Below are 72,089 nucleotides of genomic sequence, written 5' to 3'. Positions count from 1 at the left end.
GAAAGCTTTTGAATTTGGCAATAATATTTCTAACCGATTTCTTCTCTGGATCGAATGTAGTGGGTGTTCTATGGATCCTTTCAATGTCTATATTGCCCTCTTGTTGTAGGACTTCAGGGCAATTTTGCTGAATAATTTCTTTTAGTACGGAGTCCAGGTTTTTATTAATTTCTGGTTTTTCTGGAAGACCAATTATTCTCAAATTGTCTTTTCTAGACCGGTTTTCTTGGTCTGTCACTCTCTCATTGAGATATTTCATATTTCCTTCTATTTTTTCAGTCTTTTGACTTTGTTTTATTTGTTCTTGTTGTCTTGAGAGATCATTAGCTTCTAATTGCTCGATTCTAGCCTTTAGGGACTGGTTTTCCTTTTCAATCTTGTCATTTCTGGTGTTCAATTTGCTTATCAGTTCATTTGATTTCTGAGCCTCACTTTCCAATTGCAAGATTCTACCTTTTAAACTGTTATTTTCTTGCCAGATCTCTTCCATTTTCCTCAGAATCTCAGTTTTGAACTCTTCCATAGCTTGTGAGGAGTTTTCCTTATTTGAGGAGGGTCCGGATGCTTGTTTGTTCTCCTCCTCTGTTTGCTCGGTTGTCTGGATTTTCTCTGTGTAAAAGCTGTCGAGTGTTAAAGACTTCTTCTTTTTGTTATTATTCTTTCTCTTCTGAACCTCCTGATATTGAGTAGCCATCATTAGCCCAGCAGCTTCTCAGCTTTATCCTCGGGCTCAGTGTCTGTTCCCAATCTATTGGCTCCTGAGGTCTGAATTCTGGTTTTTTCCAAGGTCAAGCCCCCTGGTGGGCCCTCTTGCTTGATCCTCTGCTGGAGGTTTCTTTACAAGTCTCAGGGTGCTGCTTCCACAGTCGTATACCCGTCTGCACTGGTTCCCCACTTAGGCTTTAGTTCCTGGCTGTGTCTGCCTCCACCCACGCCTCTACTCAGCCGGCTCTCTGCGCCCAGCGTCCTGCTCCGGCGCGCGCGCTCAGATTTCGCGTGCTTTTTTTGACTTAATGGGGTCCTAAGTCTACTCTCAGGAACAGGTCCCGGAGCTGCTGATGACTCGATGGGTGCCCCAAACTTGCCCTATTTCTTTTTAGCTGGGTTCGGAGCTATAGATGAGTGTGGAGGGGGTGGGGGTGGGGCGGTTGCTCAGCCCGCGATTGAGTGAGAGCCCTTTATAGCCTGGAAATGTCTCGATTCCACGTACCTTCCATGCTGTGCCCTGTTGTGGGGTTCCTCCGTTCGTCTGGACTTGTTTTTATGTCCCCTTGAGGAGTTTTGTATGTTTCGGTCAGGAGAGGTTAAGAGCTGCTTCTTACTCTGCCGCCATCTTAACCCGGAAGCCCTCATGGTTGATTCTTATAGGGATCTGAGTTTCATGTCTTTCAAAGTTGTTTTTTTAATATATAATGTCATGGTTATTGTATCACTTGTTTTCCTGATTTGTGTTTCATTGATTCCTCATCAGTTCAAAAAGGTTTCTTTGAAATCACCCATTTTGTCATTTTTTGTGGCTCAATAACATTCCATCATATGCATATTCCATAATTTGTAACATTATTCAATAGTGGGGCTCCCTCTTGTTACCAACTCTTTGCTATTTCCAAAAGAACTACTGTAAAACTTTAAAATATATTGGTCATTTTCCTTTTTCTTTGAACTCTTTGGGGATATAGATCTAGGGGTAGCATAGTTGAGTCAAGAGAGCATGAAGAGTTTAGTAACTTTTGGGACATAGTTCCAAAGTGATTTCTAAAATTGTTGGACCAATTAATAGGTCCATCAATAATTCATTAAATATGATACAACCCCTACAGGAATTGTCATTTTCTATTGTAGCTGTCTTTGCTCATCTGATGACTATAAAGTAGAATCTCAGAACTACTTTAATTTGGATTTTTTGAGAATTTTTAGTGATTTGTGACATTTTTATATGGCTATTGAGAGCCTGAATTTTTTTCTATTAAGGATTGTCTTCAGATTCTTTGACCATTTATTTATTAGGGAATTATACTTATATATTTTAATCAGTTCCTTATATATTCTGCATATGAAATCTCTATTGGAGAAACTTGCTTTGAATATCCCCCATCCCTGGCACCTGTTTCTAATTTTAATTTTATTGGTTTTGTTTGTGCAAATCCTTTTATGTTTTATATAAATAAACTTGTCGAAATTTATTTTCTGTTAACCTCTCTCCCCATTTTTGATCATGCATTTCCCCTCTATCTATAGATCTAAAAAGTAATTTCTTTTTTGCTCCTATAATTTGGTTATGGTGTCACTCTTTAGGCCTGAATTGCATAACCATTTGGATCTTAGTTTATGGAGTATATTATTAGTATTTGGTGTATGATGGGAGATACTGGTTCATAGCTAACTTCTACCAGTTGGGGACCTTTTGTCAAATAGAGAGTCCTTACCCTAATATCTGTGACACTTAGTTTGGCTTTATATTTGTTTGCTTTTATATAGTGCATGACTAATCTTTTCCATTTATCTATCTTTTTATTTTTAACTACTACCAAGTGATTTTGGTAATTACTGCTTTCTAGTACAGATTAATCACTAGCACTGCTAAACTCCCTTCTTTCCTATTTTTTTTCAAAGAAGCTCAAAGATTACCTACAGGTACCAAACTGCAAGGGAAAATAAATCTGATATTTGATAGAATATCAACTCATAAATACTTAAAGTGTATTTCTTCATAGATAATACTAGGAAAAATACTTAAAAAATCTAAGGAAGATTTAGGTCAGTGATGGGCAAACTACAGCCTGCAGGCCAGATGTGGTCCCCTTAAATGTTCTATCCAGCTGTGCAACATTATTCCTAATCTGACGAATACAGTGAGCAGGATACAATACAATGAAACTTCGAAAGAGTTGCCTTAGAAACAGACTGACAGATGAGATTTCCTTTCCTTTGGCCCTCTCTTTAAAAAGTTTGCCCATCACTGGTTTAGGTGAATACTTCATGGATAACAGAGAAGTTAGCAAAGTTGCCCATTTTCTATATTTTTCATTGGAGAATTGTATACTGAGTTAGGAAGAATGTGATTATTCATTGGCTAAATTCCATGGAGAGGAACCAAAGTTGAAAAGGAAGAGAAGTGAATGAAAAAAAAAAGTCTGGAAATTCAACTGTGAGGAAATTAGAGCAAATTTGGGGCAGAAAATTATCCCTAGGTTTAGCTGCTTAGCAAATTTCTCCTGCCTCTATAAGGCTAATAATAAAACAACATGATAAAATTCCCTTCTTAGACATCTAGAGAGATAGAAAAGTCCAAAATGATGAGAAGTGCAGACTAGTAGAGATGATACAGGGCACATCTAAGAATAATGTTGCTACCTATGTAACTTGGGCAAAGGATTAGATATAGAGGGTATCAAAAAGTATACTTTGATAAACCCAGCTATATCATAATGAGATAGTTGGTTTTGGCCAAAGGGACAAGATAAATGATGTAATCAATATGTCAAGGGAGCTTGTTTGTAGTGATGGATGTAACATCTGGTTAGTGGTGACCTGTGTAAAGCTGTCGATATTGATGGATGTTAGATGGTAATAAGGGATATAAACAGGGGACCCAAAAGGGCATCTTTCATAATACTAAGAAGCTGACTTTGGAAAGGGGGTGGTAATATGCTTATTGTTATTGTTGGTCTTATATTGGGGTTAACTATTTATTGAGGAGTAGGCATTATCTACCATAGTCTTTGTCATGAAGGTAATGAAAAGTAATAAGGGCTATTCTTGGGTGTTTTTTTTTCTTCTTTTTTTTTTTTTTGGTTTGTTTTAAGGATCAATAGAGTTGAGATAAATTTCATGCCTATACACAGAAAGGAAATTCTTTCAACCTAACTGGATTGACAATAACACAAAAAATCTTAATTAAAAAAAGCTGAAGCCAAACCATCATTAATTCATAAAAACAAGTACCTTTCTATACAGAAGACCATTAGGCTTACAATCAGCCTTTCCCTACTCTTTCTTTTCCTCCTCTTTTTTTCTTTTTTTTGCAGAACAGAAGCAAATTACAAAGCATTCTTCCAAAGATTTTTCTTCGTATTTTTTCCATTACTATCCTTCTTTTCTCTCTTCAAACCTCTCCAACCCCACTTCTCATTAATCAGGGTCACTTTCCTGATTCAGTCTGTTGCCACAGAAAACAGGAATGTGGCCCTGAAATAAACACTTAGTGCTGAATGAATAAATGAATAAACCTCTTAAGAGGAATCTTGGAAAATCAAACTGGAGAAGAACTTGGAAGTCATCTAATGCAAAATCTCGCATGTGCAGATATCTATTATAGGTGCAGCATCCAGCATCTATTTGAATATATTCAGTGATGAGGAATTCACTACCTTACTTGACAGTTGATTGTATTTTTAGATATTATCAGCTTTTGGCCAGTTGTTAGAAAGTTCATATATTAAAATGGGATTTTGCCCCTCCTTTCCAATTTCCACCCACTAATTTTGACCTCTGGAGTAACTAGAATGGAACATTTACTCTGTGTCAACCTTTCAAATATTTTGAGAGAGTTTCATGTCCCCATAATTTTTTTTCAGTTCAAAACAATACCCATTTGTTCCTTTCTTTCTTGTATTAAGTGATCAAAAGACTTTGGCATCCTATTTACTTTTCTCAGAATGTACTCTATTTTCAAATGTCCCTTTGAAAAAGTGGCACTCAGAATTGAGCATAAGCCTCCAGATTTGGTTTGAGCAACACAAGTTTCAGAAGGATCACTTACTACTTCCCATAAGATGGATATTACATATTAATGAAGTCTCACATTGTATTAGTCTTTTCATTAAAAATTGAATTGCCTATTATGTGCCATGTACTGTATTAGGTGCTAATAGAAATAAATATAAATAAGATATGGTCTTTACTCTCATAGATCTTTCAACACTAGCTTTTAAAAAAGTGGCTATACTATCCTCTTGGTTTATAGTGATTGTGAATAACTAAAACATCATGTCCTTTTCAAATCAAGGTTCTATCATCCTTTTTGTAAAATTGATTTTTTAAACCTAAATGTAGAATTTTACATTTGTCCTTGCTAAATTTCATCTTGTAGGTTACAACCCAATATGTAGATATCCTTTTTTAATCTTGATTTTTTCATCAGTGGTATCATCATTATTGCCACTAACATAATGCCTATTGTAATTTATATAACAATAACTTTTTTTTGGAAAAATTAGCCTACCAATTTGAGTTATCTAAAAAGTGAAATGGGTTGTAAGAGGAAGTAATGCCTTTTATCTACTCCAAGCCTTGAAAGTGGTCCTTGGACCTCCAGATGCAAGGCTTTGTCCACTCACTATTCCATACTGCCTCCTTCTGTCACATGCCTCACAGCAGCTGACCAAAACATCTCTCCTCAAGTTGCTAGTTTTTCTTCCCCCCTATCAGGTTTGATGTGTCAGCAATGAAATTTCCTTTTGTTTCATTAGGGAGAAAAATCAAGGGACATCCTATCTGAGTGAAGCCCATTAGTAGCCTTACTCTACACTGTGAAAGCCTCCAAATTCTACATGTTTTCCTATCCTATCCTCATTACTTCTAATTTGAGAGAAAGATTTGTATCTCCTTTGTTTTAGACTGATTCATCCTTTACCACCCATCAAAACTGACCAGTCTTATGGCTCATTTCCTCATTCCTTCCTTCCTTTATTCAATAAGTATTTATTGAAATAATGGTTTGAGAGACAAAAAAAAAACCCAAACTAAACCAAAACAAAACCAATATTCTCTGACTTCAAGGAGCTTACTTTTCAATACTTGGAGGTAGAAACAACTTATACAGAGATAAATAAATATAACACACACACCCACAACACAAAATAATATCATAGTGAGAGGTACAAGGGGAGATCAAATTGGCATTTGAGCTGAGCTTTAAAGTTTGATAATTATTCTAAAGTGCAGAGATGAAGCATGAGTGGATTCCAAGCTTGGGGGACAGGTAGTACAAAATTCTGTTAGGAAACCAAAAAGCATGTAATCTAATATACAAATGGGAGAGAACAGAGTTTAATACGTTATCTTTCTAAGTAACAGAAGGCAAATATTCAACCTCCAGTGGTGTGATATCAATTCCTCTTCAAAAGTTTGGAATTTCTTTATGGAGACTGAGATAAGAATGGGAGGTCTTGTGGACTGCTAGAGGATGTATTGTGCAAAGAAGCAGTGGTAGAGAGAATCTTTTAGCATTCCTTAAATTGCTATTAGGCTGTTGGGGACATATTTGGAATTTTTATGCTCGTGAGTCATTGGAAATGAGGTAACTAGGTGGTGCAGTAGATAGAGGGCCAGGCCTAAAATCAGAAAGACTCATCTTTTCCAGTTCAAATCCAGTCTCAGATACTTACTAGCTGTGTGACCTGGGAAGGTCACCAAACCCTGTTTGCCTCAGTTCCACATCTGTAAAATGAACTAGAGAAAAAACAGCAAATTGCTCTAGTATCTTTGCAGGGAAGAAAACAAACCAACAAAAGCAATAAGCTCATGAAGAGTTCAACATGACTAAAATGAATTGAACGACAACAAAAATCATTAGGAATATGAAAATCTAAGAGACTGGCTGGTAGAAGGATAAACTTCTAGCTGGGACCTTGAGCATCCTTAAGGGGAGATGTCCCTCAAATTTCCAGTATAGTGGCAGCCTTATTTCTGCTTCATCTATGCTTTGGGTCAATCCTTAGTAGAAGCAGCTAGGTGACAGATTGGATAGAACCCTAGGTCTGAAGTCAGGAAAACTCAGATATCTATTGTGTGACACTGGGCAAATCACCTAACTGCTATCTGCCTGAGTATCCTCTGTAAAGTGTATTAATTAAAGTGTATTAATTGTATACTATTGTGTACTAAATTAATTATATTCTAAGGTGTATAATTGTATAATAAAGTGTAAAGTATATTAATTAAATAATTAAAGCTGTAAAGTGGATTAATAGTATCACCTACCTCTGTTGTGAAGATCAATTGAAATATTTGTAAATTACTTAGCACAGTGCCTAGAATGTAGTAGTTAATAAAGATTTCTTTTTGCCTTCCTTACTAACATAATATTTATGGATCCGGAGAGAGAAGAAATGTACTTCTTGGTTCCTAATCACTTCTGCTTTTGGTAATGTTTGACTGGACCTGCTTTTCCCATCTCAAAGACTTGGGAGAGTAAAAGTGTATTGAGGTCTGTTCACCAAAGACTGACAACATCTATCTCAAATTGAGAGAGGAGTGATTCAGGAAGGGTATTTCTCATACTTTAAGGAGACACTTCCCAAAGAGTACAGTCATCAAAGGGTGTAGCCCAGGACCTAGATTTGGTTTTAATTAGTATTTTTTTTGTTAAAACCATCTTTGGAAGTTTGGAATTTCCTTATATTGTAGCCCAAGAGATAAATGTGAAAAGCAGAGAAGTAAAAACAGATTTAATCAATCAACAAATTTTATCAGCACCTATTGTGCGTCAGAGATTGTGCTAGACCCTGGGGATATAAAGACTTATAGGAAACAGGCCCTGCCCTCCAGGAACTCACATTCTCTTGGTGGATACACCATGTACATAATTATTATATGCAAAATAATAAACAAAAGGTAATTTGAGCAGGAGGGACCAGCAACTGAAAGATCAGGGCTTATGATTCTGGTATATAGTGACATGGAGGTATTGGGTGAAAGATGCTATTTATGTCAAGGAGAATATTTGTGAAGTTCTGCTCGAACCATATTTATAACCAAATAAACTTGTCAGGGTATTACTATTTCCCTAAAATAAGAACAAAAGAAGGAAAGACAAAGGAATTTGTATTTCTTCAGATAAGTAATATTTGCTCTGATTTATCCAATTGGATAAAGCCTCCCTTGAAAAATTTTAATTGCAGTCTATTTAAGGAGGTTAGTTAAAAAAAAATTTGAAGGACCTATTAACACCCAGTCTAAAAATGTGACAAAAAAGTAAAAGAACAGACAATTCCAACTTCTAATTGTGAAATCATTCCATGCTTGGGTTCAGTGAGATTCCCAGCAAGCTCATTAAAGTCCTGCAAGGGACCATCTCTCTACTTGGAGCCAATTGCATGAAGCCCCCTGAGACACAATCTGACTGCTAGCCCATGTCCTTTCTGTCATGTGGGTCCATCAGTCAGCCTCTGACCTTACAAAGAGGGGAGACTCTCAATGAGGGCTGAGAAAAATTTTTTTTCTCTTCCTTGATTATCTTTAGAAAATTGTTGCCGGATTATTCTCAGCACTAAAGGAAAATAATGGATGGGAAGGCATGGTTTGAATATCTATTGGACACCCAGAGTAATAAAGCACCAACTACGGATGTGTGTTTTCAGCTGGGTAGCAATGAATGAATACATTAACCTCTGCTGGGGACTCTCCCAGCATCCTGCAGTGAGCCCATGCCAGGTTCATACAATCACATGTGTGTGATACACTGGGCAAGTCAAGTTAAAGTGACAGATGCTTGCTGATTTTTGAATTTCTTCTTAGCTATGTTTTATGTATTATTCACTTTTTCAGGAGAGGTGCTTTTCAGATACATTCAGATAAGAGAAGGGAAAAGCCACCAATGGACTTCTGTAGTGGCCTCTTAATATTCTAAAAATATTTGTGAATGTATAGTGGTCCGAATGTTGTGTCTCGAGGAGCTTGTGGTTTTCTTCCCATTGATATCTGCCTAGGATGATATTTTGGAGACTTTTTTGGTTAGCCAATAGGCCTTTTTCTAAGCCTTTGATGTTAGTAGGGGAAATTTTGGTTTTGGTGAGTTTTAAATCTGGACGGAACTGAACAGTTCATGACCTATCTCAGTTTGGGCAAGTCTGACACTTGCTGCCATAGTAGAAGCAGGTTGGCAGGACTGGGTGCTAGCAAATTTTTCCTACATCTGGTTTCTGATCATGTGTTTCATGGCCGGAAAGGTGTCCAAGTAGGTGAGTTGTAGCCCAAGGAAAGCAGTGAACTTGGGGCTGGGGAGTCCATCAGAGAATAATCTGATGTGCTAACCCAGCTGATATTTACCTCATCCTCCTAAGGTGGGAGAGAGCAGAGGAACCATCTCATGGATAACTGCAGTAAGGTCTTTGATTATTGCCATGGTGATGAATTTGTCCCTTGGGAACCAGCTAGAGACCATCAGCTGATTCTATGCGGGCCATTAGATGATGCCCAGAGTCTTGGAGAGAACAGAATTTTTTTATATGAAAGGAATCCCTGTGGATGAATCTGAGACACATTTAATTGGGTCCCTTAGTTAATACTGACTAATTCTGACTGCGTATGAACAAAAGGTTTGGGAAGATCATGAAGAGAGGGTTACTGATTGATGGGTTAATCATATTTGGGGGCTTTGTTGCTTTCTTGCCTTTTTAGATATTTTGCAAGGACAAGCTGAACCCAAGTGCTTCAGAGCCAGAAGCAAAAGAATATTTGGCAAATAATGGACTTGGAGACAATACAGACTGGGAAATGTTATATAGAGTATAGCATGTTTTTAGGTCTCTGCTTATAAGACACCTGAAAAGTAATTGTTGCTTCTTGGAGACCAATTACTAGATATCAGCCCAGCTGGGAATTGCATTCCCTTCCTTCGCACTTAGCTTTGGCTGAGATTTTGCCAAGAGCAAGAAACTCAGTGGTTAGTACCACTCTGGCTCTTTAGGGGTCTTTTGTCCCTTCTGTCTGGCAAATCTTCTGCAGATAATCCTTTCCAGTTTGTCTCATAATACATAAGTAGCACACCCCCACCATATACATAAAACAATCTTTTCCTTTCTAACATCAGAGTTTCTAGCATCACAACCATAGATAAATTCCCCTCACTCTTGGAAACAATAACTTTAGGACAGGATAGATGATTAAAAAGTATAGAAAATTCAGTTTGATTCATTAAGGATTTAGGAACTAGAAGAGCTTTTACTTTCATCCAGTGAAACCTTTTCTTTTTTATTTGAAAATGTTTGTTTAATTAATCAATTTAGAATATTTTTCCATGGTTACATGATTCATGTTCTTTCCCTCCCCTCCTCACTTCCCTCTCCCATAGCCAATGAGAAATTCCACTGGGAAACCTCCTCATTTTACAACAGACAAAAATGAAGCACAGACATACCTGTGAGATATGGAACATAAGCTCCTTGAAAGCAAGAATGTTCATTTGTTGGGCTTTGTGTTCCTAGTGCATAGTGCCTAGCACATAGGAAGCTCCAATTCAGAGTGCAAACATTGTGCAACTACTCGCAAGTGGCTAACCTCCCTGAGACATTTTTCCCCATTTATAATATCTAGCAATACCTGAAGTATCTACTTCTCAGGGTTGTTGGAAGATTCAACCCAAATGATGGATGTTAAAAAAATTTGTAAACTCCAAATGCACTATCTAAATGTCAACTGTCATTATTATGGGAGAGTTTTGCAGCACAGTGGAGAGACTGCTGAGCCAGAAGTTAGGAAGATGAATCTTCCTGAGTCCAAATCTAGCCTAAGACAGTTAGCTGTGTGACCCTGGGCAAGTCACTTCACCTACTTCTGTTTGCCAGAGTTTCCATTATCTATGAAATGAGCTAGAGGAGGAAATGGCAAACTACATTAGTATCTTCGCCAAGAAAGCCCCAAATAGGATTATAAAGAATCAGACATGACTGACCAAGAAACAAAAGAAAATCGTTATTATTACTGTGCTTGTTGCTATACAGGTTTAGCTAGAATCTCATATGCCCTATTATACCAGTAATTTATTTCATCTTCTTTCATGTTTTTGGAGGATATTTAATATCCTTTTTCTTGAAAGGTCACTTTCTTCATTCTTCCTAATTTTCTATTTCTTACAATTTCTTCCTTGTTCCATGATTTAATTTCTTTTGCAGATTCATTTCCTCACAGCTTCTATACTTCTGCACAAGGCTTTTCTCCATCAGTAATATCCTTCCGTCTTTGCTGTAGATTGCGGTTGCCATAGCATTCTTTCCTTGTGTAGACCATAAGGAACTGAGGAGAAAAAAAACCAAAACAAATTCCTTACTCATTAATCATTTTCTTTGACTTTCACCTGATTGAGTGCACTGCAAAGGTTAATCTTTATGCAGATGTCCACTAGGCAGAAAGCAATTCTTGTGAAAGGGACATTTATATATGAACCATTTTAATCACAAACTTTCCATGGTGAATCAATCTAGTTTACCTTATTTAGGTAATTATTTATTTAGTTTAGATTATTATTTAGGTGACTATTTACTTTCTTCTTGAGCCTGTGTGATAGAGTATGAAAAAATAGTGGACCCTGAAGAGATGCCACCATGATAGGGTAGAAAAAATCCTGGATTTGAAGTAAGAGGATCTAGATATGAAACCAATCTCTAACACTAATTGTTGGACAATTGGAAAGTCACTTAATGTTTGGAAGCCTTGCTTTCTTGGTCTGTAAAATGATTAGGTTGTTCTAGATGGTCGTTGAGGCTTCTTTCAACTCTAAATATATAATCTTGGGAATTTATAATAGCATGTCAGAGGACCTGGTTACAAATCCTCCCTCTACTGCTTACAGCCTGTGTCACCTTGTATAAGTAATTTTACCTCCTTGCATATCTATTTCTTGAACAAAAAATTGAAAGTTGACAATCTCTGTGGTCTCTTTTAGTTCTACCTCTTTGATCCAGTAACCAGCATTTGGACAAAATTGGACCATTGAGATGAATTAATTCACAGAAAATAGCTAGCAAGTAAAGAAAAAAGATTCTAAGTGGAATTCTCATCAAACCTCCTCCTGATTCTTATTGTTTATTGTGTAGGTTAAGTTTCAAAATTAGCATAAAGTTCCATTTTTGCTAACATTTTATATTCAGCTTATTTAAATATTAAAAAAATTTTGTTTACTTTTTTATCAGAAGCAATATAATAAGTATTGAAGACTATTAAGATAAAATCTCTATAGTACATAGGACTTCTTTATTGAGAGGTTCCCAGAGTGTTATCCCAGATGCTAGAGATCTGATCATCAAGAAACATTTCTAAATCATGGTTCACAAGTCCATAGGAAGTATTACTTTCATGGGTTACTCAGAGGACATTGTTCAAAATAAAATTATAGTATAACCTTATTTTATGTGAATTCAACACATGTGAATTCAGGTATACATGATTGGCAATCAAAAAATAAAGATTGAAAAATACATAAAATAAAAATTTTACTTACATGCTAAATCTGCACCATTTCCCCAAGCTACATAAAGTCTCATAGCAGTTCACAAAATCACTTTTATTCTCCCCATGAGAAGTGTTAATGCAAGACTTATAACACTATTTTTCTCTGGACATTAGCTCCTGAATCAGTCTTTATCTGTATTTCTCCCCACCTCCCCCAAACCCCCTTTTTTTTACTAGAAAATTTTTATTGTACGTGGAGCAAGATAGCTGGACAAAGTTTGGATGATTCCAATTTTGTTGGCAACATCCAAAGTGTCATAGTCTGGAGCAAGTTGGACATAGGCTTTCTTTCCATCAGGTTGGATCAGTGTGTTGACCTTGGCTACATTGATATCATACACTTCTTTATTGCCTATTTGATCTGATGCTTATTGTCCTTGATGTCCACAATGAAGATAAGAGAGTTGTTGTTCTCAATCTTCTTCATAGCAGACTAAGTGGTTAAAGGAAACTTGATGATGGCATAATAATCAAGTTTGTTTCTCTGAGGAGCACTTTTCTGAGGGTATTTGGGCTGCCTTCTAAGTCTTAGTGTCTTGAGTCACTAGAAGGTGAGAGAAATTTGGACCTTCTTTTTTGTGGCTATGGACACCATTCAACACTGCCTTCTTGGTTTTCAAGGCCTTGGACTTGGCTTCTGTCTTGGGGGGGGGGGACAACCACTTCCTTCTTGGGTTTTGGTGCCGTCTTAGAGGAAAGGGAGGAAAGAGTCTGTAGTTCTCTCTTATTAAAAGTACTGTTCCTGTCAGAGCACTGCTTCTCTTTTCTTCATTAATGCTATTTAGTTATTAATAATGGCCTCAAAGTAGCTCTGAAAAGCCTAAGAAAAGCTGTAAAGTGCTTAGGCTTGCTTGTATAAGAAATACTTATTAAAAAATGGGGTTTGCTATTATGTATGATCTTCAGCTTATGTGATAGGTCTTGGAACATATTGGTTGTATAAAATAAGACCTTACTGTACTTAATAAAATTGCACAGCAGTAAAAATAACAATAGAACATCTCTTTGGCTTCCAGGGGCAGAGCCAAAATGGAGGAGTGAACCAGAGCTGCTCTGTGTCACAATAAGAATCCTCTCTGACCAAGATTAAAATATCACCACAAAACAAATACAGGCATGAAAGAACCATCAAGGAGATAGAGTGAAACAACTCTCAAGGAAAGAAACACCTAAAAGGTAGGCAGAGATAATCTGAGAGGAACTGGAGTGAGAGGAGAACAGAGCCAGCCAGAGGCTATACCAAGGAGGAAAGAGCAAGTCAAGTGGAAACCACCCCACACCTGCTGTCCCAAATTTAGGACCTAAACAAAGCTAACATTCAGACTCTGAGATCCTACCTGGGCAGATAGTGGTACAAGCCAACCCACATCTCTAGAAATTTCAAATCTGTGGAGAAATCTAGAGTCCTAGCCCAGGACAGTCTGGTATGAAGTGGGCTTATCCATGTGGGCCCAGAGCAAAGCCAGGATTTCCAGTCTGGGCTTGGGATAAGAACATACTACATTGTTTGGGTTGGTGGATAGTACTAAGTACTAAGTACTGATCTTCCTGCCTAAAGTTCAGGGCAGAGCTCCAAGACAGGGCAATCAGGGATGTGCCTGATTGGATCAAGTATACTGCAAGACCAAAAACTTGAGTCTAAGCTTGGGGCCAGAATTTGATCAGTCCATGAAATAAGTAACTCCCAAGCCTGAGGCAAGTCCTTAAGCCATCAGCATCTCAATGGTCAATTGAATTAGCAGGGGGAGGGGGCTCCCAGACCTCTCAATTCTCAGAAAATAAGCTGAGAACATCAACCAAGAACTGAAGTTTAAGAGGGTACTCCAAAGTCCCAGAAAATAGAATCTACCTATAACTAGATAGGAAAAATGAGCAAACAGCAAAAAAAACCAACTAACTCTAAAGAATTTTTAGGGAGACAAAAAGCAAGGTACAGACAAAGAAGAGGACAGTGAAAGCAAAAGAAACACATGCAAAGTACAAAGGAAAAATATGTATTTGGTACAAATTATCAAAGAGCTCAAAATACACTTCAAAAACCATTTAAGAGAAGCAGAGGAAAAGTGGAGAAGAGAAATGAAAGTGATGCAAGATTAAAGGAAAATGGTGCAAGGAGAAATGAAAGTGATACAAAAAGAAATGGGCCAATTGAAAAAAGAGAACCAAAAACTGACAGAGGAAATTAGGCCTTAAAAATCACAATTGACAATTTAGAATTTAATAATTTCATGAGAAATCAAGAAATGATAAAGCAGAATCAAAGGAAAGAAAAAAACAGAAGAAAACATGAAATATCTTACTGAAAAAACAACTGATCTAGAATACAGATCTAAGAGAGACAATTTGAGAATTATTGCACTACTCAAAAGCCATGATGAAGAAAAAATCCTGAACATCATATTATAAGAAATTATCAAAGAAAACTGCCCAGAGATCCTCAAACAAGAAAATAAAATTGAAATTGAAAGAATTCACAGATCACCTCCAGAAAAAATCCTCAAATGACAACTTTGAGGAATATAATAGCTAATTCAAGAGCCACCAAGCTAAGCAGAAAATTCTTCAAGCAGCCAGAAAGAAACCATTCAAATCCCATGGAACTATAATCAGGATCACAGAGGACCTAACAACTTCTACATTAAAGGATCAAAAGGCATGTAATATGGTATTCAGGAAAGGAAAAGATTTGGATTTACAACCCATAGTCACCTATCCAGCAAAACAGAGTATATTCTTTTAGGGAGGGAAATGGCATTCAATAAGATAGAAGTTTTCCAAGCATTCCTAAGGAATAAGCCAGACCTAAACAAAAAAAATCTGAAGTCCAAACATGATACACAAGAGAAGTCCAAAAAGGTAAATAAGAAAGAAAATTTAAAGGACTCATTAAGATCAAAATGCTTATATGTCTTCATGGAAAGAGGGTTTCTGTAATTCTCAAAAATTACATTTAATAGTAGAGAAAATAGAAGGAATTTACTAAGAAAGAGGGTGAAGAAGTAACCTGATTATGATGATATGGTGTATATGATGATATGATATATATGTAAATGGGATAATATGGAATGATATGCAAATATGATATGATATGTAGGCATATGAATGATATGTAAAAATCATTTAGGGGCTGAAAGAGAAGGTTGAACTGAGAGAAAAGGGAAGGGAGAGATAGAATGTATTAAATTATATGACATAAAGAGGAGTGAAAAATCATTATAGAGAGGGGAAGATGAGGGTGATAATGGGAAATGCTTCAACTTTACTCTCATCTTAAATGGTTCAGAGGAAAAAAACCAAATATACTCAGTGGGGTATAGAGGTCTATCTTACCCTACAGAGAAGTAGAAGGGGAATAAGACAATGGAAGAGCGAGGTAACTGAAGGGAGGGGAGAGTTGCAGAGGTGACAAAAAGCAAAATACTGGTGAGAAGGAATGGAGAGAAAGGGAATAGAGCAGGATCTAAAGGAAGAAGGACAGTCCACAGGTAGTAATCATAATGCTGAATGTGAATGGGACAAACACCCATTAAATGGAACCTGATAGCAGAGTGGATTAAAAACCAGAATCCTACTATATAGTGTTTAAAAGAAACATTTGAGGCAGGTTGAAATACACAAATTCAGGGTAAAAGGCTGGGGCAGATTTTATTATGTATCATTGAAAGTACAAAAAGCAAGAGTAGCAATCATGAGACCAGACAAAGCTAAAATAGAAATTGATCTGATTAAAAGGGATAGGGAAGGAGATTACACTATAGACAATGAACTAATATCATTACTAAGCACTTATCCATCAAATGGTATAGCATCTGGGTTTCTAAAGGAGAAATTAAGGAGCTTAAAGAGGAAATAGATAGTAAGACCATACTAGTGGGGGATTTCAACCTTTCCCTTTCAGAACTAGATAAATTGGACCAAAAAATAAATAAGAAAGAATTAAGAGAAGTGAATGAACTGTTAGAAAAATTAGAGTTAATGGATATCTGGAAAAAAATTGAACAGAGATAAAAAGGAATAGACATTCTTCTCAGCAATACATGGTACATATACAAAAATTGACCATGTACTAGGGAATGGAAATATTGAAAACTGCATAAATGGAGATTTTGAACCTTGGACTGAATCCCCCATAAGTCCCTTAGTCTCTCCTACGCCTCCATGTATACATGGTCACATTATTGTTTTATAGTGGCTGTAAGTCCTCCATCTTCGTCTTTTGCTCTTGGAAGTGGACTGCTTAGTACCTTTTAGCTAGTATTTTTTGTTGGTTCATTATTAATAAAATTTATAAATATAACATTTAGTATTTTGCATATTGATTTTAATCTCTACAGAACAAAGGCAGAAAAGCAGAAATAATAAATGCAACTTTTTGAGATCATAATGCAATAAAAATGATAATTAACAAAGGTCCATGGAAAGACAAATTTGAAATTAATTGGAAACTAAATAATCTAATTTTTCAAAACTGGTGGATCATATGGGAAATCATATAAATAATAAAGGAATTCATTAAAGAGAAAGACTATGATGAGACAACATATCAGAATCAATGTGATGCAGCCAAAGAAGTACTGAGGGGAAATTTTATCTCTGGGTGCCTATATCAACAAAATGAAGAGGGAAGAGATCAATGAATTGGGCTTGCAACTTAAAAAATTAGAAAAAGAATAAATTAAAAATCCCCAGATAAAAACTAAATTAGAAATCCTAAAAATTAAAAGAGAAATTAACAAAATTGAGAGTAAAAGAACTATTGAACTAATAAATAAGTCTAGGAGCTGGTAATTAAAAAAATTTTTTTAATTTTAAACCCTTAACTTCTGTGTATTGACTCCTAGGTGGAAGAGTGGTAAGGGTGGGCAATGGAGGTCAAGTAACTTGCCCAGGGTCACACAGCTGGGAAGTGTCTGAGGCTGGATTTGAACCTAGGACCTCCCGTCTCTAGGTCTGACTCTCAATCCATTGAGATACCCAGCTGCCCCCTTAGGAGCTGGTTCTTTGAAAAAAACAAATAAAATAGGTAAAGTACTAGTTAATCTAATAAAAAGAAAGAAGAGAATCAGATTAACAGTCAAAGAAGAAAAGGGTGATGTCACCTCTTATGAAGAGGAAATTAAGGTAATTATTAAGAAATATTTTGCCCAATTATATGGCAATAAATATGACAATCTAAGTGAAATAGATGAATATTTACAAAAATATAAATTGTTTAGATTAAGAAAAGAAGAAATAGAATACTTAAATAATTCTATCGCAGAAAAGGAAATTGAACAAGCCATCAAGAAACTTCCTAAAAAAATTACCAGGGCCAAATGCATTCACAAGTGAATTAGATGAGATATTTAAAGAACAACTAATCCCAATATTATAAAAAATTATTTGACACAATAAGCAAAGAAGGAATCTTACCAAATTCTCATTATAAAGCAAATATGGTACTGATTCCAAAGCTAGGCAGACCAAAAACAGAGAAAGAAAACTATAGATCAATCTACTTAATGGATATAGATGCAAAAATTTTAAATAAAATACTAGCAATAAAAGCAAGTGATCCCAGGGATTATTCACTGTTATGATCAGGTGAGATTTATACCAGGAATGCAAGGATGGTTTAATTTTAGGAAAACCATCCACATAATTGACCATATCAATAATCAGATACTCAGATGATTATCTCAATAGATGCAGAAAAAGCCTTTGACAAAATACAACACTCATTTTTATTGAAAACACAGTATAGGAATATAAGGGCCCTTCTTGAAAATTATAAACAGTATATATCTAAAACTATCAGCAAGTACCATCTGCAATAGGGACAAGTTAGAAGCCTTCTCAATAAGATCAAGAGTGAAACAAGGATGCCCATTATTACCTCTATTATTTAATATTGTACTAGAAACACTAACAGTAGCAATTAGAGAAGGAAAAGAAATCGAAAGGATTAAAGTAGACAATGAGGAAACTAAACTATGACTCTTTGCAGATGATAAGATGGTATACTTAAAGAATCCTAGAAAACCAACTTAAAGGCTAATGGAAATAATTAACAATTTTAGCAAAGTTGCAGGGTCCAAAATAAATGCACACAAATCACCATCATTTCTATATATTTTCAACAAAACTCAGCAGCAGGAATTAGAAATAGAAACCCCATTTAAAATTACCTTTGACCAGTGATGGGAAAATTACCCCATGGGCCAAATGTGGCCCCCTGAAATGTTCTATCCCACCCTGCAACATTATTCCTAATCTGACGAATATATTGAGTAGTATACAGTACAATGAAACTTTGAAAGAGTTGCCTTAGAAACAGACTGACATATGAGCATTTCCTTTCCTTTGGCCCCCTCTTTAAAAAGTTTGCCCATCACTGCTCTAGGCAATATAAAATATTTAGGAATCTATCTGCCAAGACAAACACAGGAATTATATGATCACTACTACAAAACACTTGTGACACAATTAAAACTGGATCTAAATAATTGGAAAAACATTAATTACTCCAGGGTAGCATGAGTTAACATAATAAAAATGACAACCCTACACAAATTAATTTACTTATTCAGTTCTATACCTATCAAAATGCCAGAAAAACTTTTTTTAAATATAATTAGAAAAAATTAAAACAAAGTTCATCTGGAAGAACAAAGGATCAAGAATATCAAGGAAAATATCGAAAAAAAAAAAGTGACGGATTGTGGCTTGGCAATACCAGATCTCAAACTCTACTATAAAGTAATGGCCATCAAAACAATCTGGTACTGGCTAAGAGACAGAAGGATAGATCAATGGAATAGACTAGGGGTAAATGACCTCAGCAAGCTAGAGTTTCTTAAACCCAAAGATTCCAGCTTTTGGAAGAAGAACTCACTCTTTGACAAAAACTGCTGGGAAAATTGGAAAACAGTATGAGAAAAATCTGGTCTAGATCAACATTTCACACCATATACCAAGATAAATTCAAAATGGGTAAATGACTTAAATATAAGGAATGAAATAATAAATAAATTAGGTAAACATAGAATACTATACCTGTTACATCTGTGGGAAATGAAGGAATTTAAGGCCAAGCAAGAGATAGAGAACATTACAAAATGTAAAATGAATGATTTTGACTACAAGAGATTTAAAAAGTTTTTGCACAAACAAAACCAATGCAACCAAAATTAGAAGGAAAGCAACAAACTGGGGGAAAAATTATATAATAAAACTCTCTGACAAAAGTTTAATTTCCCAAATACATAAGGACCTAGGTCAATTTTACAAAAAAATCAAGCCATTCCCCAATTGACAAATGGTAAAGGGACGTGAATAGGCAGTTTTCACATGAAGAAATAAAAACTATCAATAATCATATGAAAAAGTGTTCTAAATTCCTCCTGATTAAAGAAATGCAAATGAAAACAGCTCTGAGGTACCGCCACACACCTAGCAGACTAGTCAAGATGGCAGCAAAGGAAAATGATAAATGTTGGATGGGATGTGGCAAAATTGGGACACTAATACACTGCTGGTGGAGTTGTGACTTGGTCCAACCAGTCTGGAGGGCAATTTGGAATTATCCTCAAAGAGCTCTAAAAGACTGCCTGCCCTTTGTTCAAGCTATACCACTGCTGGGTTGGTACCCCAAAGAGATAATAAGGAAAAAAGATGTAAAAAATATTCATTTTCATGCTCTTTGTGGTGACAAAAATTAGAAAATGAGGGCGTGTCTATTGATTGGGGAATGACTGAACAAATTTTGGTATCTGATGGTGATGGAATATTATTGTGCTGAAAGGAATAATAAACTGTAGGAATTCCATATGGACTGGAACGACCTCCAGGAATTGATACAGAGTGAAAGGAGTAGAACCAGGAGAACAGTGTACACAGAGACTGATACACTGTAGTACAATAGAACATAATGAACTTCTCTACTAGCAGCAATGCAAGGATCTGGGACAATTCTGAAGGACTTATGAGAGAGAATGCTTTCCTTCTAATTTTGGTTGCATTGGTTTTGTTTGTGCAAAAACTTTTTAAATCTGTTGTAGTCAAAATCATTCATTTTACATTTTGTAATGTTCTCTATCTCTTGCTTGGTCTTAAATTCCTTCATTTCACATGCAGAGAAAGAACTGTGGGAGCAGAAACACAGAAGAAAAACATAGGATCAATCACGTGGTTTGAGGGCAAGATGATTGGGGTTTTGGCGTTAGATCACTTTATTGCAAATATTAATAATATGGTAATAGGTTTTGAGCAACGATACATGTATAACCCAGTGAAATTGTTTTTCAGCTCTGACAGTGGAGAAGGAAGAGGGGTGAAAAAATCATGTAACCATGTAAAATATTCTAAATAAATAAATAATATAAAAGAAGAACATCTCCTTTATGAACCTGGAGTTCACTTACTTTCCAACTAATAAACATTTTTAGAAAGAAGAGTGTTTATGCTTAGGAATTGTGGTGATGCTTTTATATGTAAAGAATACGTGTGACCAAGGATATGCCAATGAAAGGAAAACTCATCACTCCAATGTTGCAGATTCATCAACTAGAAAAATAAATTAGTGAGAAGGCTTCTTATCAGCCATCTAGTCCAACCTACACCTCTAAGAACCCCCACTATACAACCTATCTTGTATTTGTGAAATTGCTTTTTGAACTCAATTATGACTTTACATTTATCTGCATTAAATTTTATTTTTCTCTATTCAAACCAAGGTCCTCGCTTGCCAAGACCTTTTTTGGATCCTGATTGTTATCCAATGTTCTGGTTACACATCTTAGCTTTATATCATCATTTGGTAAACATATATTTAATGCCTTTATCATTAATAAATATGTCAATAAAATAATCAATGCCAAAATAATTAATAAAGATATTTAGGATCCTGAGCACAGATCTTTGGGTCACTTTGTTGGAAATTTCCTTCTAAGTTGACCTCAGTTATTCTCTGAGTTATGCCATTCGACAAGTTCCAACATTTAATCTTCATCTTTTCATTATTTCCATAAGAAAATGTTACTTTTTCCTTCTCATGATGCTTCTCTGATTGGTCTGCTTACCCCTGAATGTGCTTTTTAATTCTTCCCATTGGAAATCACCAATCTCTGCTATTCCCCACTAAAGGTTGCTCCTCTGCTCCAACTTATCTTTAGCTATCTAGCCTTTTTTTTTTAGAGCCATTTAATATTTTTTCCACTATCCACTGGGGATATGGTCATTAACCTCTTCAAAACAGAAGTGAATCATAGCTCTTTGAGCAAATGATTATGGATAGTTTTTCTTATCCCCGAAGATAGAAAATACTGAGACTCTTTGAACTATATTTTCCTTTGCTGTTTCTTCTGACTCCCTAATTTCAACTGTAATCTGACTTCTGGTCAGAAATCCATTATAGTTCCTAATTGTTAACATGCTCTTCTAGCAGTTATGGTTACCCCCAAGGGCTATAAATTCCTCAGATAGAAAAGGAGCTAAGTGAAGCTAAAAAGGGGGAAACAACTTTTTCTTAGTGCTCATCATACTGCCTGGCACATAGAAGGTGCTTAAAGAAATGCTAGTAGACTGATTGATTGCTATCAAACTCTCCCTGTAATTTTCCTCTGTTTTATGAAAGTCACGGGGGCTGTGTTAGCTGGAAAAAGACTGAAAGGGCTGATGATATTTGTCCTCCTTCTCAGCAACAAATTATAGACTTGTGTAAAACTAATATTAATACAAATCCTACTATTTTTTTTTTTGGTTCAGTTCCACTCGGGGGTTTTCTTGGCAAAGATACTAGCATGGTTTGCTATTTCCTTCTCTGGTTCATTTTAAAGATGAGGAAACTAAGGCAGAGTTAAGTGACTTGCCCAAGGTCATATGGCAAGTAAGTGTTTGAGGCTGAATTTGAATTTCTGAACATGAGTCTTCCTGATTCTAAGCCCACTGATACATCCATTGTGCCATTTTGCTGCCCCGGACTACCACTAGTAGCTAACATTTATAGTGCTTTAAGGTTTGCAAAACAATTTAATATACTGCCTTTTTTTACCTTCACAACAACCCTGAGAGGTGAGTACTCTTATTATCCCCATTTTATAACTGAATAAAATGGTTGAGAGCTTAAGCGACTTCTCAGGTTTATATAGCTACTAAGTGTTTGAAACAACTTAGATTTTCTGGTCTCTAGTCAAATCACTCTATTCACTTTGCATCTAACTATCTTGTTATCTTTCTCTGGCCTTTCTTTAATAATAACAATATCAAATAAACTTATTAATTTCTCCTTTTATGCACCCTTATGGCTTTTGTACACAATTCATATCTGTATAAATATTCTTTGTATCTACACAATTCAAAATGTGTTAATTATTCTAATTATTCAGTTGGGGAAAGGCTGAACAAATTGCCACATGTGAAAACAATGGAATACTTTTCCTCATCCAAATGACAATATGATGAATGCAAAGAAAGCCAGACAGATGTTTAAAATGGTGCAATTATTTTTGTTTATGGATGAGTTTGGTATAAGAAGACTGAATCATATTAATAATGATAACTTGTATGAGAGAATAGAAGTCAATAATTCACATCAGGCATGACCATAATGGGAACCAGACCAATCACACAGGAAAAATGAGGTAGAAGAGATAGACATCCTAAATGTTACATGCAATATTAGAAGACTCAGAAGAAATTTGGCATAGTGGATGGACCCTCTATGGGTGATCTGTGGAAAGACATGGACACTGGTCTACCTGCTGTCCTATCTACATTCAGTCTCCCACTTCTATGCTTTTATACCAATTGTCCCCCATGTCTCACAGCATCCCTGGTTTTTATCAAGACTAAACTCAATGATAATACATGTTTAACCCAGTGGAATTGCTTGTCACCTCTGGAAGGGGGGGAATTAGAGGGGAAAAAGAAAACATGAATCATGGAATCATGGAGAAGTTGTGTGTAAATTTGTTACTGGGATAAAATAAAGAAAAATTAAAAAAAAAGACTAAACTCAAATCCCACAATCTACAGTAGTATACCCTACTATTCCCTATAGTAGTATTCTCTCCTTCCCCACACCCCCTAACCATTTGCTAGTATCTTTTATCTGAAATTGCCTTCCATTGACTATAACTAGTGAGTATCTAGTTATTTACATGTTGTCTTTACTAATAGAATGTGAGTTCCTTTTTTCCCCCCCTCTCTTTGTATTTCTGGCATGCAGCTAGGTGATCCAATGAATAGAGTGCTGGATCTAGACCTGTGTTCAAAACCAACCTCACTCACTAGCTGTGTGACCTCAGGTAAGTCACACTCATTTTTCTTATGTGTAAAATGAGAAGGAAGTGGCAAACCATTCCACTATCTTTGCCAACAAAACTCTAGATGGAATCATAAAGAGACAGACTGACTGAAATGACTTGAGAACAGCAATGAAAAATGTTTTTAATTAACTTAATCAATTCTTTATTTTATCCCAGTAACAAATTGACTGATAGGATGAGAAGGTGTGGCAAGGTTGTGACTTGTGCCATTACAAGAAATTCACAAAATGATGAGATCACAGATCCTTCTAAGAATTACGCCTCAGGAAAATGTTTTAGTTCAGATTCATAGGAACTACAGGGTATTATTTAGAATCATTGTTCCTTGGAGTGACGTGGCTACAGTAAGACATATCTGTTTTCTGGCTCCCAGAATGAGGAAAATATTCCTGCTATGACTTTGGTTTAGGTGAAAATGTCATGGCTGCAAATTTATTCAGTTTTAAGATCTTAGAAATAATTGTATTCAGGGCAGCTAAGTAGCACAGCGGCTAGAACATCAGGCTTAGAGTCAGGAGACCCTGGTTCAAATCTGGTCTCAGACACTTCTGTAACTGTTTGACTGGCTGAATCACTTAAACCCAATTACCTTCTCATTGTTGTTCTTCTTAGAACTGATACTAAGACAGAAGGTAAGGATTTAAAAAAAATAAATAATTTCATTCAATTCTCTCATTGTTCAAAGGAAGTAACTGAAGTCTAGAGACGTTATAGAACTTTACCAAGGTCAATTTCTCATATCGATGCCTCAATTTTTAATGAAGATAGATTAGCCACTGTTCTGAATTACTAAAACACATTATAGTTTTGTTTTAAATAACCTATTTTATTGTGTTTAAAATGTTAAGGTCAGAAGTAAAAGATCACTAGAATTAGAGACAGGACAGAGCTCACCTGGCTTTGGAATTATATAGAACTTTAGACAAACCACTTTATCTTTCTGGATAACAATTCCCTCATCTATGTAGAGGTTGGATCTGATGACCTCCATATCCTCTTCCAGTTTTAAATCTATGACCTCATGATACTAAGTTGGATGGTCCAAAGACTATATAGACTGTTAGATGTTAAGGTATAGAAAGTTTCAGGGGAGCTATAACTATCATTTTTAGTTATTAAGCTTATGCTGTAGGTTCAAATGAGAAAACCCCCGCAAAGTTTACAACTCTTAAAGATAGAGAAGTAAGGAAAAAGAATGGTCTGGTAGGAGGTGATTTTTGATTTGAAAATGATGATCACAGAAAAGTTAGCATTAGCAAATAAAGGTAATGACAGAAAAGGGGACATCTTTCTTGAGTTCTCCAAGAGCTGATCAACCAAACAAGACCATTTTTTCAGTGAGTAGAAAACAATAATAGTTATAATTAATGATGTGCTGGTAAACCTCTAACAACGAGCTCGTCTCCACCCTCCAATCTATGCACAATGCATTTTCAAGTTCAATTTGCATTATTAAAATTTTCCACAGCACTTTCTCTAGTCTAGACAATCAACACAATAATAAATGAAGTTCTGATTTTATATCATTTGCCAATTTGAGAAAGATAAAAGCACATACTGAAAATTTAATAATCAATAATCAGCTCTCATAAGATGGTCCAAGCTGGCTCTAGCAATATAACCTGTACAGGACTCACTTTGTAGTAATGAGGCTTTTTCAATGGACCTTTAACTCTGAATGGAACTGACCTTAAGCAGGCCAACAATGATTTAATATTCCTAATGTTAAAGACAATGAGGGTACAAAACCCCCAATTTCCCATACCCTCATTGAGCTTATATTCAGGATCAGGAGAATGCAAAAGGTAGAAAAGATATATGTATTGACAAAGATAGGTAGGTGACACCAAGCTGAAAAGGTAGCATTGGATCTAAAATGAACTCAATGAACCAAATGGATAAGATGGAATTAGGGATACATGTAAAATATATGCTCATTTGTACACACATTTGTTGAAATACTGAGCTTTATAACTGCATGATGGGGAAGGTAGGTCTAGCTAGAGGTTCTCCTGGAGGAAAATATATGCTGTTTCTGTGAACTGTAAAGCTCATTATGAGTCACTCATGTAATATAGCTACTAAAAATGCTATTCCAGTCTTAGGCTATGGTAAAACAAACATCGTGTTCAGGAATAAGGTGATAGTCAGACTGTACTCTGCTCTGATGAGATTACATCTCAAATACTGTGTTCTGTTCTGAGGATCTTATTTTTGGAAGGACATTGATAAGCTAGAGAGAATTCATGGAAGGACAGCCTATGGGTGCTGAAGGGCTTCTGAATCTTGACTTACAAGCATTGGCTGAAGAACCTGGAAATGTTAGCTTAGAGAAGAGAAGATGGTAGCTCTCTCTCTCTCTCTCTCTCTCTCTCTCTCTCTCTCTCTCTCTCTCTCTCTCTCTCTGTGTGTGTGTGTGTGTGTGTGTGTGTGTGTGTGTGTGTGTGTGTGTGAGAGAGAGAGAGAGAGAGAGAGAGAGAGAGAGAGAGAGAGAGAGAGTGAGTGTGCAACCGGATAACTGTCTTCTATTACATGAAGGATTTTTACCCAAAGAAGAGATTAAACTTGAACTGTTTGGTCCCAGAGGGCAGAAATAGGCAAAGTGCTTGAAAGTTGCAAGCATGCAAATTTAAACTTGATGTTAAGACAGAATGTTCTTACTTCGAAAGTGAGATTGGGTCACCTTGGCAGGCAGTGGGTTTTCCTTCCCACATTGTCTTTTTAGCAAAGCCTCTATAACCATTTACTGGATATGTTATGAAGGAGATTATTGTTTAACTGCTGGATGGACTAGATTCAATGCAATCAAAGAAGCATTAACTAAATGCCTATGTTCAAAGCACTGGAAGGGGAACCAGTAATACAGAGACAAAATGAAAAATAGCTCTTGCCCTCATGTCTTTTGCTTTTGAATGGGAAATGTAAAGGGTTTAGTGATGAGAGAGAATTTTAGGGAACATTAAGATCTTAGCTCAAAAGGCTTCTCAGATAAGGTAGCACTTAGTAGAAGGAAGAGAGCATTGGACTTGGACTTAGGAAAGCCAGAGTTCAAATTCAGCTTCAGATATCTACATAACCCTAAGCAGATCACTTAATCTGCATCTGCCTCAGTTTCCTCATTTGCAAAATGAATGTAATGATGACACCTACTTTCCCAGTGTTTTTCTGAGCATAAAAACAAGACACATTAATATTTTGTAAATCTCTTAGCACTACACAAATATTATTATTATTATATCATTACTACATTTAGAAAGATTTTGCAACAATGACTGAATGACTATTCACATGTATTCAATAGAATAGATTTTTGCTGAAGGATGAATTTGGATGTTACAATTCTAGCTATTTATTATTATTATTTTGCCATCATCATTATTATTACCCTTGAGCTAATAATTCTCTAAGTTCAAGGCAAACAGAATATAAATTAAAAAAAATAAAAAAGTGAGGAGGGAAAGCCTTTCAGATATGGGAAGGCTGTTTATTCCATGGCAAGGAGATTGGAGATGTTATGTCCACTTTAGAGAACAGCAAGTAGACTAGATCTTTGGATGATAAGGTGATGAAGGAGAATAAGTTAATCCTGGAAAAATAGACTGGAGTCACATTGTGAAGGGTTTTAAATACTAAAGTGGAAAGTTTTTAACTTAGAGGAAATAAGTAATGACTAAAAATTCTTAAGCAAAGGAGTTACATTATTAGACTTCTATTGCAGGAAGGTTATTTTGGGACTTGTGTGAAGACGGATAGAGGAGTTAAGAAACCCAAAGCAGGGTCACCAATGAGAGATTTTTGCAATTGTTAATATTACATTTTTGGGTTTACATGTAAAAATAATTTTAACATTAAAAAATTAGATTTAAAATGTTCACCCTCCTTCCTATTTATTTCTCCTTAAGACAACAGCAAACAATTTGATATAAGTTATACATGTGCAGTCGTGCAAAACATACTAACCAATTATTTAGGTGAAAGGAGATCTAGCCTTGGCCAAAGTTGCAGCTGTGCAATTGAAATAAGGGGTTGGTTGTGAAATATGCTGGAGAGTAAGAATCAAAAACTTTGGCAACTGAGTGATTGGAGGATGAGGCAGAATGAAAAGTTACAGATGTCTCTGAGATTGTGAACCTGGATAGGTAGAAGGAAATTTCTATTTATTTATTTTTTAAAAGAACTGTTTTGCTCTCAAAATATCTAGAGGAAGTTTGGATGATGAGTAGGTTTAAGGGTGGGGAGTATTATGAGTTCAGTGAAGGCATGCTGAAGTTTATATCTTGTGGCATATCTAGACTTCATTCATTTTTTTTGCAACTAGGTGGAACTGTCCAGCAGGTGGTTCGTGAAGTAGGACTGGAACTAAAGAGAGAGACAGAGGCTCCATGCACTTATTTGCATCTCTCTCTTCAGAGAAATGATAATTGAGCCCCCAAGAGCCTAAGAAATCACTGAGAGAGAACATATAGTGAGAAAAGAGAAAAGGACTGGGAACAGAGCTTTGGGGAATAAAGTTGTGTAAATGTGCTGCATCATAGTAGAAAAGGAAATTAGAGGACAGAATCAGGAACATAAGGATCCCTCTTTGAGTAAGATCAGGATTGGCATCTTAGGGGAAAAATTAGAAATGTTTTAGATTTTTTCCCCAAAAGGAATCTTACATCTTGTGTTGTCTCAGGGATGAATAAATTTATGTGCAACTAATTTACAAAAACTTTATGCACCTGCTTTGGTATTGATTTAAAGAGGAAGCGATGGAAATGCATCAGCAACTGTCACGTTGAGAAGATATGCAAGGTAATACTGATCATTATATTATCTATGCCTCAGACCATGGAACTCAGATAAAAATACACTTGAAACTTATTTTTCCTTCATTTTATACCATAATTTCATTTCTATTTTCCCCTTAAAAAAGTTTTTCCCCCTCTTTTAAACTAACATAGGAAATGAACCAGAGAAAATGTGAATGTATCTTACCTTATGTTGAATTCAATTTTGGTTTCTGATTTCACATACAGAAACAACAAACTCTCACATGCTGTGAATTCGTATCTTTTTCAGAACAACTTTAGATCATATGAATTTCCTTTGGGGAAGTGTCCGTCTTTTTGTTTTTTTTTTTGGCAGACACCTGGGAGGTGGTGGTGTTCTTTCCCATTTTTTTTGGCACCACCTCCAAGCCTAGTGGGTGATCCAACTTGGAGAACAGCTAAGAATCTCCTAGAGAGAGAATAAGAAGCTCTCTATCAACCTATCCCAATGTAATTTGCCTTCTATATTATTCCCTTCCATGGTCCAGACAAACCAGTTTTCTTATTGTTTCACCTAAATGGCAAGGTATAATTATGGTTCCATGTCTCCATCTCCCATTTCCATACCTTTGCATTGTTGAGCCTCAATGCTTGTAGCATATTTCTATCTTACCTCTTCCTCTTAAAACCAATTTCCTTCAATACTCAGCTCAAACTTTATTTTCTCTATGAAGGCTTACTTGATTCCCCCCACCCCATTCCCATTACTGGTGCCAAATTATCTTGTATCCATTTTATATAAATATCTATTTGTATATATGCACATGCTGTCTCCCTGGCAAGATTATAAGGCCTATGAGGCAAAGACTATTTCAGTTATAGTTTTTGTATCCTTAGTGCTAAAAACAGTGCCTGGAACAAAAGTAGGTGTTTAATAAGTCTTTATTAATTGATTAATTGTCCTCGGTGTCCAGATGCTCATCTGTAGACATTCTCTTGAGATGTCCAAAACTGGGATTATCACATTTTCCTCTTTGGATGCTCAGGAATGTTTCCAAGAGGAACTTCAAAGGTAATGCTATATAAATGCTAAGAGTTAAGGGGGATGTTTTTCAGAAAGGTTATAATTCCCTCTAATATTTAAAACTCTTTTTACTGCTAATGACTCTAGTTTTGTCCATGCCTGGTTTTTACTGCTTATGGAATTGATTTCAAAATGGCACATACTGTGAATCATCAATTTACCTTCAGTATAGACAAGCAAAATGTGAATGTGAAATTAAGGCATGGACTATTTATCATTTCTTCTCATAAAATTTTTTCTTTTTTTGTCTGTCTCTGTCAGTCTCTAGCACCCTTCTTACCATACTTAATAAATGTTTCATCTGGGGTTTTTTGAGATCTAGGGGATCATAGGGCCACATTGTATGCCTCCAGGGATAAGAGGGAGGCAATGTTGGCAGGTGGTCTAATGTGGTTTTCTGGATCTCCTAGATTCATTCCAGCCATGCAATTAATGATTTTTAAAAGAGAAAGAAGAGGAATTAGCCTGCTTAGTTGCATAGAGGTGAATTAGGAGCAATAGGAAGTTGAGAAAAGGCAAATTTAGGTTGAATGTCAGGAAAATTATACCAATGACAAGAGCTATCCAAAAGTAGAACAGGCTGCCTTGGGAGATAATAGTTTCCTTTTTAGATTCAAACTTGGCCTCAGATAATTTCTAGCTGTGTGATCATGGGAAGTCACTTACTCTTTTTCAGACTCAGTTTCCTTCTCAGTCAGTGGGAATGATAATAGTTGCTTTCTCCTAAGGTTACTGGGAGGATCAAATGAAGTGATATTTGTAACATGCTTTAAATGCTTTAATAATATTTATTCTTATGATTACAGGTTTTCAGGCAAGAGCTGGATGATCATGGTTGAGGGTACTGTGGGATTAATTCTTGTTCAAGTACAGACTAAATGCTTGCTGACAGTCTCTAATTCAAAGTTTCTCTGATTCTATTAGGTCAGGAGAAAGAAAAGCAGAGAAGATGCAGAGGAGAAAAGTGAGAGGTAAAATGAGACATCTTATGCCATCTCCCTTAACCTTAGTTTAGTCCATTTGTAGTTAGTCACCTATGTGCTATTATTGAGATTCTTACCTTTCCCCCTTAGGAAAAAAACCCACCCACACTTCTGCTGAAATTTCCCACTATCCAGTAAATTTGTTGACAGCTCTAGCTAAAATGCCAGTATATTATTTGGCAGTGATAATATATGAAACCTTCATCATTCATTAGCATTTCAGTACATTATCTGCAGACCATCTAACCAATCTCAGAGTGGAATACTCCATAGGGGGAGGGCAGAGCTGGGTAGAGTTGCTATAGTTGTGGGTAGGGTATAGTGTAGGCTGCTCAGGGAGTGTACAACATGGAGATGGTGAGAATTTTATAGATGTGGGAAGAAAGCTGGAAGAAAGCAGAGGCTACTGAAAGGAGAGGGAAAGGTTTGGTAGACACATTTTTGCCTTCTTTGAAATTTTGCCTAAGGCTATCCCTGCTTAATATAACCAACTGCCAGATCTTTCATGGTTTCTAGACACTGAAACTCTCTTCTCCAACACCCCATTTTTAACAATGCAAGAACTAGAGATAGAGACTGCATCACTTTTGGTGCCTTGGGATGCCTTGAATTTCCTGACTTTTTAGTTCTATCCCCTTTTTCACTCTCTGATGATCTTCCTCCATTGGTAATGCCTTTTCCAACCTCTCAGACATAATATTATCCTTGGCCTATATCTCTTATGATTTTATCATTGGCCACAATTAATTGGGTATGTTCCATGCTCCCTTCCAGTGAGTGTCATGAAAGTTAGGAGAACAAATTTTCAGGTAGCACCTACTTTGTAGTAGACCCGGTGTTAAGCACCATTGGAATAGACCAAATGGAAGGTCACGAGGATCTGATCTAAAATGTTTGCCATCAGAAGAAAGAAGGAAAAAAAGATATGTGACAATAACATGGGAATATCTACAAGACTTGACGATTATGCATAAGGTGCTGTGTGTATTGAAATATGGATGTGAGAAGGAGATTATATGGAACACTGGAGAACTTCAATACCCTCCCCCCTCACCTACCAAACACACACAAAGTGTGAGCATTATAAAATAAGATAAATAATCAACTTGATTCCTTTCATGATGAGCTGTATTCCTTTTATGTACCTGAAACTACTTTGGAGTGGGAGGAATAAAGTCTAAAGAGAATAGCTAGGCACAGTGGAGAGAGTACTGCACTCCCCTTCTTTAGTTCAAATTAACTGTGTGACCCCTTAGGGCAGGTCACTTCATCCCATTTCCCTCAGTTTCCTCATCTGTAAAATGAGCTGGAAAAGGAAACAGCAAACCACTGTAAGATTTCTGCCAGGGAAACACCAACTGCAGTCACAAAGAGTGGTACAGACTGAAATGACTCAACAACAACAAAGTCTAATGATTGAATTACTTTTCACAGGAGAATAATCACCATTTACTAAGTGCTTTTTTATGTCAGTGCTAGTGCGAGGCATTTTATCCTGTATTCAAAAAGCTTATATACTTAGTAGGGGAAACAATATGCACATATTGTAAACCAAATAAATACAGGGTAATTTTAAGGTAGAGGAAGTATTAGCATGCAGAGGAAAAGGGAATTTTCATATAGGAGGTGGTAAGTGAGCTCAGTTTATTATTTTTTTTAGTTGTATTAAATTTTTAATTTTGTTTTGCTTTATTTCCATTTCCCCAATAATTGTCCAACAGTGATATGTTTAATACTTGATCAAGGCTAAAGCTAGAACATTTTAGCACCTTATCTTTTATTGCTCACAAATATATAGGTAGCAAAAATGATTTGACTTCACTTTTCTGGTTCAAGGGCAGTTATATTTCCCTGCAGGATCTTAGAGTAACTTGAGGAGTTTGGAGTATTTCTTCTCTAATGCCACTGACTCAAACTCCCATTTACTTGTGTTCTCATTATTGTCTTTCCCTTTCTCCCCATTAGTATCCCATTAACTTTTACAAAAAGATATTTACTTCCAAGATAGAACTGGTCATTTGGTTTTCATTTTTTTTAATTAAACAAATTCATGAATGAGCTCAGTTTAAAAGAAAGGCATCCTAAGAGGCAAAAGTAAGGAAAGAAAGAATGCTTTCTATTGGGTAATAGAATGAACAAAGCCAAAGAGAAGGGAGATAGCATGTTGAAAGAAGTCAACAAGAATTTATTAAGCATTTCCCGAATACTGTGGAATACAAACTGATAAGTGAGGAGGAGTTGCAGGAAATTGTCCGTCAAATTCTGTCTTCCAGAGCCATCAAAGTCCAGTAGCAAGTCACGATACCTGGGGATGTTCTGGGATGCAGGGGATGGATGACCTTGGCCTCTTCAATGACTGACCAAGCTCTAAGCACTCCACAGCACCTGCTTCAACTGCCTTCACAAACACTGGAACAAATTGTTCTCATCTGCCCATTCCAACAGGGTGAAGTCTTCACATGCTTATGGTAGACATTCCCCTGACTCACTGAAGATTTGCAATCTGTTGCTAACTCTTAGCTTGGGTTAGCATCTCAGCTGATATTATTTTAACAGGGTATGGATGCTGTGCATGCTATAGCTTTGTAAGCTTAAAATTAATATTCAAATGTTCCAAGTATTATATTTAATAAGATTTATTAATAATAACTAAAATAAAAAGCTAGAATAAAAAGGGAGCTAAGTCATGGTTGCAAAAGAAGAGAGCAAGAAGGTAGGCTTATAGCAAACATAAATATTACATAAAGATGCAAATATGGGGACAAAGGGAAAGGGATACTGGGAGATGAAGTCCAAGGGTACAAGATATCTAATTATACATCTTCTTGGAATCACAGGTGAAAGTTTCCTAGACATGGAGTAAAAATACAAACGAAAAAGTTCCTACCTTGAAGGAACTTACTTTCTAATAAGGGAAGACAATCTATAAAAGGAAGTTGAAAGAAAGAATGAAGCAGGCCTACTAGTTGGGGTAAGGTGGAGAAAGAACTAGAGAGGTAGGAGTAGAACCTAGAAAAGAGCAAATCAGTAAATCCAGCCTGGCTGCATTAAAACATGTTAGAAGGGGAGTAAGAGGAGCAAGGGAAATCTATGTTCATTGAATAACACTTTATTGTAGTGTCAAGCCATCATTTTTTCAGTTTTAAAATGAGAATGTGCAGATGAATATGTTTGTTCGTAAACCAATAAGCCTTTACTAAGGGTCTACTATGTGTCAAGCCTTTACTAAGGGTCTACTATGTGTCAAGCACAGGGTATACAAAAAAAAAGGCAAATGATAGTTCCTGTTCCCAAAGAACTCACAATCTAACAAAGGAGACAACAAACAAAACAAATACATACAAACACTATGTACAGGACAAACAGGAAATAATCAACAGAGGGAAGGCACTGAAAATCAAGAGGGACTTCAAAGGCTTCCTGAAGATGTATATGTATCTAGTTGTAGACATACATACACATATATGTATGTACAACTCTCTATAAAGAACCTATAAACTTTGTTTAGGATTTACCTAATCCAGGATAAATATTTGTCATTTCTACCAATGGAACTTAAAACATTCCAGCAAAAACAAAAAGAGGCATACCTCTCTGTGCAAATTTATTAATGTTCTATAAATGAAATGCTGCATGAGTATTCTGTGATGGTCATGGGCTTTTTTAAGGGGATTTTATTTCCCTTCTTTCCTGGATTTATGGATTGGCAAAGCAGGGTTTCAATTTATAGGTTAACTATCAGTTAGGACAAATGAAATCTCCACAGTGATCTGGAGAAAGCAAACCCACCAGGCTATTAGTGTTCAAAAGTAGAAATAATGCTGGAGTTGGAGTTAGAAGACTTGGGTTCCTATCCTTGACTTGTGATCTAAATAAATTAGTTATACTCTTTGGGACTTTGTTTTCTGATCCATAAATGACATAATTGGATTAAATGGCCATTAACATCATTTCTAGCTCTGAATCTATCACCTCATGGCTTTGTCCATCTTCCAGACTTTTAAGCCATGGAAATGATATTATCAGACTTACTCATGTAATGATTGTCCTCCAATGAAGCTAATATAACATACATCTTTGTCACTCATTAGCATTTCAACACATTTTAATCAGGTTAGCTAGTTTAAAGCATGAAGCTCTTCAGGGAGGAATGGCCAGTTAGAGAGATATGGATAAGCACGTGTGTGTGTGTGTGTGTGTGTGTGTGTGTGTGTGTGTGTGTGTGTGTCTGTGTGTGTGTGTGTGTTTTAAGGTGGGGAAGCTGATCAGGGAAGGGTACAGTATGGAAACACAGTTGTCCTGGGAAGTATATAGAAAGCTAAAATAAGGCAATTAAAAGGAAAACGAAGGGTTTAAATGACCATCTTTTGCATTCTTTGAAAAAAATAGAACTTTTTATTTATATATTAGAATTAATTGTTAATAAACTATACATATCTTTTGACCTACCACTAATAGGCCTCTATCTGAAAGAAACTTAAGAAATAGGACAAGATGCACACAATACATATGTACAAAATATACATCTACAAACATATGGTTAAATTTTTTTGTGGGGGCAAAGAGCTAGAAAATGAGGAGATACCCACAAATTAAAAGGGGGCTGAACAAATGATGGTATGTGAACCTAATGGAATTCTATTGTGCTATAAGAAAAAGGAGTTGGAGACAATTCTCAATCTCGAACTTGCTTAGTTCAGGCTCAATACTGGGATGAAAGGAAGCAATAGAGTCCACTAGAGTCATTTTGGCAAATCTATGGTATGTGTGCCAAAGGGGGCTGCTCCCTTCTTCCTCTCTACCACACTTGAGGCCATTTTTCACTTCATCTGTCCCTCTGTCCATCAGCCCAACTGGCTGGCTGTCCAGGGCAAGAGGGAAACTCACATGTGGTATGAAGGTAGTTTAGGCACTCAGTCTCTAAAAGGTTCACCATCATTGCACTAGAACTTTGAACATTTAACAAAATGAGATTAAATTTGCCGTTAAATAGTAAAGCTAAGAGTAGGGTCCCCCTGTGCTGTCCATATGTTTGATCTGGTTTTCTTCCCTCTTGAAGCCCTTTGTTCTCTATCTCTGTGTGAAGAAGCCAAGTGGTCTGAGGTTTGCTGCTGGGAAAATTGGAAAACAATATGGGAGAGATTAGGTTTAGATCAACATCTCACACCCTACACCAAGATAAATTCAGAATGGGTGAATGACAAATATAAAGAAGGAAACTGTAAGTAAATTAAGTGAACACAGAATAGTATACTTGTCAGATCTCTGGGAAAGGAAAGATTTTAAAACCAAGCAAGAGTTAGAAAAAATTACAAAGTGTAAAATAAATAATTTTGATTATATTAAATTAAAAAGTTTTTGTACAAACAAAAACAATGCAACCAAAATCAGAAGGGAAACAACAAACTGGGAAAAAATCTTTATAACAAAAACCTATTACAGAGGTCTAATTACTCAAATATACAAGGAGCTAAATCAATTGTATAAAAAATCAAGCCATTCCCCAATTGACAAATGGGCAAGGGACATGAATAGGCAATTTTCAGATAAAGAAATCAAAACTATCAATAAGCCCATGAGAAAGTGTTCTAATTCTCTAATAATTAGAGAAATGCAAATCAAAACAACTCTGAGGTATCACCTCATACCTTGTAGATTGGCTAAAATGACAACAGGGGAGAGTAATGAATGTTGGAGGGGATGTGGCAAAATTGGGACATTAAGGCATTGTTGGTGGAGTTGTGAACTGATCCAACCATTCTGGATGGCAATTTGTAATTATGCCCAAAGAGCACTAAAAGAATGCTTGTCCTTTGATCCAGCCATATCATTGCTGGGTTTGTACCCCAAAGAAATCATAGATAAAAAGACTTGTGCAAAAACATTTATAGCTGTGCTTTTTGTGGTAGCAAAAAATTGGAAAATGAGGGTATGTCCTTCAATTGGAGAATGGCTGAACAAATTGTGGTATATGCTGGTGATGGAATACTACTGTGCTCAAAGGAATAATTAACTGGAGGAATTCCATGTGAACTGGAAAGACCTCCAGGAATTGATGCAGAGTGAAAGGAACAGAACCAGGAGAACATTGTACACAGAGAATGATACATTGTGGTAAAATTGAATGTAATGGACTTCTGTACTAGCAGCAATGCAGTGACCCAGGACAATTCTGAGGGATTTATGGTAAAGAACGCTACCCACATTCAGAGGAAGAACTATAGGAGAGGAAATACAGAAGAAAACAACTGCTTGAACACATGGGTTGAGGCAGACATGATTAGGGATGTAGATCCGGAACGACCACACCAATGCAACTATCAATAAAATGGAAAGAGGTCTTGATTGATGACACATGTTAAAACTGGTGGAAATGCTCATCCTCTATGGGGGGGGGGTAAAGAAGGAGGTGAAGGGGAAAGTAATAACATGAATCATGGAACCATGGCAAATTTTTCTAATAAACAAACAAACAAACAAATAAATAGTAAAGCTATACTACAAGGATTTAGTGTCACTTTTATTGGATGTGGGACACCACGGAAACTCATTTGGTTATCATGGTCAAAGACATGAAAACTTAGAATAGTTATCAGAAACCCACCAAATCCATTGAAGGCTACATTTCATTTGACTAAGACTTTTTATGCTCTTGACCAGAAACATGACCAGGAAGCTTCAATAGGGAAACCAAAACCAATCAGTACTGGGGGTAGCTTTATTTTCTTTCTGATAAAACCTTAAAACCTTGTAGGTAGGAGGAAATAAACTGTATTGAGGAAACACTAGTTCTATTATGTAGTAAAAAAAGGACTATTTCAGAGAAACCTAGGAAGACTTATATGAACTGATGCAGAAGGAAGTGAGCAGAATCAACATGTCAATCTATACAACATTGTAATGATTTATTACATAATTATAACAATTAAAGAATTTAAGATCTCTAAACAATACAATAACCAATCACAATTCTAGAAGATTGATGACAAACCATGCTACCTACTTCCTAATAGAAAAGTGACAGGCTCAGAGTTCAGAATGAGACAAGTATTTTTGAATATGATCAATAAGGAAATTTGGTTTGCTTGGTTCTGCATATTTATTATACGGGTTCCCCCCGCCCCCCGAAGTAGGGAAGGGAGAAGGGAGAGAAAGTAAAACTTTATCATAAAAAATAAAACATTAGAGGACAATAATTACTTGAATAAATTTGTTATTATTATTTTTATGATTGTAATCTGGAAAACTTAGACCTGCTCATACTCTCAGAAATACCTACTTCACATTAAGGAAAAGAGGTCTAACCTACCAATTCCCCTCCATATAAGTTAAGCTTTTTCTATTCCTGTGATTTGACATGTATATTCTGTAAATATCTTGGATTTATGTTGAATGACAGGTCTCATTCTGTAAATACTATAGCTAGCACTGGTTACAAACAGGAGAAATGATATATTGGTTGAAGCTAATGATCTGTCTAGGCTTTTAATTTCTGTCTGTGAAAGTGATGTCAAGAGAGGTGGGGTAGAACATGTCTGCTGTCTATTATGTCATTCCTGAAAGGTTAGGGTTTTCCCTAAGCATTCCTGCCTTCTCTAAATTTTCTGATTCGAGGCTGTCCTCCATCAATTTATCTATATCTTTCTGTATCTAATTATAATGTCAACCTTTCTTAACCTTTTACAAGGATACTACATATCATTTGTTTACTACATACTGTATAAAAGAATATTTTCTTTTAAATTAGAATTTTTAACTTACAGACTCAGATTTCAAACTTGAAGGACCCTTTGAAGTCAATGAGTCCTTGAACTTATAGATGAACAAAGGTCTTTCCAAAGATCTTATGTACCAATGTATTCACCCCATTAATATTTTTCATGACATTAGGAAGTTTTGATCATACAGTTCTCTCATCTTTCACCCTTCCTTCCTTTAACAAAAAGTTTGCCCCTGTTTTATTACAAGCAAAATTAGCAAAATAAATGTGTACTCTACATGAGCAAAGATGGTAATAAAATAATAAGATGAATTCTAGATAAAATCTCACTTTATTAAAAGTGACCATTTAGCTATTTTCCCAATACTCAAGTAATTCAAATTTCTTTGGATCTGATAACATTATGTGTATGTGTATGTGTGTGTGTGTGTTTTATGCAAATGAATTTAAGTGACTTTCCTAGGGTCACAGAGCTAGGAAATATCTGAGGTAAGATTTGAACCCAGGTAGATCTGATAACATTGTTGTTGAGTCTGAACCTAAGATACACAATTTACTTGGAATGAAGTTAATCCTTCTTTTCCAAAATGCTTACGTTAAATGGCCATGATTGATATTATGTAAAGATTGTCTGGTAAGATTTCAAAAGTAATTTAATTTGGCTATAAGAAAACAAAAGCACCATCATATGATATTTCATTTTTTGCAATAAATTACTTGTAAAAGGTGGATGTGTTAAACGGGACAGAAATGAGTAACAATTGAGTTACTATTCTCTACTGGGGTTTTCAACCTAAGATCCATGAACTTGTTTTTAAGATATTTCTACATATTTAGGAAAAATAAACGTATTTCAACATAATGTGTTTTTTTCATATGTAAATTATTTTATATAAAATATTTTATTTTATGCCTTTAAAAACATCATTTCCAAAAAGGGAGGTAGACTTTACCAGATACTTCCAAAGGGGTCCATACATGACACAAGAAAGGTGAAGAACCCCTCATCTAAACCTAGAATATAACCCAGGAGGGTGGTACATGGATACGTTATATGTTTTATATCACAAACTCTTGAACTTAACCTTGGACAACCATTGCTTTCCATTCAATAGTAAATAGACATTCTCTTCATTGGTTTGACAAACTTCTTTGTAAGTTTTATGTTACTACTTTTAAAAGATGTAGATTGTACTATCTTATTTTGTGGTCTTACAGTGGCATCACGGATATGCTAGTTTAAAGTTTTTGGTAGCAGAAATAGAAGGTAGCATCTGGCAGGATCTACCATGCTAGAAAGCCATTGGGTAGTATGCCCGAAGCAGATTCTACATGTTTTCTGAGAAACATCTTATTGATTTACAAAGATGCTTATTTACAGCAGACTGGCTGCTTGGTGATGAATAATTTGGTCAGAGTAACCCCCAAACCACCACCACCAAAAGTGCCAAATGGCCTTTATGGATCCCTTCTTTTGTAGTGATGGTGACAAGATGGCCAAAAATGGGGCAGGCAGTGCTAATAATCACAGAGGCTTTAGATTAACTATAAACATTATCAACTCTTTGCTCTTCTAAATATGAGAGCTTTGAATGGTGATCAAAAAGGTGATATACTATTTGAGGAACTAAATCATCTCAAACCTTGCATTCTTTCCTTAAATGAAACGATAAGGCAAAAAAAAAAAAAAAGAAATTATACCTAAGAGGTAGGATGTCTCACATGTCCTTGATGAGATAAATAAAGGTGTCATGTTTCTTTTGACATAATAGGAAACACCATTCCATGGGATATATGGCCATAATGTATTATAGAATTCATGATAAGCTTTTGTCAAAAAGACTGCTATGAAGGTAACTGCAGCTTCGGTTATGGAGATCCAAAGAGTACTGTGAAGAATCTCTAATGAGACCTTCCAAATAAATGAACATATCTTTTAACACTCGGTGATTTCAATGAATTGGATGGAAAGGAAAATGGTGCTTTGAGAGCAAATAAGAGTGGCCCAGAGTTTTAGACTATACACAAAGCACGCGTATATATCACACATATTTTTTATTTTTCCTTTTCTGAACCCTATAATATGAATATTTAAGATCCAGATTGAAGAATAGGAAAAAAGGAATATATATCATATATACTAGTATTTGTACTAGTATGTTTACACACATATATTATGCATATATAAGAAAATAGTTAATTTGATTATATTTAAAAGTATATTTAAAAAAAAATATATATATAGTTCAACATGATTCCAAATCTGTCATGTTTGTTTGTGTCCCCTTCTGTGTTTCCTTCTACTTTCTTCTGTATGTATGTTTTAATGTTTCATTAGGATCCCTTTATTTTTTTGAAGTTAAAACTATTTGTCTGTTTTCTCCTATAAATCTCCCCCCTCCAACACACAAGCCTTTCTATCAAATAAGAATAGTAAAGCAAAACAAATTCAGCCATTAGCTATGTTTGGATATGTAAGATTTATTCTCCATTTTTAGTTCATTATCTCTCTGCCAGGAGGTGGGAAACATGCTTCATCATCTGCCTTCTAGAGTTATGATTGGTTATTGCATCAATTAGCATTTTTAAGTGTTTTAGAACTGTTGTCTTTTACAGTGTTGTATTCATTGAATCAATTGTTTTCCTGATTCTACTCACTTGACTCTGTGTCAGTTCATATTCTTTCCAGTCTTCTTTGAATTTATCCCTTTTATCATTTCTTAAGACACAAGAATAGGGGGCAGCTGGGTGGCTCAGTGGATTCAGAGCCAGACCTAGAGATAGGAGGTCCTAGGTTCAAATCTGGCCTCAAACACTTCCTAGCAGTGTGCCCTGGGCAAGTCACTTAATCCCCATTGCCTACAAAAAAAGACAAGAATATCTTATTATTTCTGTATTCTGTTATTTGTTTGACACTTCTCCATTTAATAGAAGACACTTTGTTTCCTATTCTTTTTTTTAACATAAAAGTATTGTTTTTGCACTTAAAGGTGCTTGACTTCCTTGTGGCAAAGCCTTGTAGGGAGAGGAATATACTTAAAGCATTACTGCATGCAGCCACAAACTAGCTTTTTATTCTTAAAAAGACTAAAACATTCTTGAGTTAATTGGCTCAAAAAGTTAGGCTGTTGGCAAAACCTCCTGTTTGCCCAAGTACAAAAAATCAAGAAAATTTCACTCAAATTAAAATGATTTCCTTGATGAATCTCCTTTCACTGCTAGGAATATACTTTTTCTGCTGTGGGTAAGTAAACCTACTCTTATTAACTACTACATACTCCATATGCATCCCATTTTATTCTAATGAGTCACAAAAAGTTTGGTGAGGCTTCTCCCTCTATCTGCCTATAAGTCGTATCCCCAGGTCAAAGGATATACACAATCTAGTAATTTTTGAAGTATACTTCAGATTGCGTTCCAGAATTGTTTGACCAGTTCAGAGCACCATCAACAGTATATTAAAGTATCCGTCTGCCCATAGCTCCTTTGAGAACTGTCATTTTTCTTTTTTTGCAAATTTGATTGTAATATATTAGAACTTCATGGTTTCATTTCTCATTTTTCTCTTATCACTAACAAGTGATAACATTAAAAATATGGTTATGGATAGTTTGAATTTTTTTTCTTTTGAAAGCTGCCCTTTCACATCCTTTGGCCATCTATCTGTTGGGGAATGACTGTTGTTCCTATACATTTGTTTTAATTTATTTTATATTTTAACTATTAGACATTTATTAGAGCAATTTGTTGCAAAGAGCTTTCCCTATTTTTATTGTTTTTGTTTTTTGCTGTTTATTTTCTTATTCTAATTGTATTGATTTTGTTCATGCAAAAGCTTTTCAATTTTATATATCTAAAATTATCCATTTTTTCCCTTTGGTCATTGATTTCCCCCCTTTATACTTATGAAACTATCTTCTTTGAGAGAAGAATCAGGAGACACTAGACAAGGTTAAATAAATTCACAGAAATTAGACTGATTATACTTTAGTAGATAGGACATTACAAATTACACTTTTGAAAGTCATTCCAATCCGTTGGTTGTGTACAGTCAGATCATTGTCTTGTTAGAGTGAAGATATCAATATCCAATTAGAATAATAAAAACAAGAAGACATGGCATGTAACTCAAGCAACTTCTTTTTGGACATAAACTTTTTTTTGATTCTTAAACATGGGAATTTGTTGGGGAAAAGATAGGAAATGACACAGTTTATCCATTTCCCAAGAAATTTTAAATAATATGAATCAATTGTCACAAAGATTTTTTAAAAAAGCCTAGAGCCTGCCCCAGTAGACAAACACTTGATGACATGCTGAGAAGATATATATGGCAGTCAAGTACAATGCCAGTTTGGAATATAACATCATTTGTAAAATTTCTTGAATAGTAGATTATGAGCAGTATAACTTCATATAACTCCATAAGCAGTAGAGGAAAAACACATTTATGGAAAGCTTGGCAAGAGATCCAATTAAGGCAAATAACCTGTGGGTTTTTAAAAGGAAAACTCTCAGGATAAACTGATGAAAAATGGAAAGAACCTGTTAAGTATGTCTGTAGCAATCTCTTTTCTCCATTACTCACAAAGGAGCCAATACATGTGAACTCATATCATATACCTCATCAGGCTACATGAAAAAAGTAGAAATGGTGCCAAAAGGAAATAAATTAGGAGCTGGATGAGAATAAAGACATCTAAAAGAGGTCTTTTGCTACAGATGACATAATTTTGAATGTTTGGAAAGAGATACTATCTTTCTCTGAAAGATAGGTTACCAAGTGTTTGGAAATAATTCATAGACATTGTGAAAAAGAAGTAACCTTGGAAATATCAGTAATTTGTCTGATTTCTTATTGCTACAAAATATTTTAGAACAATTAATAGATTCATTAGGGCATTCTTAATTAAGATATGTGAAGGGAATGATCAGGCTTTTTCAAATGATATTTGTTGGGAGAATATTACATTATAGTCACAAATTGACCGAAAGGTATGGGGATTAGAAAATCTTTCAGTGTCTTTTGTTCCTTGATAATAACAAGGCATTTAACTTGGTACAGCAAAATGTTGTCTGAAAAGATTTACTCCATAATGGTCTATGGATCCATGATTTCATCAATTTGGGAACCCTCTTAATCTCTATAGATTGCAACTCACTCATACTTTATCAACCTGTGAGGTTTTTGTCACATCCTTACAAAAGTACTCCAGAGAGGTATAAAAGTTGTAGACGGGCAACTTAAGACCTAAAATAAGGAAAAATTTCCAGATATAGTAGCTAATGTCTGTTGTCCCTGCTACTGGGGAGGATGAGACTAGTGAATCTCTTGATTTCAAGAGTTTTGAGCTGAGTAGGTGTTCATACCAAGTCTGAAACTATATTCGGATCCTCCTGGAAGTGGAGAACCACCAGAATGCTCTAAGGAGGTAAAAACTGGTCCATGCTAGTAAACTAGATCAGGTTATTGAGCCCATGAGTGACCACTGTATTTCCAGTCTGTGTGAAAGAGAGAGAGATCTATTCTCAATAACAACCACAACAACAAAATACAAGCAAATACACAAAAGAAATAAGGAATAACTATCCAAATTATCCAAATGTTGAATTGGTGACCTCAGGAGGTAGAAGGTTCTTCCTGACTAGAGGTTTTCATGCAAAAGCAGAATAGCCATTTTATGGGACTACTGTTAAAGGAATTTTTGTCTATGAACGAGTTGCATGAGATCTTCCCTGAGGTCTCTTCTGACTACTATGTTATGATTCCGTCTGTCATGTATATGTCAAAATTGTAGGTGATTTTTTGAAAGACATGATAATAGAGATAGTTTTCTTTGATGACATTGTGGTTGTTAACATCAAGCAAGACACATAACTGGGAGATGTCTATTCACTCAAAGTGTTTTTCAAGAAGGATGCCCAGTACATACTCCAAATGGCAGAATTCTCAATAGATGGCAATGTATCCTAAAATCATTTGTAGATGATAGCATTGAAATGCCAGAGTATTGCAGAGACATCTAAGTGAAATCAGTAATCACTGAAAAGAGATGACCTTAAATTTCCCAATAGCAAAACCACACATGGAATGAAGAATATTGTTCAGGCTTTAATCTACATCTGATTGGATAATCCAAAGAGTTGATCCATCAGTACAAATGTATTGGAAAAATACAGAAGATGGACAATAAACTGAACTGAAATTTTCCCAAGAACAGCAAAGCAGAAACATGCTGAAGTCAATATCTAATCTCCAAATAATTCTTTTCTTTCCCTAGCAAAGTCACTTTCTCTCTTTATCTTTCTTTTACTACTGAACACTTATTTAATTCAAATGAAGTACTGTCTTTTGTCATAGGTTTGGATTTCCCCAGGACCCATTTGGTTTATCTTTCCTTTTATAGTTACTAGCAGTCTAATTGTTTTTGGAATATTGCAACTGAGTTCTAAATTCTGAGTGTGAAACAAGCAATGACAAAACCAAAATCAATGCACCTAATGCTTTTCATTAAATGATTGGATGGTGATCAACCTGTTGCCTTACATTATTCTACATAATTATTAGGTGCGTGATGCCTCTTATAAAAAAAAAAGACAGAGAGCTTGACTTTTTTTATCCTTCTCCTCACTCAGAACTATAGTATGCTGATTTCCTTCTGACACAAATTAATTAATAGCCAAATCCATCCAAAATCAATTTGCAAATAAGCTAGTTGTAATAAATTACAGCTCTTTTAAGGTACAGGTTTTTGGCTTGATCTCACACCATCCAATCAGATCTGCCAATACTAGTTTAAATTAGCTTCCATCAAGTTTAAATGTTTTTATAGGTTGATAGATCAGTTTGTAATTTAGCCATACCTGCTCTATGTTCTCGGATATACAGCACATCACGGATAAATAAGATGTCCAAAAAGACATTTGTATTGGCTGTTCACTGTTGGTTTCTTCTCATCCTGCCCTCACACACAGAAGCTGCCCTGGGAGATGAATGTGCCAAGATAAGTTATCCGGGGCTCATAAAATCTTTTTTAGAAGATTGAAATAAAGTCAGTGCTTGCAGAAGACAAATCAATTGTGACATTTCTGAATAGAGTGCGATGCATTTAATTAGCACAAGACATACTGGCAAATGCTGAATTACCCAATAAATCACTGAATGCTGGAACCCATACAGAGTGGGGAATCAGCTGTCTTGTGAGATGTACAGCAAGTGATAATAGGGAGATCTGGCCATTTGTATTGTCACTTTGCCCCATTTTCTGCTAAATCTTTTTCCATTTTGACATTTGAGCACTGGGCCCCTTTAATTATTCCAAACCATCAGCAGAATTTGTTCTACCTTGATGGAGGATATTTCACAAATATTTGCATTTTCAGAGGACATTGACTATACTTGATACTCAGTTTGCCATGTAAGAGGCCATGGAGACAGGAGGGGTGTGAAGGAAGGCTATCTGTTAACATGAAATAAAACACAAAAAAGTCTATGTAAAATGAATATCATCCTATAGAAAATAATCTAGGAAAAATATGATGGAAAAAGAAAGGAGTCTGGGTTCCAGAATAAAAGGAATAGGTGGCCTGGATGCTGCACCGATAACGTTAAAATATTAAGACCTGTAGGAGAGTCAAAACAAAAACAAAAACAAAACTTCCCAGGGATAACTTGTCATATTCAGGGGGAAAATAAGTCCCAAGTATATGTTTCTAAAATATTTTCATTCTTCTTCCTTTTTTAATAACAGCTTTGCCAGTATTGCTCACTCTTTCTTAAATCATACCTAAGATGCAATGAAAGATACAATATTTATAAAATATCTTGCCTATTGAAAATCTACCAGGGCAAGTGGAAATGTATATTTCAAATCTGTTTGACTAAAGGACAGGAGGAATTTGAGATCTTTGGAAGTCTACAGCTATTCAGCAGTACCATTGTCAGGCTTTTAAAAATGCTAAACAGCATTCTGGGTCATAGACATTAAGAGAGCATGACTAGATGTATCAGATCGACTATGTGCTGGATCTTGGGCTCGTTTTCATCCCTGCCTATGTGGAACTGACAAGTCCTTGAGCTGTCACAATACTTAAGTAGGGATGGTGGTCCAAAGAAGAGTTTGTGTCTTTTTATGTTTGAGAATTAGCCTTGGACAAGAGGGTTGAGCCTATTTGAGAGTAAGTCTCAGAAAAGATCCATTTGGGTCATCTCCTCTCTCCTCCCCTTCCCTCTCACGTGTATATATGTGTGTGTATAGAATGTGCACATACATACCAATACCTATGTCTGTACATATATGATGTGATGTTCATGTGTATATCCACATCCATAATGTATCTATAGATCCATACTTATAATGCATGCACATATATGTATAATGTATACTGTCATGAATGTATGTGTGCATACATATAACATTCCAGTTAAATCTAGATTCTGTCTTTGACCCATACACACATATTTATATAAATATATACTTATTTATATTTAAATGTAATTGTTTGCTATAGTATATTACATGCATTAAATATAAATCTATATTTATTATATTTGATATATTTAATATATTTATTAAATACATATTATAGACCTAATAGATAAATACACTACATATACCATATACACATACATAACATGCATATATGTAAGCACACATACATATACTTATATGTGATATGCATGCATGTATGACATATATGTATATGTTTTTGTATATAAATATATAAACACATATATGTAGAGAGATAGATCATTAGATTGATAGTATCCTAAGAGCCTTTACACAGTTTTGGGCTTTAATGCTGCATAAGGACTTATAGGACACCCTAAATTTCAATAGTTTCTCTGATAGCCAAGATATGTACACACATATACATATACAAATGCACACCACATATATGTACATATATATAAAAATGAATCAGATATATAAGTGCAAGAGCTATTTCCCAAAAGATAAATGGTAAAAAATATGACTAGATTGATTGACAACTTATATCAGCAACATATGCTTCCCCCAAATGTTCCAAATTCCTCATAAAATTAAATCAACTCTGAGGTTCTACCTAACACCTATGATAGTACCAAAAATGACCAAAATAAGAAAATTATCACTATTAAAAAGGTTGTAGGAAGACAGGAACACTAATGCACTATTGGTAAAGATATTTATTGGCTCATTAATTCTGCAAAGCAATTTAGAACTATACTAAAAAAATCTGACATATGTGTATATTTTGACCTAATAATACCACTATAAGACTGGCAACTTAAAGAAAGAAGAGAAAGAAGAAAGTGGACCACATATGAAAAATATTGTCAAAACTTTATGTTGTAACAAATAAATAGAAAGAATTTCACCAATTGGAGAATGGTGAAAAAAATTCTGGTTTCTGAATGTCATGGAATATTATTGAATCACAAAAAATGTGAGAGAAGAAGATATGATTCAGGTTTAACTTCTGACACGTAGTGACATGTGACCTTAGACAAGACATTTAAATTCTCAGTGCTCTCTAAGCAAAGTCATAAGAGTTGCAAAGAAGGTTCTGATCTGTATTTCTAGAAGATATTTCCTCTCCTGGGAATTCTCTATATCAGCAAAATTATAGATCCAATTCCTATCACTTAAAAAGAGGGAAAAGGATAGTTTTAGAGAAACCTGGCAAGACTTGTACAAACTGATTTACACTGAAGTAAGCAAAACTAGGAAAGCAGATATTTAGCACTGTAAATAAATACACTTTTAAAAGGCTTAAGAACCCCTCTCAATGTAATTATCAAGCACAATGCCAGAGGACCAATTTTGAATTAAGCTAAAGAAAGGTTGTAGACTCAAAGTGCAGAAAAAGACTCCTATTTTTTGAATTTGGTGAATGTATTTATTATTTTTTCTTCATTATTTATTTATACATTTTTTAAATGGTATGATTTTGGGGGGCTTGAGAGGAACTACCTGACAATGTTACTTTCCCAAAGAAAAGAGAGCCATTGAAATATTTATAAGAAAAAGCACGAAAGAGAACAAAAAGAAATTGAGAATGAAGCACTGATGAGGGGTATAGCTTTGAAAGTAATATGTTGAATTTATAACATATTTTTTAAAAAGTTAGGTATAGAGATTTATTATCCATATAATCACATTTCTCCATTCTACCTTATTGAAAGAAATGTTCTTTTTTGGTATGTAAAGTTCAGAAAGAATAAAATTAATATAGAATACTAATAAGAATTATATCAAATAGAGAGATCTGGAAATACTGTGGCTAAAAAATGAAAGAAATGTGCACATTAATAACAAGCTTGGATCCATTAAAGCATAGAAAAAATAATAGAAATTATAGGCAGTATCTGAGATCCACATCTTTTGAGGGGTCATTCTATCCAGACTCATAGGGCTTTGTTATTTTTTTAATTTCCCCGAAGGTATTTGGAATACATACAAAAAGGATCTCCCCTGTCATATTTTTTCCTATGTAAGAGAAGATGAATAAGAACAGCTTCTTTTAATTCCATCTCTTTCCCTTGTTCATGAATTCATTGATTAGATATTTCCCACTTACTCTGTAGTATATTTCTTCCCATATAATAGGACTAGAAAAGTTAGGAGGACAAAGTGAGAAAAAATTGCTAATAATTGGTTTAAATAAAATGCCTATTTTGTTCACTAAGCCCCATCTCTGCCATGTCCCCAGGCTTCTGCACTTTCTTATTCTTTCATTCTTCTCTGTTTCATGGGCCACTCTAGGGCCAAATTTAACCTTACTTCATCCCTCCACTTAGCACTTTTTCTCTGTCATTTTATAAACATTTATTCAGCATCTATTATGTGAAAACAATATTATGTTATACACTGAGGTTAGTGAAAGAGCAAACAGATAATTCTTTCCTTCCAGGAACTCACAGTCTAATGGGGGAGACAAGCAAATAAAAATGCATTAAAAACACATACAGGATAAATAAAAAAAAACAATTAACAAAAGGAAGGCATTAGAATTGTGGGACTGGAAAGACTTCCTATAGAAGATGGAATTTTAGTTGAAATTTGAAGGAATTCAGGGAAATGAGTAAATTGAGAAGGAAGCACTGATGAATGGGATAACTTTGAAAGTTATGTTAAATTTAAAATATCCTTTCAAAAAAGCATGCTGTAGAAATTAACTGTCCACAATCACATTTCTCTGTTCTATTTTATAAAACAAAATGAGATGCTGAAAGGAGGAAGGAGAGCATTTCAGGTATTAAAGACAGAGAAAATGCCTGGATCTGAGAGAGGGAATGTTTGTTTAATAACCAGGAGGCCAACATCACTAGTCTGAGGTAGGGAGTAAGGTGTAAAATTAGAACAATAGGAGGTGACTATGTAATAAAGGCTTTGAAAGCTGAAAAGAGGATTTTTAATTTTATCCTATAAGAAGCAATAGGGAATCACTGGAGTTTATTTAGTGAGTGAATGCAGGAGAAAGACAGAGAGAGACACAGAGAGAGAGAGAGACAGAGAGAGAGAGAGACAGAGAGACAGAGAGAGAGAATTGCCCTGTGTCTTAGAATGGATCAATGGATCAGTAGTGAGGGAACAGTCCCACCAGAAGACTATTAAAATAATCCATCCACAAAGCACTGAAGGCTACTAGGATGGTGGTAATGTCAGAGGAAAGAAGGGAATATATTTGAGAGATTTTGCAAAGGTGAAATCATCAGTTTTTCCCACAGATTGGATATGGGGAGAAAGATTGTGAGGAATCAAAGATGACAACCAGCTTATGGTCTTGAGGGACTGAGAGGGTGGTGTTATCCCTCTATATGGTAATAGGGAAGAATTAAGAGTTTAGGGGGAAAGATGAATTCAATTTTGGATATATTAAATTCAAGATGTCTACTGAACATCCAGTTAGAGATGTTTGAAAAGCAGTTGGAGAAATGAGATTAGCAGCCTGCAGAGAAGTTTTGGGTAAGATAAGTAGATTTGAAAATCATCATATAGAAATTGTAAATAATTCCTTGGTTACTGATGATATCACTTAATGAAGTAGCATAGAGAAGAAAAGAAGAAGGCCCTGGGCAGAACACTATGAGACATTTGTGCTTAGAAGGATAAGGGTCTAGCAAAAGAGACTAAGAAGTAGTCAGAATAGTAGGAGAAGAACTAGGAAAGAATGGAATCCTAAAAACCTGGAGAGAAAAGAGCATCAGGAAAGAGACAGTGATCAATTGTGTCAAAGGGACAGCTATGTCCCTCTATCAGTGACTCCTTGGGAGTCTTCACTTCCTCCAAAGCACTCTTGAGGGTCTTTTGCTACATTAGAAGTTTCTAGATTCTTTCTAATTGTTTTCAAGTGGGATAATGGACAGAGCACTGGACTTAGAATAAAGAAGAAGATCCAAGTTCAAATTCTGTCTTTTAACACTTCCTAGTTATATGAACCTGGACAAAGTTGGTTTACTCTTTTAGCCTCTATTTTCTAATTTGTAAAACAAGGATCCCAATGATCTCAACCTCTCAGGATGGTTGTAAATTTCAGATGAGATGAAATATGAGGATGTTTTGCAAACATGAATGTAAACATCAAGGTGCTATGTAGATATTTGCTATTATTGTCTTTCTTGATGCTATTTTGTATTTTAGTGTGCATAATTGTATTTATTTATGTCCATGTCCTATTCAGCTTTAGAAGAAAAGCTGATTCACAAATAGCACAAGCTACTTCATATTGACACTTATTTCAACCTCATTACCCAAGTTCTTAACTATAAGAACTTCCTTTCAGAAGGAATTTGTGGTAAGGGACTAGGAAATGGGCTTACACTTCAGGGATACCATTCACTTCCAAAACAAACTCCAGAGCCCATTCTCCAGTGTCACTCCACATTTAGGCAGACAGTTTCAAAGTACCCACTTGTCACTATGAGGTGATGGTGGTACTGCTGCTGCTAAAGGGGGACACAGTATTAAATGTGTATTTCTTCACCTTAAGCTCCTACCCTGCGATGTAGCACAGTATGGGAAAGGCACTCATCACAGTAAGAAGACTTAGGTACCAACTCTGGCTCTGTGAATTTCTAGTTGTGAGGCTGTGGGAAAGTCTTTTATGCTTTCTAATTCTCATCAGTAAAGCAAGTATGATAAATCATGCATAGCTTCTCCTGCTGTGTTTTAGTAGGCAAGTGCTTTCTAAACTATAAAATGCTATATAATGTGAGTTATTATTATTAAACAACATGAACCAAGCCTTCCCATAAAAAGGTATCCATTAATTGGATTTTTATTGATCATTAACTAAAGATTACATAGTTCCCTGATATATTCAGTCTCATGGAAGCCATTTTTTTAAAACCCTTACCTTCAATCTTGGAATCGATGCTTTATATTGGGTCTAAGGCAGAAGAACAGTAAAGGGCTAGACAATGGAGGTTAAGTGACTCACCCAAGGTCATATAGCTAGGAAGTGTCTGAGGCTAGATTTGAACCTAGGACCTCCCATTCCTGGGTCTAGCTCTCAGATCACTGAACCACCAAACTGCCCCCCCCCCAATTTTGTTTTACATAGCAAAGTTCAGTTTAGCTACTGTCTTTTCCCTTTTTCCTTCCTTCATCCTCTTGCAGTTGGTAATGCTCTTTCTGTACTTAAATAATCTTATTTGTATATTCATTAGGTTCCCTCAAAAGAATGTAAGCTTCTTGAAGGTAGACACTACTTTGTCTTGTTTCATTTTCATCCTTGGATGCCCAGGGCCAGGGAGTTAGCTTGAGGTAATGTATAGGATCAGCATCTAAGCAAGGAAGACTTTAGTTTGAGTTCATCCTCACACACTTACTCTCCACGTGACCCTGGCCAATCACTTAATATGTCCCCCCAAAATCCCAGAGAATTATCTGCCAGTGTAAGCTATAAAGTAGGGGCTGGTTTGCATTGACAGTAGAGACTTCCCTAATCCATTGAAATCTCTGGTAATAATCCTCAACCTCATAAGCAAGCAGATATTAAACTATACTATAAAGCAGCAGTCACCAAAACAATATGGTACTGGCTAAGAGATAGAAGGGAGGATCAGTGGAATAGACTTGGGGTTAATGATGTCAGCAAGACAGTGTATGATAAACCCAAAAAGCCCAACTTTTGGGACATGAATCCACTATTTGACAAAAACTGCTGGGAAACTTGGAAAACAATATGGGAGAGATTAGGTTTAGATCAACACCTCACACCCTACACCAAGATAAATTCAGAGTGGGTGAATGACCTGAATATAAAGAGGGAAACTATAAACAAGTTAAGTGAACACAAAATAGTATACTTGTCAGATCTCTGGGAAAGGAAAGATTTTAAAACCAAGCAAGAGTTAGAAAAAATTACAAAATGTAAATTAAATGGTTTTGATTATATCAAGCTAAAAAGCTTTTGTACAAACAAAAACAATGTAGTCAAAATCAGAAGGGAAACAACAAATTGGGAAAAAAATCTTTATAACAAAAAACTCTGACAGGGGTCTAATTACTCAAATATACAAGGAGTTAAATCAATTGCATAAAAAATCAAGCCATTCCCCAATTGAAAAATGGGCAAGAGACATGAATAGGCAATTATCAGGTAAAGAAATCAAAAGTATCAATAAGCACATGAGAAAGTGTTCTAAATCTCTAATAATTAGAGAAATGTAAATCAAAACAACTCTGAGGTACCACCTCATACCTAGCAGATTGGCTAAAATGAAAGAAGGGGAGAGTAATGAATGCTGGAGGGGATGTGGCAAAATTGGGACATTAATGCATTGCTGGTGGAGCTGTGAACTGATCCAGCCATTCTGGCTGGCAATTTGGAACTATGCTCAAAGGGCTATAAAAGAATGCCTGTCCTTTGATCCAGCCATACCATTGTTGGGTTTGTACCCCAAAGAGATCATAGATAAACAGACTTGTATGAAAATATTTATAGCTGCGCTTTTTGTAGTGGCAAAAAATTGGAAAATGAGGGGATGCCCTTCAATTGGGGAATGGCTGAACAAATTGTGGTATATGCGGGTGATGGAATACTATTGCGCTGAAAGGAATAATAAACTGGAGGAGTTCCAGGTGAACTGGAAAGACCTCCAGGAACTGATGCAGAGCGAAAGGAGCAGAGCCAGAAGAACATTGTACACAGAGACTGATATACTGTGGTAAAATCGAATGTAATGGACCTCTGTACCAGCAGCAATGCAATGACCCAGGACAGCTCTGAGGGATTCATGGTAAAGATGCTGCCCACATTCAGAGGAAGGACTGCAGGAGAGGAAACATATAAGAAAAACAACTGCTTGAACGCATGGGTCGGGGTGGACATGATTGAGGGTGTGGACTCGAAACTACCACACCAATGCAACTACCAACAATTTGGAAATTGGTCTTGATCAATGACACATGTTAAAACCAGTGGAAATGTGCGTTGGCCATGGGTGGGGGGAGAGCAGGGGGTGAAGGGGAAAGTAGGGGTATGAAGCATGTAATCAGGTTAAAAATGAATATTAATAAATGTATATAAATAAAAAAATACTCCAACTCTACATCCCTACCCACCCCATACTTTACACCCAGTAAGCTGAGTTGAGTTAAATTTATAGCTGTCTACATGGAATATGTAATAAGATATCATGCACAATAGAGGTAAGACATTCTTTTAATCAATCAATTTATCAATCAAGCATTTAAGTGTCTAACATATGTCTATTGGCACTGGAAATACAAGGACCAAAAGGAAACAATTATTATACTTAAAAAGCTTACATTCAACCAGGGGGGAGATATGTATACATACAAACATACATACATAAATATATATATAAATATAAATATATATATATATATATATACACATATATATTACAAAGTGACTTTGGACACAGTCACTTAGGCCCTCTCAGATTTTGTTTGCTCATTTGTAAAATGAGGAAAATAATAGTGTCTAACTCTGGGATGTTGTGAGGATCAAGTAAGATACTGTATATAAACATTTTTGTAAATATTATATAAATGTTATTGATATATTCTATAATATTTATTATATATAATATGAATGTGTTATGATTGTTCCTTGGTAGGCACTTACTAAATACTTCTTGAATTATATTGAGAAGTCAAGTAGAGGTGTTTATTAAGTAGTATTGAATGATCAAAGTTTATAAGCATGAAATAGAAAAAAGTGAGAACCAGTTCAGCCTCTTTTTCTGTCTATCTCTCTCTGTCTCTCTCTCTGTCTCTGTCTCTCTGTCTCTCTGACTCTGTCTCTCTTTCTTTCTGTCTCTCTCCCTCTTCCCCCTCTCTTACACACACACACACACACACACACACACACACACACACACACACACACACACAGAAGAATCTNCACACACACACACACACACACACACACACACACACACACACACACACTACTGGCTATACTTTGGTGATTTTTGCCTCCTTCTCCATTTCCTCAAAAAGAATGGTGGCATTCAAGAAACCTATGTGTAGGAAAGCAATAAGTTGGAAAAGAATAACTTGCTATTCTTGGCTTTGCTATTCACATGCATGTCCTCATCATAAATATCATTTTGCATATGTTGAATGCCCAACAAATGTATGGCCCTGAGCTCTACCTTGAATGACTCATATATCCTTGGCCTTCACTTCAATTCTGCCATCTCTTTAAACAAACAAAACAAAGGAGTGGCTTACCTTTATGCCCATGGAAATGTCTAGATATCCTTGGATAAATATTATTGAAATATACACAAACATATATAGCCTCTTCACAGGGGATTTGGGAAGAAATGATTTTGTAAAGTATAAATAACTTCAACCCTGCAAAGATCTGTAATTTCTTGTAAAGGACAATGCCTCACCAATGCACATGCATTGCATCCTCTTGAAAACTCGGTAGAAAGTCCCTAAGAAGGGTCATGTCCCAAAATGCATCACCAGGTGGTAAATTTAGAGATGAGCCACCATGAATTTAGCTATCCTGGTTCTCAAATGATGCTCATGTGGTCTGTCACCATCATTGATCCTAGAAGTCTTTCTAGGTGGTTAGAAATTTCCAGGGTCTAAATAGCTCTTAGCAAGCCCAGGTCCTTTCTATGCCATACTGAACTAGTAGAGGAAGAATTAATTAGAAGAAAACTCCATAAATGTGGTCTAGAAATCTGAGCTATAATCATAATTATTGAGCTAAATACTTTCAGAGAGAGAAGGAGGAGGAGGAAGAGAAGAAGGAGGAAGAAAGAAAGGGAGAGAAGAAATAAGATTTCTTATTATAAAGCAAGAGACAACATAGCATAACAGAGAGAAGAGTGAACTTGGAGGCAGAATGACCTGGGTTCTAATCTTACCTTCGATCTATATTATCTGTGTGATCCTGGGCATATCACTTTATCTGTGCCCTAGACAACTCTAAGTCTGCAAGTTGTATAGAACTGTAGATCTTTGCTGATAGAGGCAGTGTCTTCACTGGCAGCTACCCACACCTATGAAATCCAAGTGTCCCCCACCCCAAACCCCAAACATACAATATATCTTCTGAGTTTGGGAGGACATTAATGGCTAGCCCATTGCTCCATTTTCTGCCCTCCTTTCTATTAAATATGATTTCAAGACTACTCAAGAAATAGAGAGATGTTATAGGCTATGAGGCTGCCAGCAGATAATGTTTAGCTCTTTCATTCCTTTTGCTAGAGCTGGAAGGGATAGGTTTCTAATATTTGATCAATTCAGGGACCAAGATCAATGCTAGAACTGATGACTGACAAGCAGAATGCCACAAATCTGGAGAACTAAGAGTGATGCCAGCTATGTAGGGAACCTCTTGAACTTGAAAAAGAGGTCTCTTCCTCAATGGATGACAAATAATTGTCTTTCTGAGAGTTCTAGTTTTGTTCAGGCTTGTCCAGAAGGATCTACTTCCCCTGGGGAAGAAATATGACTTTAAATGAATTCAGACTCTGGTCCTTTTTCCATTTCAGTTCTTTCCTTGCTAGGTCACACCAGAAATAAACATAGGAGTAACCACAGCTGATTTCCAAATTGGAGTCTGCAGAACATTCAGCACTGCCTTTTAAAATCTGCTGCTTCCCTTGTGGAGAGACAAAGAATTTTTTATTTGGGGAAAAAATAAGGAGGAAAACCCGCAACTATTTCTTGACTAAGAGCTACATCTACAAGCCATGAATTATTTCCCTTGATAGCACAATGACTTCCATTTCCTTTGCCAAAGAACCAGGCTTCTCTTAGTGACCCTGAAAACCTGTCCAGGAAGCCCTCTTGCCATACCTCATAGTCAGTACAACTGCTTCTATGAATATTCTTCAGTTACAGAGTCAAGGGAAGGAAAAAGCTAGACTCACCTTTGGACAGCCTGAGGAAATACTTGGGGGAAAGTCATTTAAAATACCTGCCCAAGAAAAGAATCTCAAATTATCAACTAAACTCACATGTCTTCTCTACTTCATTATCAGCCTCATTTGGCTACGGTGAAATATCTATGGGTCAAGACACTCCAGGCTGGAAGGGACCTTACAGCTCTTTGGGTTCAACCCCTTCATTTTATGGGTAAGAAAACTGAGACACAATGCCTGCAATTGGATTAAGGGACCTGCCCAAAATTATGCAGTAAACTTGTGGAGCAGATTTGAACTCAGGTCTTTGGACTTGAAATCTATCATCTATCACTTTTTCCTATTGTTCCATACTGACTTTTCAAACATTTCTCTTTGGATATCTTGCCATTATCTCAACCCCAGCTCACCTCTCACTAATCTGTTCATTACTACCCTCACCCTCATTCCCTGCCGACCTCAGCTCCAGTCTCTAGTCCTCAGTTCCCACAGGATTCCTTTGCCAACTTTTAAATGTATGCCAGTGACACAGCAATTCTAGTTTTTCACACTTAAAACCTTGGAGTCTTCTTTTCATCTCCTTTGCTTAATTGGCACCAAAGTCCTGTTATTTTTTCCTTTAAAATATCTTTTAGATTCCCATTCCTATTGTCAATACTTCAATCAAAGGCCCACATGCCTAGAATACAACAATAGCATTCTGTCTATTCTTCCTGCTTTCAATATTCCCATCTATTCTCAATCCATCATTCACAATCTTTCCCTACTTCCTAAAGAGTGACTTCATTATCAGGCTTTATATTCTGGGTGTCTTCCTAGCACAGTGCCTTACAGAGTAGGCAATTACTGTTTCTTGAATTGAATTAAATCACTAAACATATATAAGTATATACATTATGTACATATCTCTGTCATCTCTCTATCAGTTTGTATCTCTGTCTCTCTCTGTCTCTGACCCCCATGTTCATTTTCTCTCTTTTATTTAAATGTTAGCTTCCTGAAGGCAGGGACTCCAAGAATTTTGTTATTTAAGAAATCCCTTTCATCTCTCTCTCTCTTCTGTCTCTCTCTCTCTCTCTCTCTCTCTCTCTCTCTCTCTCTCTCTCTCTCTCTCCCTCTCCTGCCTTCCCTCCCTCTCTCCATGCTGCTTTATTTATGTTTACATGTAGATATTTCATGAGGAGATCAAATATTAGATAACCAATAAATATTTTTTGACTGATAAAAGTTAGCATTTATATAAAAGTTGTGGAATAGTTTACCAATATAGTCTCATCTTCACAAATGGGAATTAATTTCTTTTGTCATCCACATTTTACATACGAGGGAACTGAGAAAGACAGAACCTTTAGCAAAGTGACCATGTTCTTCACTGCCTGTTTGAGACAATGGTGGAGCAACTGTCAGTTCCATGGAAGCAGGGAACATGATGAAGTAGTCTTAAAGCAATGGAGATGGTGGAGAGGAGAGAGAGACAGTGACAGAGAGACAGAAACAGAGACACAGAGAGAGACACAAACACACACACACAGAGGGAAGGGGGGAAGAGAGAGAGAAAGAGAGAGAGAGAGACAGAGACAGAGAGAGAGAGAGACAGAGACAGAGAGACAGAGAGACAGAGAGACAAACAGAGACAGAGAGTGAGACACAAACACACACAGAGAGGGAAGGGGGGGAAGAGAGAGAGAAAGAGAGAGAGAGATAGAGACAGAGACAGTGAGAGAGACATAGGAAGAGAGACAGAAAGAAAGAGAGAGAGATTTTAAAATTCCCCCTTTTATTGTCCTTTAAATATGAAAGATATGGTTAAAATAGGAGTAGATTAGAGGTCTTTGCGTGGTTGAGAGTCATCCTCTTGTCCTCTCAGAATCTTGATCTGGCAATGATCAGTATCTTCTTTTACTCAAGGTTTCTTTATAAGAACTTTGAATGATAGATCTAGCACTAGAAGATGCCCTTAAAGACCATCTAGGCCGACACTCTCATTTTATACATGAGAAAACTATGGCACAAGGATATTAAGTGATTTGTTCCAGATCTCATAGTTAATAAGTGGTAGGGTCAGGATTCAAGCTCAGATTCCATTCCCCATCTCCACTGTTCTAGTGTCTCCTTTCTTAGCAATCATCACAACCTTTGGGGAAAAGGTAAGTGATCAATATTATTCCAGCTTAGAAGTGGGGCAACTGGAATACAGAGGAATTAAATGTCAATAGAATGAGAAAAGTAAGCCAGATCCAGGTGTCCATTCTATTCCCTCAGTTTTCACTCGATAAAACTACACTCCCCACCCAGACAGGCATGTTCACACCTTCCCCTGCTAACAGTTGATTACATAAAATTCAATGTGAACAGAACACTGCAGAGAATGTCAGCTTTTTTCAATATGTTGGCTAGTTTTGCTGAACTATTTTTTCTCAGTTTCATTCTTTAATGTTATATGGTTCAGAGGAGGAAAGATTTATTGGGAAATGTAGGTGGTATAAAACCAAAAGATAGCAAAAAAATTTTAAGTCAATGTATTAAAATTCAATGTGAAATAGTATTTCTCTGTTTACTGATGAATCAATTTTTTTTTGTAAAAAAATCTTTTATAGATGCACTTGGTAGAGTGGATAAGGATGACAGTGGATCAGGAAAACCTGCCTTCAAGTCCCCTCTGACATACACACACACACACACACACACATACACATACCAGGTGATGCTGGGCAAGTCATCCAACATGGCAGTGACCTAGACAACTCCTATAACACTCCACGTCAGGGGTTCTTAACCTCTGGTAGTCAGGTAAAGCCTATGAGTCCTTCTCAGTATTCTGAGGCAACATTTGTTGCCTACATTCCTAATTCAATGAAATATTAAAATTTCAGTTAGAAATCAGGAAAAATAAAAATGTAATTTTTTCCCATCTAAGAATCCAATCATGGGTCACCCGTGGATCCCAGGTTTAGGAAATGTGCTCTAAATTACAGAAGTTATTCAGAAACTGATGAAATGGTAGATTTAGGCTTTAAAATTCTCCCAAATAAAGAAAAAAAATTCCTAGATATTTTTTATGGCAGTGACTTTGTTAAAATACATTTATCCTTGTAGGTACATTCAGAAAGGTTTCAAGGAAAACACTAATTTAGTTATTACTTTAACTTAAGTGATTCTTTATGAAAGAAGAAACCTGATTTAGGAAGCAAAGTGTCCTAGATTATGGGAAAGTTTGTAATTGCATTGAGATTCATGTAAACTGAAGAATGTGAATTTTGTTGTTGTTGTTGCTAAAATAGAAATGATTTCTGCTGTTGTTTTTAAGCCAGAGCCTGGGGTTTCCCTGTACTTGGTACAGCCAAAGGAGATTACATGAATCTGGACCATTTAATCTTCTTGACTTAGACTTCCATGTCATTGAAGCTTCTTGTGTCATTAGGACCATAAATCAGCCAAGAGTGGGTCTGACATCGACTGTTTAGGAGAAAATAGCATATTTAGGGAGAATGCATGGCTTAGAGTGTAACATTTTTTGTTTTTTTTTAGTAAACATTTACCTTCCACCTTAGAATCAGTACTATGTATTGGTTCTAAGGCAGAAGAGTGGTAAGGGCTAGGCAATGGGGGTTAAGTGACTTGCCCAGGGTCACACTAGGAACTGTGTGGGGACAGATTTGAACACAAGACCTCCTGTCTCTAAGCCTGGCTTTCAATCCACTGAGCTACCCAGCTGTCCCCTAGAATGTAACTTTTTAGTATCCTAGAAAAAAAGAATCCACTTGCCAAAATAGCAAACATATACCTATGAGTTATTATTGCATTAATAAATAACATGGAGTAGTGGAAGAAGAGTCAGTTTTGAAGGCTGGAAGGCCTGGATTCAAGTCCTACCATTGACATTGCTAGGCAAATCACTCAACATTTCAATATTCTAGAGCAGTGATGGGCAAACTATTCCCCACAGGCCAGATCCAGGCCATAGTTTGCCCATCACTGCCTTAAGCAATTCCCTAATCACTCACTGCCCCCATATCCAGATGTAGTGATTAGGGAATTCCTTAAGGCAGTGATGGGCAAAGTACAGCCTGGATCTGGCCTGTGGGGAATAGTTTGCCTATCACTGCTCTAGAGAACTCTCTAAGATATTTTTTAAAAATATTTATTTATTTAAAATATTTTTCCATGTTTACATGATTCTTTTTTTCCCTCCTCTCTTCCCTCCCCACTCCCAGAACCAATAAGCAATTCCACTGGTTTATACAAAGGTTATCACTTGATACCTATTTCCATATTATTCATTTTTGCAGTAGAGCAATCTTTTAAAATAAAGACCCCAAATCATATACCTGTTTAAACAAGTGATAATTCATATGTTTTTCTTCTGCTTTTCTACTCCCACAGTTCTTTCTCTGGATGTGGACAATGTTCTTTCTCATAAGTCACTCAGAATTGTCCTGGGTCATTGCATTGCTGCTAGTAGAGAAGTCCATCATATTTGATCATTCCATAATGTTTCACTTTCTGTGTACAATGTTCTCTTGGTTCTGCTCATTTCACTCTGCATCAATTCATGGAGGTCTGTCCAGTTCACATAGAATTCCTACAGTTCATCATTCCTTATAGCACAGTAGTATTCCATCACCGTCAGATACCACAATTTGTTTGGCCATTCCCCAGTCGAGGGACACTCCCTCATTTTCCAGTTTTTTTGCCACCACAAAGAGCGTGACTATAAATATTTTTGTATAACACTTTTTTATTATCTCTTTGGGGTACAAACCCAGCAGTGGTATGGCTGGATCAAAGGACATTCATTCTTTTTAAGTCCTTTGGACATAATTCCAAATTGTCTTCCAAACTCCACCAGCAGTGTATTAGTGACCCAATTTTGCCACATCCCCTCCAATATTTATCACTTTCCTTTACTGTCATATTACCCAATCTGCTAGGTGTGAGGTGGCATCTCAGAGGAGAACTCTCTAAGATTACAAGGTCAGAAAAGGTGAAAAGGGTGACAATTTGCATTGACAAAGGAGTTTCCTTGCCTTTGACTTTTCTCTCAATATCAACAAAATCATAGGTCTATTCCATTTCTCTGTTAGTGAGAAAGAATGATGTATTGAGCAGAACACTGGCTTTGGTACTCAGAAGACCCAAGTTTGAATCCTAGCATTGCCTTTTATCATCCTTGTGACTTTAGCTAATAGTTGACATTTACTTATCAATTTTGGGGTGTGTGGAAGGATAGGGGTCTCACATATGATTTCTTTGATGTGGTAAATCTGTCCTTTTGCTAATGCAAAATGCAACTTCTTTTTAACTTAGAGTTTAGAGAAGTAGTTTCTAAAGTGAGAGATATAGATTGACCACAAAGGATTTAGGATCTACCATTTCAGAGGGTGAAAAGACAGAACACATATCATCTTTGGTGATATATGCAATTGAAGGACTTGACTCCAACACAACCACACCTAACCACATCTTCCAACATTCCCTTTCCCCTACCATTCCGTCTTCTGTGCAAACTCCCAAACTCTACACTTTTGACCCAAGTATTGGCCTTGTGGGTCACATAATCAAAAATAATTTCCATTTGCAGCTTCACAGGTTCCAAAGGGAGAATTCTTTCCCCTTCATATCACTTTAGAAATGGGGCAGTTACCAGAAGAGGACAGATAATGTTCTCCAGGGCAGTGACTAATTATTAAGAGCCCTTCCTATCTGCTTTTTCTTTTGGATAGGACAAAGCAAATTTCAACAGAATAAGTAGGCATGAATGAATTGTCACCTGCATCATGGAACATAGTACCTTACCTTTCTCTGTAACCCCACAATTCTTATTTTCATAATTCTTCTATACTTTCTATTACTTGGAGGCATCACTAACCTTCTAGTCACCCATGTTGACAGCCTTGGTGCTCACTTTGACTCTATATTTTCATTTGCTCTACTTATCCAATGTTTCCCAATATTATGAGATCCTTCTATCTCATATCTGTTCCTTTTTTTTTTTGCTTTTTATTTTTTGCTCCTTGCAATAGAATTTAAACTGATCATCTTGCTGCAAGTATTCTGTCTCCAATCCATGTTCCATATAGCTATTAAAATGATATCCCAAGAGTTCATGTATGCTCATGTTGCTTCCCCATTCGATAAGCTCAGTGGCTCTCTACTATCTCTAGGATCAAATAGTATTTTATCTTTATTTCATCTTTTTATTTTTTGAATTTAATCATTTGTTTAACTGCTAACTCCCTCCCTCATGAAGGTCTTTCCATGATTTTTTAATGAACCCGCTCATAATTTCTTACAAAGCAGTTGTATTTCATCAACATATCTCATCCTTTTAAAATACCCATTCTTCCTGATTTTTAATGTAAGGAATTATTACTGAGAAACTGTACATAATTTATAAACAAATAGTCATAAACCAAGGGTGTTTGCTCAAAGACTTTATTGACAGAGGTCCTCAGTCCAAAAAATTTAAAAATCCCAATCATCTCCAAAGTAGGCTTCAGGCATCTCTAAGATTAAAGTCAAACCTGAACCTCAACAGAAAATAGTTATAAGTTACTTCTTACAGAAGTTCATTGTATTTTTGTTTTAGGGGAGCAAAGTTAAAATGCCTCATTCTTCATTTTCATTGTTTTTCACATCCTAAAACCCATATGCTGAAAACCTTTCCCTTTCCTCTAGATTCACTGATTGCCCCCATTGAGGTATCATAAAATTCCTTGAAGACCACACAAAGAACACAGCCTAGTCTTCATTTCCCTGGTTTGAGATGAACCAATATTGGCCAGTTATTTGCTCAAACTATAACACAATCTGCTAAGGGATACAGGAAGAAAATATTAAAAATTCCATTTGCATTTAATTTTCCTCTAAAATATAAAAATAAATTAAAATTGGCTAGTGTTTAATATAGAGATGGACTCTGAGAAACATTAAAGTCCTCTTTCAATATGAAATAGTGCAAAGAGTAATGCATAAAGGATGAACCTTAGGGTTCAAGTTCTGACTCTACTAAATACTGTCTATATGACCTTGGTCAAGTAATTACTCTCTTAGGCAACTCTCTAGACTAGTTCTAGACAAAGCTTCTTTGGTCATGCAAACATTTGAAAAAATAAAATTGAGCATATTCACTGCCTAAAGTAGGTATATTCATACACACCTGTAATAACATTTGTAGTTCAATCATTCAGTCATGTCTGACTCTTTGTGATCCTGTGGACCACACTGTCCATGGTTTTGTTGTTGTTTTTTTTTTTTTGGCAGAAATAATGGAATGATTTGCCATTTCCTTCTCCAGTGGATTGAGGCAAATTGAGGTTAAGTGACTTGCTTGGGGTTATATTGCTAGTAAATGTGAGACGCTAGATTTGAACTCATGTCTTCCTAACTCCAGGTCTAGCATTCTATCCACTGAACCACCTAGTTGCCTCCAAATATAGCACATTACTTACTATATGTTAAATATATTTACAAGCATAATCTATGCTTTGAAATATGCAAAAGTAAAAATAAAAAATAAGGTAAAGATAAAATAAATTATAATTTAAAGTAATAGTTTTATTTATTAGTGGCACACAAAGTCTTTCTGCTCTTGCTAAAAATCAATATTAGTAATAATGATTTAGTGAGATCAAAAGAAGAGGAATAGGTTCCATTCATTATAAACATATTGTGCTGTAGCAATATGCAGTTCTACTTATTTTGATACTTGGTGTTAATTGCCATCATAACTGAAAAAAAACGTGATGTCACAAAAGACAGGTAGATTCCAATGGGGCAAGGTCCATCACTAGTTGCACTTACCAAATATTTGTTATTTTCCTTTCCAATTCATTAACCAGTTATGTGATAATTTTTGTTGTAATTTGGCTGTTTAGTTGTGAACTTCCTTGATGTCAATCAGACCTTCTTTTTTTTTCAGACATTCTTGCAAGCTAATTGGACAGTGCAGCATTTTTACATTTCTAACCAGTAAAACTCTTCATTTGGAAGATGAGTAGAGTTTAGAGAATTCTACTTCTGAATTTTTAAAGATTACAGTGATGATATATTTTAAAATAGGTGACGCATTTACATTTTGTCAGCAACAAAAGTCACATAAGGACAACAGTATTTCCAATTGGCCTTTTTCGAAATTCTCTCTTCACACCATGAAAAGCAGTTATCTTCTCCATCGTTGCTCCAATGTTCCCTTTATCAGAAGGGACAAATAATACTAAAAACCAGCATTCACATAGCAATTAGAAGTTTGCAAATTGTTCTCTATGTTATCACATCTGATCTGTATAGCAGTCCTGTGAGGTCAATGTCATCGTTATCTCCATTTTATAAATAAGATGAAAGATAATTGATGGATTTATCCTGAGTCACTTTGGGAGTAACTGCCTGAGACAGGCTTCAAACTCCAGCACAGCTGATTCTCAACTCCCGAACTTTATCCATCATTATACCACCTTGTTAGTCTATTAAATATATATATATATATACATATGTATATATATATATACACACACACACACACACACACACTGAGTTGTTCCCATTATTAGTGTTATCTTCAATCCAAAATTACTTTGCAGAAATATTTTGAAACCATTCGTGTGCTTTGTGACAATTTGGTTAATACTAGATAACGTAATTAGTTGATCCACTTAAGCTGGTATAAAAGAGAATGCATTGCAATATTTCATAAGCGAATAAATGAGTGAGGGATTCATTGTCAACCTCTCCATCTGGTGGAATTCTCCCTTCTTCAGTTAGGCTACCAAGCAAATAATGCATAAAACATGATGATATTGAGTGAAGACTAAGCAAGAGTGCCAGGGTCAATTTGTTTATTAAAGACTAATCAATTTTAATTTCTTACAGATAAGCCAGAATTTAATATAAATAACAGGATGAGGAGTACAATATATACTTATATAAAGCGAAACCACTGTAGAACTTTGATAAAATGTTGCCATAATTAGAGAGGTGAATTTGGAAGATTATTATGGTAGTAATACACAAGATAGATGGACATACTATGAGTTCAAATCAGTTCAAGAAACATTTATTTAGCAACTTCCATAAATCGAGTCCTAGGCTGGGCTGCTGGGAAAACACAGATTGATGGAGGATGTACCCTATCCTGAAGGATTTTATGATCTAAAAGGAGTGAAAGGTGTACATGGTTAAGCATGATGCAAGGAAGAATGTGAGAAGTGTAAGGTTGTGAGCCAGGGAAAGTCCTGGGAGAAAACTGGGCATAGAAGTTTATTTTTTACCTGGGAGACTGGAAGGAGGCATATTTTAGGGAAGGTTCTATAAAAGATGTATCAGAATTAGACTTTAAGGGAAAAGAAGAACTTGAATAAATAGACATGGAGATGGAGATGGGAATGGAGGGTGGATGGAGGCAATCCATTCTAGGAAAGGAAGATGGCAAAAAACAGGACCAGAATGGAAGACTGGGATAAGACTAGATAGATAAGTTTGGAGATAGAGAGTGAAGTAACTTCAGTGTCACAATCAGACAATATACTTAACTATATTAGGCAAAGAGCAACCACTATACCTCTTTAAGAAAATTTGGCCATAATCAAAGTGTGAGTTTGGTAGATTATTCAGGTGGTAATATATAGGATAGATTGAAATGGAGATAGATTAGGAGACCAATTAGGAGGCAGCTTGGTGGTACAGTGACTTCGAGTCAGGAAAATCTGAATTGAATCCTACTTGAGACGCTTTATCTGTTTTTTCCTGGGAAAATCACTTAATCACTCTGTGCCTCAGTTTCCTAATTTGTAAAGTGACGATAATAATAACACCGACCTTACAAGTTTGTTGTGAGGATCAACCAAGGTAACATATGTAAAACAGTTTGTAAACCTTCAAGAATTATATCAATGCTAGTTATTATTGTTAAATGAGAGATCAGGCCTAAACTATGGTGAATGAAGAGAAAAAAAAGAATATTTGGGAAGATGTGACATTCATATAAGTCAGGGAATAGGAATTGAAAAGACTTGATACATGATTTTCTTTTCTTTTTCTTTTTTTTCTGTCTCCAAATTTTTATTATTTTGTTAATTAAAAATATTTTTATCAATTTAAGATAATTTTTTGTCAATATTATCTATAAATCTACATGCCACCTTCTCTTGGTAATCTGATCCTTTAATTTCCTGAGTATTCCGAGATTTTCTTATTTTATAAGAAGGCCTATATTGCTATTTCAAGCCATTCTATAGATAACCATTTTTTTCTGTTTAAATATTTTATTCTTTTAGAAAAATTTTCCATGGTTACATGATTCTTGTTTTTACTTTACCCTTCACCACCACCCCATATCCAATGCACATTTTCACTGGTTTTAACATGTGTGATCAATCCAGACTTATTTATTTATTACTGATAGTTGCATTGGTGTGGTTGTTTCGGGTCTACATACCTAACCCATGTCTGCATCAACCCTTGTGTTTAAGCAGTTGTTTTTCTTCTGTGTTTCCTCTTCTGTAGTTCTTCCTCTGAATGTGGGCAGTGTTCTTTTCCATAACTCCCTCAGAATTGTCCTGGGTCATTGCTTTGCTGCCAGTACAGAAGTCCATTACATTCGATTTTACCACAGGATACACGATTTCTTATCAGTACCTAATTCTCCTCCTATTCCTTTCCCTATATTTGTGTAATTCATTTTCCCCTCAAAATATACAAGATTAACAAAAAAGGGTTTATGAAGTAACATTATTTGCAGATGTCATCTATTATTAGGGTAATTGATTATCATAAAGGGGAAAACATCTTTATTTTCATAGTAACCTTATATATCGGGGCAAAATGTTTCTGGCCAAAGCTCAGTGAGTGCCATGTTTTAATTTTTGCCCCCTGATAAGGAAATGGTCTGGATGATTGCTTTAGCTAAATTTTTCTGAATTAGCCTTGCCACTTCCTTGATCTCCTCATCATTTTCATAATCCATAGTTTGCAAGCTTTCTGGTATTCGGGATTAGTGAAGATCAGTTGTCTTGTAATTGGCTTATTTGTTGGGCTAAACTATAAATATCCATATTTATAGTAGTTTCATGGCCTGCCACATAGTTGCAACTTCAGAATACCTTTTCCTTTTAAATACATTTCAGAATTTGATAGTATAAATATTTTAGCAAAGAAGAGCATTTTTAACAGGCTGGTGGCCTTTAAATTATTTTATTGAGGTGGCATGGGCCCAGAATGCTTGTTGGAATTTACAAATGTGAGTTGATTTATATTTTACTTTGTAAACTAGGCCCAAGAGAATGACTAATTAGAACCATGACTCAAAGCTATAAAGGGTACTTATTGATTCAGCTCATGAAAAGACCAGAATGATCAAAAGCAAACATCCATCTTCTTCTTCATCCAAGGATCAGGGGGTTAAGTGCTGTTTGTCTCAAATCTTTGGCATTAGCTCCATCTTTGTAATGAAGAAGACAATTAACATCTACAGGCATTTGCTTTTAGTGTGTACTGTATTAATTAGCAGGATCAGTCAATTAAACAGCATTTGGTGAACTAAACTGCCTTTCTCTTGTTTGTTTTTTTTTCTTTAGTCATAGATAGTGGAAAAAAATCACACTGAAGAAAATATGGAAAACTCCTACTTCACTCAGTGCAAGATTGACATTCATTTGAGTCAAATAATCTTTTGATCCTTTCCAATTTCATTATGATCTTCGTGTCCAAACTTCTCCATTTTGTAATAAACAATTGTTATTTGGAAGGATCTAACTATTCAACAGATATTCACTACAATTCCTACTCAGTGGTGTTTCGTGGTAGGTAAAGAGGGCCATAAACATCATAAACTCATTGAGTCCAAAATTGAACTTACCATTTTTTATTTCAAACTCTCCTTATACTAACTTAAAATTTTTTTAATTTAATTTTTAATTTTGAAATTAATTTTAATTAAATGTTTAATTTATTAATTAATTAAAAATAAGAAATAAAAAAATTAAAAATTACTATCCATGGTCCCACTCCAGTCATCCAGGCTCACCATGTAGAGGTCATTCTTTACTCCTCAATGTCTCTCACTCTCTCATATCCAATAAGTTGCAGAGTCCTGTTGATTCTGCTTTAGCTACATCTCTTGTACATGTCCCTTTTCATTTCATTCCTTGACAAATGTAGTAGCCTTCTGTTTGGCTTTGTGGCTTCTAGTCTCTTCCCCATTTGAATCCATCCTTCACTCAGTTATCTTATTTCTGCATTTGGCACCTTCCTGTTTGATAAACTCCTATGGTTTCCTATTACCTCTGAAATGAAATATGCAATATCTTTTTGGCTTTTAAGTCCTTTATAACCTAGCTTCTTCCTACATTTCCAATTTTCTCATGCTTTTTTAAAAATATTTTACACATATTCTACAACAGTGACACTGGCTTCCTTGAAGTTCATCTCCCTAAACACTCCATCCCTCAACTCTGGGCATTTTCTCCATTTTTCATCCCTGAGTAGAATAATGATCTCCCACCTCTGTTCCACTTTTTGGCTTCCCTGGATTCCTTCAAGTTTCAGCTAAAATCCCATCTTCTACGAGAAGCCTTTCCTAGGCTTCCTTAATACTAGTGACCTCCCTCAGATTATTTCCAGCTAACCTGGTCCGCATCTTGTTTGTGGATCTAGTTATTTTCTTATTGTCTCCCTTATTCAGAGGTACACTCTTTGATGGTGGAGGCTTTTTTCCTTTTATTTATTTATTTTTGTATTTCTAGGACTTAGTCCAGTGTCTAGTATATAGAAGGCATTTAATAAATAGTTGTGGACTTGTTGATGGATTCATAACATATACTTTAGAAAGTTTCCCCTTTTAATTCCCACCAAAAAAAGTTTGTGTCTGTCAGTCTGACCATGAGACAAATGAGGCTACAGTGAGGTGGTATAGCCAGGCTTTATTAGAGGAAAGGAAGGGCAAGGGGGGTCCTAGTGCCAGTAGAGGTGGCTATGGGGTACTGGGGTGGGGGAAGGAGAGGCAAGGAGAAGAAAAGGGGAGAGGTCCAATGCCAGGAGAGGTGGCCATGGAGACCCCCAAGGGTGGGGAATGGTGAGGGGGGCCAGCAAGGGAGAGATCAACACTAGCAAAGATGGCTGCAAAATCTCTACCTGAGTGGGGAAAGGTACATCTTATAGGATGGTGGTCAGGGATGAGGTAAACTGGATTGCATCTCTTGGTTATCTATGGGCAAGGTGAGCCACTTGGGTGAAGTTCATTGGATGGCCCTGAGAGGGTGAGGAGTCCTGATCTCTGCGGGTACAGGGGGCGGGTTTCCAGGCTTGATGCCCAGCCATGTAGGACAGGCTAAGGAGTGGACAGTCCTGGTGTTCTCCCAGGTTTTTTGGGGGTTGGAAGGTGTTGGTTTTGGTAGGGATTGGAGGAAGGGAAGTTTTGGTCCCACGGTCTATCAGTATCTGTCGCTACTATTTTCTTTTTCCTAGTATTCCATTCCTGCGAAGGTAACTTTCTCTATAGAAATGTGCACTATGAGATCTCAGCTCTTCTGTACTCTCTTTGATATCTATTTATGTCTTTGCCATCTACCCTCCCATAATCTAGGGTGCATGTCAAACTATTTCCAACATACTTCAGGTGTTTTTTTTTTATGATGAATTCTAAAGTAGAATAATTCCTTATTGTTAAGGAGCTTGAGATCCTGATCATTTCGAATTCAGCAACCACTCCCTCCTTGTGGGTCAGAATAAAAGGCAGAATTGTAGTACCTCTTATTCCTTATTTTCCCTCAGTGCCTAAGGCCACTTTGCCTGTTAACATCCAACCACCATTTATGCTTTCTAGACTGGGACATCATTCTGTAAGGCCAGCGCCCATGTTCCTCCTTAATGCTCCATTTTGTAGAGGGGCCCAGGCCAATTTTCATTCATTCTCTTCTCAGGTCTGTTATTGGTTTCAAGATTTCAAAATAATGTCCCTCTTGAGGTAGAGTTGGGTCCCTCTCTTCTTTTTCTTCTTACCCACTTTCAGCTTTCGTTTTGTGTGTTTTCTTGCTCCATTAGATTACAAATTCCTTGAAGGCAGGGATTCTTTCACTTCTTTGCTTTTATTTCTATCCCCAGGACTTAGGACAGTGCTTGCTTGGCACATAGAAAGTTCTTAATAAATGTTTGTTTCCTTCCTTCACTGCCCTTTTAAAGAATTAAATTATCATTGATATGGCTGAAGAATTTACAAGCTACTCTTTTGGCTGAGTGAGCACTTGTGATAGGGATAGTGACTGCACTTGTGATTTCATTGCTAAGGGAAACTCTGAGATAAGGAAATTCTAACTAAAGCAGCTCAGCATCATTTCTGCAACGTATAGTTTTTGAGAGTTGCTTCAAGCACTGAAAAGCCCAGGATCATATAAGCAATATGTGTAAGAGGTGAAACTGAGTCTTCTTGGCACTGAGGCCACTTCTATGAATATCTATGGATATACCTCTAAGTTGACATTTATATCACTTTGTATTATTATTAACATTTTTATAATGGCCCACTTTGGCATTCTTCTAAAGCCTACAGACCTCTTTTCAGTATGTTTTCTAAAATACATAAAACAAAATATATATGATTACAAAGGAAATCAATTATATAAAAGTATGTTAAAAATTCAAATTGATAGGCCCCAGGTTAAGATCCCTTTCCGCTGTTCTGTATCATATATTGATGCTAGGTTTTGACATTTCTCACATTGCTTTTTTTTATGGCAGAGTCATTTCTCTCCACATTAGTTATCATCAGAAGGGGATAGTGGTCAAGTTTCACAAGCTCCTTTTCATATCCTAGATAAACAACCTGGGAAAAAATTGATTGTCTCTATTGTTCAACCCATCTGTTTGCCTTGGTACCCATCAACAAGATGTCACTACTCATATTTTTGTCCCCTGTGACCATTAAAAGACTCTTTCTCTGAGTGGTACATATATATCTCCATTCTCACTGCTTTAAGCACCAGGAGTTATTTCCTCCTCTAGAAGCAGATCTCCTCCCACTACTTGAAAGTCATCATTCCTAATCCATAGCTCTAAACATTCAATGTTTCTTTTTTAAAAGATCCAAAGTTCATACATCTAGAGCTGAAAGGATTCTATAAAACATCTAGTCCCCTAATTTTAGAAAGGAGGAAACTAAGGAACAGGGTGGTTAAGTGAGTTGCCTAGAATCACATCCGGAGTAAGCTTCAGAGGTGAGGTTGGTCTGAGTCTAGAACTATTGCTCTTCTTGTGGTACCTTCTCTGCATCATACACTTCTTTCTATCCACCAAACCACCTACTATCACCACCACCAATGAAAACAACCACCTCCTCATGCCAGTTAGAATTTCCTTCCTTAACTGCAAATTTTTCATTTTCATTTTCTTTTTGAAGCCAACTTCTATCCTTTTTTTCTCTGAAAGAGTTAAAGAAATACTCCAAAGAGAACCCATTTGCAAAACTGAGGTATATGTAAACTGAGCTTTAGTTCTTTTTTGTCACCTATGTATAAGCACAAACTAAAGGGAGCCCCCACCAGAGATGTTTATTTTGCTGTTAATAGAGAAAATAGTACTACCTCCTTCCTTGGAATGAAGCCTGAGGTACTAATTTAGAGATAAATACAAACATATGGTTTGTAAATATAAATAAATAAATACAAATGTAAATACAA

At 36.0% G+C, this 72,089-nt stretch overlaps 1 pseudogene; it reads right to left on the bottom strand.

The window, feature by feature from the left end:
- Window positions 1-12,404: 12,404 nt before the first annotated feature.
- LOC123249809 lies at window positions 12,405-44,969 on the bottom strand (annotated as a pseudogene).
- Window positions 44,970-72,089: the final 27,120 nt, after the last annotated feature.

Source organism: Gracilinanus agilis, chromosome 5 (assembly GCF_016433145.1).
Source record: "Gracilinanus agilis isolate LMUSP501 chromosome 5, AgileGrace, whole genome shotgun sequence".
In the NCBI taxonomy this organism is placed as follows: Eukaryota; Metazoa; Chordata; class Mammalia; order Didelphimorphia; family Didelphidae; genus Gracilinanus; species Gracilinanus agilis.
The sequence above is the reverse complement of the archived record's forward strand: the minus strand, read 5'-3'. Positions and strand labels throughout refer to the sequence as shown.